A 72,089-nucleotide genomic window follows, 5' to 3' on the forward strand; every position below is an offset into this window, starting at 1 on the left:
TTTTAGCTTTCCACTAACTACATACAAGCTAGGACCAAAGCATCTCTAGCTTGGTTCTTCTCAATTATCATGATGCAGGTTAAGCTCTCTAATTTTTTCTTCAAGGCTATGTATGAATGAAATATAGCTATTTTCTATTATTTTTTCTCCCCCACTTAAGTTATGACCACATTGATTCTCCTATAGTTTCCTTTTGAATGTCTATGTAATATGAGACTTTAACCTCTCTCAAACCCCCTTATTTTTCTTGCCTACAAGCTCTACTTCCTATAAAGCAATTAAGTTTTCCATGTGATTCCCAACGAGTCTGAGAATTTGAAAGAAAATCCCCTATCACTAGCATCCATCCCGCATCTCCCCATTGCAAGTCCCTACTCCTATCACTAGCATTCTCCATGTGTCTCTTGATTGTTGTGTTTGGGTCCTCCCTCACCCTCTCCCTCACCATCCATATCCTTCCCTTTTCTTGCTACACATACCTTCACTCCTATTTGCAGCTCTCATAAACCAGGGTACCATGCAACACTAGTGGACAAGGCACCATCATCATTACCAAATCTTGAGCTACCATTCTATCCTCACAAACATGGAGGCTATGTCCATCCTTTTGAGATTTGTTATCTGGTTTGTACATTGATAAGGTCCACTCATACATGTGAACACATTCGACAAATCACATCTCCAACCATGCTTCAACGATTTGGTAAAACTTCACATAGTATGCTCTAGTATTGAGATGAACACAATAAAATTTTTCCCTTATTTGTGTATTCCTAAATTTGTGCTCCAGTATTCCAAACACTGTTTTTGACAATATCTAATAAGCAAACCTTTAAAAGAATTAACATGTACTAAAGGATGTTCCACAACCATCTTATGTGCAACAACATAGCACATGTAGTCTCCCCTCATGAACTTGTGATACAAAGAATTGTCCCAAATTTGTGCATTTTTCCCAAAATTCCTAAATATGTGCTGTAATCAGATTGTAGCATCTTCAGGTGTTCATTTAATCCTAAAAACCATTGGTTCTTCCACTTCGTAAGCTTCTCTGCAATGTTTCCCCTCCTGCTTAACAAAGAGCAGTAAAAAGATGCAGAGCTCTTAGATTTCTTTAATTTCAATTTTAAATCTTCAATAGTATCATCTTGATCCTTAATCAATTTGGCATCTTCATCACTCCTTTTACTCATTTTTTGCATTTCAGAATTGTGTGCCTGCAATTGAAACTTTTCTCTATGTAGCACTGAACAATTGAGTTGACTTTGACATGTACAATTCTTTAGTAAATCAAGTGCCTTGTAGGCATCAACAATGGCAATTTGGTTATCATATTATTGAACATCTGCTCTCCCTTTGCAGGTCTTGAACCATATCTTTCTTTTCTTCAAATTCCAGAATATTCAACTTCTTTCTCTTTAACTTCAAGGATGATTTTTGTGAAAAAACACTGACAGATACCGGCTTTGGGGTCATTTTGAGGGTTTGCAGTAAGGTGTCCATATCTAAGTCAAATTCCATTCCCAAAGACTTCCAAATATCATCATGTTCCTGCCAGATTGTTGGGGAAGGTTGTTGTTGATGTGTCTTTTCCTGCCATCCTTTCTTCTTGATTTCATCATGCACCTTTTCTACACTTGCATCTTTACTACCACCACACTGACTCTCTAACATTGAAGAACCCCTACTAGTCAAAACCTGCAGTTCCACGTTACTTTGACTGCTTTCCATCAAGGTTGTCATATTAATTGTAGTTTTGTCCCTCCTTTTCTTCTTTTGGTAAATTTAATTACTAAGCCTTTGAAAAAGAAGGTTAGCGCACCCAATATTTCTTCCACATTCATGAGCATGTAAAATGGAAAATTTCTCTTTGGAGATATACTTTAGTTTTAACAACACACAAACCATTTCTAGGTACCATTTTATTTGCTAGAACTTGAATGGATTTTGCATCTTGCTACTAAGGTAGTAGGCTCTATTTCCCTGAGGTTGCCCAAACTCCTGCTGCGTCAACTCATTTGAAGCTTTTTCTACCTGGTTTTCCTCCTCTACATGCAAGCTAAACATTGTACCAAGAATCTCATGACTAATCCAAAAGCTACCAAATATGTTACCTTTGGTGTCTTGCAGGTAAGTGAGGATGTTCTCTACTGAAGCATTGTTCCTTCAATGCTTCCAAGGAAGCATAGCATACTAGAGTAGTCAAATCTTCTCCAACCATTTTCTGTGCAGTGGTAGGTTAAAGTCAATTTCTTGTCTCATGTCCACAAAAGTTTAGTCTACTTTCCCCATCTCCATAGCCAATGGGGACTCCTCTATTGATGTTGATATCTCCTCCTCAATGACCACCTCATGCTATGCAAAGACGGATTGAGCAGTCACTTTAGCACTGCAGGCTGATCTTTTCGTCACCATAGACTCTAGTTCTTCAGTCTTACAAGAGGGTGATGTTGTGTCCTCTAGTGAGAAGATTCTTAGCCATGGCACACGAGTAAGAGAAAACACAGGAGGTAGAATAGTTCACACACGCACGCGAAATGAGTGAAAAGATTAGTGCAAAAAGGATGTTAAATCAATTTTGAACTTCAAATTTTGAAAGAGAGATCAGATGTGACCCATCCGCACTTATCATGAAAATCGCCCCAAGATATTTTTTGTGATTTAGGGGACTTCTCCCAGTCTCCTCAAAATGAGTTCCCCCACTAACAAAAGGTTTTAATCTAAAATAGTTTAATGCCTTTGGAAAAATTCATCCATGAGTGTCTTCCAATAGATAGGTTGATGGTCCAACTTCTTTTGCAACCTAAAATGGTCCCAAATATCTTAACTTTAATTTCCCAAGTCTCTTACCCAACGTGTTGTTGTACAATAACACCCATACACCCTCAGAAAATATTTTGTGCTTCAAGTTCCTATCAAGTAAGGTAAGCTACCTGAATCCTGATTTCCTCCAGTTTCAAAAGTTGCTCCTACCCAAGAACCAAAGCATCGTCTCTTGAAAATCTGTGAATTACTGCAATTCTCAAACTTGGCACCACAAATTCCATTGGCACAATAGCTTCTAGTCCATACACCATCTTAAATGGTGTCATCCATGTACTGACTTTGAAAGATTCCTTGAAAGCCCACAATGATGAATCTAACTTAGTATCCCAATCTTTTCCGTTTTCTGAGACCATTCTCCTCAATATTCTTATCAAGGTCTTGTTGGTGGACTTTGCTTGACCATTTGCCTGAGGATAATAAACTGTAGATTTCTTGTGCACAATGAGGTGGTATTCAATAAACTTCCTAATTACTTTATTAATAAAATGCACTCCTTGATCAGATACCAACTCCATTAGGCATCCAAACCATGTCAGTATGTTCTTATACAAGAACTTTGTCACAATCTCTGCTTTGTTATCCTTCATGGCATGTGCTTCCACCCACTTAGTGCAGTAATCTGATGCAACCAAAATTACTTGTTCCCTTGTTGAAGCAAAGGACCAACTCATGCCAAATTAGATTGGTCAACAAAAATCGTTGACTTATTTATTCATTTTTTGTCGGAAATGTAATTCATACACCTGGATAAAATATGATCTTATCGAAACAACTTTGTCCTTAATGAGAGGATAGATATCCTAGTCCACCACATTTTTGTAATAATTCTCTCTTTCAAGTCTATACCCAATTTTAACCTTGGGCATATAAGCCAAAAGTTTGTAATTATTAAGGATCTAATAACTATTAAGCGTACGTGGTGAAGATCTCACCTACACTAGCGCATTCACTACTCTTTGTATAGGTGAGCATTGCTAATGAGACTTTTTGTGTTCCTTCCTCTCACTCTTATTATCTTGTACATGTCTTGTGTGTTGTGTTGTATGTGTGTGCAACACAATGAGCGGTTTTAGCTCTAGGTTGCCTTGTGTGTTTATTTGCTCTATATGAGTTGTTAATGGTGTTTTAAGTGAAACTAAGCATTGTCAAATGTAAGTAGGCCCTAGGAGAATCAAAACGACCTCTCATTTGTCATTTTCTATGAAGGTAAGAGGTGGAAATGGTCATGGTTTCTCACCTACCCGATGATGACTTTTGTAGGTTTGCATGTTAGGAATCTCTCCATAGCCTAGAGATCCCCAATATCAAGTTTCATGTCATATGGAGGTCATTTTACACCATAACGACCGTTAGAGTGAGAGATAGACCACACAAGAGACTTAGGCATTTTTCCTTTAGTTGCTTCTTGGTTTGAGGGTGACACATTTCTTCTCAGTGCGTTGTCACTAGGGCATTGCCTTTGACATTTTGATGTGCTAGAGTCACGTCAGCTACTTCCTCCGATTAGAATATTTTATGTTGGTTTGAGTTCTCGCTAGGCTACTCCATCCAATTGCAGTGGTCAGCCAACATTGGCACCGTTGTTGAGGATGTAGGAGTTACACAAGCGGAGGAGATAACGGTGAGGTTCTTCTTTACCCAATGCCCAAGTGTTACAATTCATTACATTTATCTTTAGGTAGGAGAGTTAGTGAGGCATGCTAATTTCTCAGGTAGATCGAGGAGCCATGTGTTCTCTTTTGGTTCCCTTATAGGTTAGGATGATGCTAGTTGTTGGTATTAGTGCATTGTGCATTGAGTCCACACTTTGAGTCTTGTTGTAGTTTGTATTTAGTAGGTGGTTGCAATGAGTTATGATTAGAGTCAAAAATTATGATATCTTTTACCTCACCATCACTTCATTTTATTTTGTTTTGTGTTGTGTTTTTGTTGCTTTATTGTTTTAGGTTAGAGCTAGGAGTAGTATATAGGTTAAGACTTAGTTTTGGTGTTGCATAAATCAGTCAAAGTTGCTTGGAATACCATATTGCATCTTTTGATAGTTAAAGTGACTTTGGAATGCCATATTGCAACTTTTGACAGTTAAGGTGACTGAACAAGCAGGAAATGTGCATAACTTGAGAATTGGAAGTGCAAATTGAGAAATTATTGTTTGTGCACTTGCATATACCTAAAAAGTACATATCTGGAAATTTTGGTTATTGTTTGAGTCATTAGTTGTGAGTTGGAGCAGATTTTTCATTCTTTGGCTAAGATTGGACTTAAAAATTAGATCAAAGGTCAACAAGTGGTCATTCTAAGTGATATAGGGTGTCAGCGGGAAGCCCTAGAGGTAAGCTCAAGGAGGTAAGTAAACTATAGGAATTGACTGGACAAAAAATAGGTATCAGTTGGCAGCTATTGCAATGCTTCCACTTGACACCCACCTGACACATTTTCATATCTAGAGCATATCGTCAAGATCCTCAAGCCCTCTACTTGCCAAATCCACTTTTCACATGCCAAATTTTTTCAGAAATTGGGTAAATCTAGCCAGAACTACCTAAGTGACTAGACTTGGAGAGAAAAAGTATCTTTTGATAGGTGAAACCTTGGAATTCTAGGTCATCCATAGGGACTACACACTATACACCAAATAGGGAATCTGGATGAACCGTAAAAACTCAAAAAAACACATCAGTGGCACCAATCACAATTTCTACCACCCATCTCAGTTGGAGCCCAGATTGGTCTCAGTTAATTCCTAGCAGTCCACGGATCCCATATATATCCTCCTTGGTTCATTTCGACAAGTAAAAGACCCCAAGATCAACCAAAAGCTGAATTCTAAAGCCAGATTACGATAATTGAACCAAATAGACACCAACAGGCATCAAAATACTTCATACAAGGTGTCTATAGACTCAATAGATAGTAGCCAATTAACAGGAAGTGACTAGGTTGAAAAGCTTGCTAGTGGCAGTTATCGCGATCACTGTGACCAGGCTCAAAATTAAGTTTTGGCCATATTAGCCCATAGGCTATCTTGCAAGGGTTCTAGAAGTACCTTGGGTAAGTTCAATAGACTCCAAAATCACACTCAGAAACCTTGTGAAAGTTAGAGCTTGACTTTTCAATTCTTTTCACCTGAATTTCAAAATTTTCTACAAGTTTTGTAGTTTCAGTGAAGGTTTTGAAAGGAAATTTGGACCTTGAGATTCCCTTTCAGAACCTTCACTAAAATATACCTTGACCAAGAGACAAAGTGTTTGATTTTGTGTAAACAGGCATCCAGGTTATCCAAAAAGCAAGCCAACAACCAAGGAAGACTACAAATGAACTTGTAAGGTACTAGGTTTGGATTGATTGTTGAAGTTGTGATAACTATTGGGTTTGTGGCCTTTGGCCTAATGCCAACAGCTGGTGTGAGAATCGTCTCTTGTACAATAAGTAGTCCAGTAAGCAAGTAAGCATGTGAGGGCACATGGCTTAGCACATATGGCAAATGAGTTGCACAAGAGTTGAAATTTCCATCCTAGTCAGCATGGATTTTCCACACTTTATAAAGCCACTCTTGAATTTTGGAGAGTTGCCCTTGACCCTTGGGAAGAGGCACTTGTGACCCTTGAGAGGTGCATCTAGCCACTAGCAACTACTATATAAGTAGCTAGTTTCTTATACACGTTTCAACCCCAATTACCATTGTATGCATCTTGTCAATTTATCATAATCAAGTTATGTTTTGAGTCTACTCTCTCTCTCTCTCTCTCTCTCTCTCTCTCTCTCTCTCTCTCTCTCTCTCTCTCTAATTACTAGTGTAATTAAGAAATGCTATCACCACCATGAATGCTAGTCTTGCCAGTCCACCCTAATCTAACAAGTGGTATCAGAGCTTTGGGTGAGATTAAAATTCTCTAATTGATATCTCTTAATTTCATATCTCACTAATTGAGTCCAACCTATCTGTGTGAGGGCACGTCCTTGGTCGACCAAGAGGCCACCACCTTCCATGGATTAGGCAAGCTTGATAAGGAAGCATTAGTTTTTCCATTAGATTGCATTTAGTATTGATTTTGCATGTTTTGCTGCTCTAATTTCTCTCTACGTTAAGCGTCAAATCATTATCTTGATTGCCGTTAGTTGTACTCGATATTGAGTCAATCCGATTGGAGTTCAAGCTCAAGAAACCCCTTTCTCATGCTTGACAAATTTGGTTTGTGCTCAAACAATCAACTCAATTCAATTGCATGTGTGCATAGCTCTCTTGGACGAGCCCCTAAGCCTCTTAATTTGACACCAACAACCCATCTAATTTGTTTTGCTATTTTTAGGGTATGTGTGTGTGAATGTGTGTATCCCTGTCAAGCCAAAAATAGATATCTTAATTTTGGATTTCTATTCAGTAAAACCAAGTTGCATTGGTGGCTAGATGTTTGACCCTCACTTTGGGATATGCCACGAGTCTTGAGCTCAATTTGGATTGCCCAAATTGGGGAACTTGGCCGGACTTGATGTTAGTGTTCAAATTCAAGTTTTGGAGGCTGGTGGGTTTGCAAGGCTAGATTCCCACATTCAAAACTGGTACACTCGGGCGGACTTGAATTGCTCTCCATTTCCTTGATGTACACAGGTGGGTCCACAGGGCTAGGTTCCCACATGCAAACGAGCCACTTTGCTTGATCGGGTCCACCTCGCCCCCCTTCCCGTCCATGCTTCTAGAGTTCATAGCCCACTACCCCTTTTAAGGGGTGCATCCCACTGGCAGAGGAGCCGCATCTCCCAACATAGAGCTTATTCCCACTGTGCTCTCCATTTCCTTGATGTACACAGGTGGGTCCACAGGGCTAGGTTCCCACACGCAAACGAGCCACTTTGCTTGATCGGGTCTACCTCGCCCCCCTTCCCGTCCATGCTTCTGGAGTTCATAGCCCACTACCCCTTTTAAGGGGTGCATCCCACTGGCAGAGGAGCCGCATCTCCCAACATAGAGCCTATTCCCACTGTGCTAAAATTTGTTGCTTCCCAAGATCCTTTTGAAAATTCAATCAATCCAAGGCAACCATTAAAGCTTCAAGAAATTCTTCAAAGAGGAACTTCAAGCACATCAAGATGACCTAGAGCTTCAAAAAGGGTGTTGAAAGTTTTCCCAAGCTTCAAAAATGAGTTTGCAAAGCTTCCCAAAGGCAACCATCGTGCTTCAAAACTTCATCAAGGGCAAAGTGAGCTTCAAAGAAATTTTTCTCTCAGTAAAATATTTGTAACCTAAAAGCTAAATTTTGCACCCATGGCACATTACAAAAAAATGTATGTCTACACATCCATCATAAATGATAGTAGCATGTGCATTTGTATGAAGTTTAGACACTAGTTACTAAGATCGCTCCAAGGCACATTGGGAGAGAAAAATGGAAAAGAGAACTGTAAGGGGAGGAACACTACAAATCTGGATTGCATCTAGTTTTTCATTTTTTGATTTTGCCTTTAGATTTTTGCTCAATAAAAGTGACAAGAATTGCTACAAGCCCGAACAATTCAAGGATTGCTAGAGTTTTAAAGCATGTAGCAGCAATAGCAGCATCCGGATTGCAGCAATGTAGAAGAGATGGAAATAAAGCTAGTGGCCCATGACTTGGCAGTGACAGTGGCAACCTACTTCTAGTCTACTTGACTACCCCAATCTGTGTGACTATCCTGGTCTATGTGCTACCTAGTCTGTGTGACTACTAGCATGTGTGTAATTGATTTGTTCACTTGTCTAGTGCAAAGTCCAAGGGGAGTATTTTTGGGTTTGTGGCCTTTGGCCTAACACTGACAGCTGGTGTGAGAATCATCTCTTGTACATTGAGCAATACAATAAGCAAGTAAGCATGTGAGGGCACATGGCTTAGCACATTTGACTGATGAGTTGTACAAGAGTCCAAATTGCCATCCTAGCTTAGGAACATACAAACCCCTAGCAAGTCCACAAACCTCTTTGCTGATAATTATGACACCGCATTGCAAACAATGACAGAATGCACGCAAAGGTGGTTATCACGCCATTTCAAGGCTAGGTGCACCACCAATACCACCACTCCATCAGCTCTACCAAGATGAGAGTAGGATGATAACACAAAATCCTTGAGGGTTGCACTATGTAATCATGTTAATGTATAACGTGAGTTCGAAAGGAGGGGTTTTGAAATGCAAAAACTTTAGGCAATTTAGCAAAGATAAATTAAAATAAGGGGTTTTTATATTAAATTTTGGAAAAAAATCCTAAAATAAGGGGTCATTTTATTCATTTAGACATGTTAAAAGAGGGGTTTTTTTTAATACCACGCAACGCACGTTATATAGGGGGGTACTATATGGTGAACCCCTCGAGACAAAATCCGGCTAGGACTAGAGGCCTACACTAAGAATGAGAGCAAAGAGAAAGGGGTCAAAGAGAGGAACAACCACACGTGAGACCAGCCAGGAAATACGGACTAGGATCATCTCTAGGGGAGGAACCCTTACATTACCTTATACCAGAAAGCTCATAGAGGAGGTCCGGGAGACCCTATGCTTAGATTTGTAGATCATCGTAGGATTCAACCATCCAAGGTCCAAAAATGGGTAAACAAGAAGTATTATAGAAGCAAAGATCCCAAAGATCACGAGGTAGCCTTTATGCGTGTAACCAAAGCTGAGGAATTCCTAGATTTTCCAGCACAATTTGTAGGATTTGGATTGACTCTCGAAGAGGACGTTGCCACCTAGGTCGATTATGTGGAATGTAGGGATTTTGAATCGATCAAGGAGGTGTTTGACGAGTTTATCGGAGAATTTTCTCAAAGAGGGATAGCTCATAACACCGTCTCACAAATCCATAGTTCACTGAGTTTTGGAGTGGTAGGGAACAGGTAGAATTCTCAAAACCCATCATATGCCTAACACTATACATGACATGGTACTTTGTGTAAGTATCATGTGAACTTTTTGGGTGGTTCATAGAGTTTTGGGATAGTAGCTAGCAGATACACCTCTCAATATCCACCACTTGACTCTGATTATGTTTAACATGGTACTTTTCGCAAGTGCCAATGGACTATTTTTGGTACTTAACAAGGCACAAATAGATAGAACTACTCAAAGTCTTCCATTTAACAAGTACTAAATATGTCATGGTACTTTATATAAGTACCAATGGAGCCTTAAAACAGTGCTTCACAAAGCCTAGGGATGGTAGAAACGAGGTAGTACTATCAAATTTCAACATGTAATTGTGATAATATACACCATGGTACTTTGTGTAGCTACCAATGAGACATTGTTGGTGCTTCACAAAGGTTATAAATGGTAGCAAATAGGTAGAACTCTCAAAATCTACCAATTGACTGTGATTGAGTATATCATGGTACTTTTTGTAAGTACCAATGGAAGTTTATTGATGAGTGGTTCACAAATCTTAGTGATCGTGGTGGAAATCACAAAGTCCACCATCCAACAAGGATTAAAGGTACTTTGTGAAGCTAATTAATATGGTAGCTTTTTATATGGTAGTTCAAATTCAACCAAGAGTATCCACATAGCAACTTTGTACATATTTTTGTATCGCTTGGTAGATTTTATAGTACGTATCATAGGAACATTGACAAAAGATATGCCTTTATCTTTCAAAGTACCTTTCATAGGTTGATACTTTGAAAGTACATATGCCTGTTTCCAAATTACCATGCATGTGTTTCTACATTGTGAATATTCTTTTTTTCTTTTGCAAAGTACCATGCATGTGTTTGTACATTGAAAAAGTACATATGCCTTTTTTTGCAAAGTACCTTTCATATGTGCTTGGTAAGTTCTTGTGATTGGTACTCTAAGCTTGTCTTTGGTACTGTCATAGGTACCTAGAGTGTATCCTTGGTACTTTTTTTACATGGACTAATATTTACTTCCCTTTTGTGGTGCAGAAAGAACTTATTGACTTGGCAGCATCAAAAGCTACATTTGCTACTCAAGTCACATTTTGTGAGAGCTTGCTGGAGCAAGTGAAGAGAGGTAAGCCAATATTGATACGTCCCACAGCTGGCAAGCATGGGAGTAACTTGCAGGCCAAAGTGATTGTTCCATGAGCATGTGCTACATGTGGTTAAGGTTTTGTGGCTTTTGAAGTAGTGTGTGTGTACACACTAGCATGTGGCAATGCATACCATGCTTTGTGTTTTACTATATGGGCTGCGTCAGAGAAAGAATGTGCCAACCCTCTTGTAAGCATAGTATTTTGGAATTGACAAAGTTGATGCTTCTGCACGACGGTTGGTTTTCTATTCTCTACCTTTGTTGGGATTAATAGATTTTGTTAAGAATGCCAAAAAAAAATTATGATTGCATAAGATAAAACTTTTGTGGTGTAGTTATAGGTTCCAGTCATATGCCATATGTGGCAATATTACCAGCTGAGGTGTCAAAGGTGAATGTTGATGCAACTCTAGATGCCCCACCATGGACACATACATGGAATTTGATGTCAACTCCAATTTGCAAGGAAAGCTCATCCTTGGCAAGTGAAAAAACTTTGGCTGGCAAGGAAGGCTCACATGTGACAAGTGATAAAACCCCATCTATTGAGGTGGAGCCCTCTAAACAGACAAAAGGTGAACCAAAACCAAAAGGAAATCAAACCAATGGAAGATGTTGATGTTAAGATGATGGATTTTGTAGCGCAAGAGGGGGTGGGAAGTGGTGGGATGCATGGTTCATTATGATGCAAATCTAGATTCCTCAGTCTTCCTTAGTAATATGGCGAAGAACTTAAAGAAGTGAAAGAAGCACGATGATAGTAAGTTATTTCTGGTACAGGACTTGGCTCCCTATAGGCATTGAATGATTTTTATTGATGTGCCTCTTTATGGTGTAGCTGGACAGTCCAAAATGATGTGAGCATCAGAATCACCCGCTCAATACATTAATTAACAAGGCTAAGGATGAAAATGATGTTGAGACCTCCTTTACTCATGGATTGTTAAGGAAAAGCATCTTAGCATGTAGAGGAAGTTTGTAGGGTCAACCTCATTGATAGTATCATTTCTATAGCTCATGTTCATGCTCATCAGTGTGTACGTTGATTGGGTTTTGGTTTTAGGCGGAGATGGAAAGGCGACGAGCAAGGAATTTCCAAAGTCATCACTTCCTATGAAGAAGTCCCCCCAAAAAAGAACTCCACTTTGACATCCAACATTATTTCCCAACCCCCCAAAGCCTTGTGTTTGCAAGAAACTGTGACATTGAAGACACGTAGTGTCTTCACTCTCTTGTAGTGACAATAATATTTTATTCTTGTTTTTTTAATAAAACTGAAAATTTTATGATGGCCTCCATTTCTCTCTCTCAGTTTATTGCAATGGTCACTCTTGTTTTGGTCAAAAAATTCTTAGTCTATTCTTTTTCAATGTAAAACCATGTCTTTTACAAAGATACCAAAAGAAAAGGGGACTCTCAAATTTCATGTTGAGGAAATAATAATCAATAGAGATCCGCCACTCTATATTCCAAAAACCTTCACATCACTTACTAGCTAATGAGAGAAGTGAGGAAACGGATACTTGTTAGCCACAATGAATGATTTTAAGAGTCTTATCGTTGGTTTAGTCTAGTCTTTTTGAGATATTAAGACCTAACCATAATAATGGCTTCACACCACAGGCTCCTACTATGAATACAAAGCTTGAAGATTTAGCTTTTTATGCCTCTACAATACTAGCTTGGAGGAGGTTTGGGGAATGAATTGATGAGTCACATTAGTTTGATGGATGCTTTAATAACCAAAGCTACACGAGAAGTTTCAAGCCATGAATATCAAATCCCAAGATGAGGAGTTACTTTGCCTATACCATTTGTAAGGATAGATGACGCCAACTACAAGCATCAAGAATGCTTTCTTATGGAGTAGACCCTCTAGTAACTAGGGCTAGAGGAGGGAGAGTAGAGTATAAATCTATAAGACCTTCACTCATCCAAAAGTGGTACAAGGGATCTCCACAACCATATTGTGGGGTATTACCTATTTGTATGTGTTGAAGGAGTGATAGATGTTCACATGATGATATAGGGTTTTGGGTTAACCTTAATGAAAGCAAGGTTGCAGTCAAAGAGCAGAAGGGAAATGGGCCGCATGTGGTTGCCATAGATGAAAGAGTAAATTATAGATCTTGTGCCCTAGAAGCCCTTTCAATATGAGCTCACAGGCATGTTTATAGGCACCCAATTCAAATAAGTTTGGAAGTCAACAACTGAACTACAAAGTAGGAAAAGTTGGTAGGAGCTAGTTGTGGAGGAGAGAGCTTCAAACATAGGCAATATCTATGGAGAGAGTATGGTGTAGTCACAAAGCATATTTGATGAGGGTGCATAGCAAGAGAGACTTGGAAAATGGTTTGTTATTTATTAGAAGAATGCGGGATTGATAGTAGGGGACATTATGTGAACAGCCAGCTTGCAAACCCTACAACATGGTTTGCACCGACTCTCAATCTACCCAAAGCTACTGCTACACTATGCATTTACCTGTAAATCCACACAAAAAATCCTTGAATCTAGTCTTTTAATTTGTGATCCATAGAAATATCATGCCTCCTAAAGGTGTGCATTTGCAGGTTTCCATATCCACTTTGCAACAAGCTTATCTACTAATGGAAGAAGAAAGATTTCTTCTTCTTTTGGAAAGTAACCCCCATTGATTTCAAAAAGACCATTTATTTATTATTCCCTTATCATAGATACCTCTCTCTCCATCTCATCAAAATGCAAACTTTGTTGATATGAAACTTATGTTCCTCAAACACAACCCTCTCTCTATTTGTATTAAACTTCCTTATTAGGCGGACATGATTCTTCACTCCTTTTTTTTGGGAGCATGGAGCTACTACTCAGATTTGAACCTCGATTTACTTGCACCCACACGATGACTTAATTCAAATGGGACATACTGGGTCAACTGCGATTCATTAATTAATTTAACAACAAGATCTTGTTCGCCCCGCTGTTGCAAAAGGAAAAGTTGACCACTCTATTGTTCCCACGCGAGCCCTCCTGCTTGCCTCGCGACGCCTTGGCCTGCTATTGCTCTGTGACCCCAAGCCGGCATCGTGATTCCCCACCATCCCCCGCCTTGCGATGCAGAGGGGCTTGTCCAGAGGTGCACAGCAGCGGATTGCAGATCGATCAGGGAGTTGAGGCCTTCTTCTTCATTCCCATCTCGGCCTCCTTGACAATCTGGCTCGCCATCGGGCAGAGGTTTATCGAGCAAGTGAGTCCCATCCTCAACAAAGCGTTGTCTCCTCCTTCCCTGTTTGCAGTCCTACCCACCTCGTCGCTGCTCGCATGGGCTCCACAATCTCCGTGCGAGAGAGAATACCCTGCCAGCATCGACTCCCTCCGTGATGTTCCCTGCTACGCCAGAGAGAGAGAGAGAGAGAGAGAGGTATATTAAAAAAATATGTGTACTCTTAGACATGTGCATAGAGACATAAGCACAGAGAAAAATATCCTAAGATTGAATGGTTTTACATTTCTCCTTTACCCTCTATCTCTCTATCTCTATCTCTCTCTCCACGTGCGCACCTGCCTTTTGCCTCAAACCTCCAACAGCATCTTTCTAGATTCCCATTAACTTGACCTGCTTACAAAATCGTGACCACATGCTTCACTAGGTTATGACCCAATGTCCTTGCAAATACTTTTATAGTGTAACCCCAATCTTTTTGGCTTTCTGAAAACAAGCCCCAGTGGAGAAGGGAGTTATGCATACATTTGATTTGAAGTATTAATTGATTGAAATTTTCTTTGATATTTTCATATGTAAACGAGTTCTTTCGTTTAAGAGCCTCTTATGGATCCATTTTATCAACACTATTCTAACACTATTCTTGTACCAAAAAAAGGTTGTTCTTTTCTTGAGGATTTCAATAAATTTCCAGACGAATCTATAGAAGGAAGTTTCCAAACAATCTTTTGAGGGTCTTTTATTATTTTATAAACTACTTGTAATGTTTATAAAAATTGTCTCCTCATACTCATATTGTTGAGCTTATCATGATAAGGAAATGGACCATTCAAATGTGCCTCAAAAAATTACATCTGATGTTTTGAAAAATAGGTATCCTATGCTTGGAAAAGGAAGTCGAGACCTTAACAAAAAATAGAAATCATTATTTATAGAATTTTTATATATTTTAACAAATCCCACCTAACAGAAAATGACTTTGAGATTGTATTAAATTGTGTGAAGTTGCATGTGTCCAATACATAACTTCATGCATTTGAGCATGCTTACAATAAAAAAAATTATTCATATAATTCTGAGTTGCATAGACTTGTATGAGTTGTATGTTATATGCTATTTAAACAATGTGTAGGATGATAGTTATTGATGTTTGTGTAAAGTACAAAGAGAGATTCTTCCACATTGAAAATTTCTCTTTTTTCACATAAGAGACGTTAGCTATAAAGTAAGCATAACTTTATTTTTTCTATCAACATCAATCTATCATAGAAAATCCCTCAAGGAAAAACCCAATTGGAGTTTCTATAATCATATTTACATGCTTTTCTAGTAACAAGTTAATGTTTTGACATATTTTGTTTGACAAAATTTCAAAATGTGGCTCAGTTTATACAATTTATGCACAGTGGAGTCCTAAAAATATATATGCATCCGATTGATTTTAATCGATAGAATCACTTTCAATCATATCTTTGTATTAAAACCACATTAAATCTTTTATATAAGCTTTAAAAGACCATAAAATATCTCTTAGTCAACATTTTAAAAATTATTTTTTTTAAAAAAAATATTAGGCATGAAAACTACGCTTTGAGTTTGAGAATTTTGAGAAAAAAAATTAAAATTTTGATGAAATTCTAAGTTTAAGATTTTTTATCGCTCTACTAGTAAGCCTCCCTCAACCACAGAAAAATGAAAACATCTCAAATGTATAAGTGAAGGGTGAGTTTAAGAAATAAAAAGATCAATGGAAATGGAAAATAAAAAGATTTTTCGTATCTATATAAAGAGAGGGCCATTGTGCATTGGGACATTTGTATTCATTACCTTGTTTCTAGCTTTCTTTTATCGATTTCTTATCTTTAGAGTTTCTTTGCCACTATGTAGGGAGTGAATTGGTTTTTTTTTTAAGCCATTAAGTTCCAAAACATATTAAGTACATAAGTGAAGGGTGAGTTTAGAAAATGGAATAAATGATGAAGATGGAAAGTCAAAACACATATGAAGGTGAAAATTCAAAATACCCTTTTATGTTAGTATAAAGAGATGTTTCTCTTCTTCTTTATTTTTTCTTTAGCATTTTTTTCTCTTTAAAGTTTTCTTGTTTTAGTGTGTGTGTTTTGTATCCGACATTCGCAGCTAATACTGTTGTAAATCTACGTGCTTCGTCATTGTCCGTAGATATGTGCTATAGAATAGCTCATCGTTTTTGTTGTTGTTGAAAGTCTTTAAATTAAAAATACATTTTGGTTTTTATGGAGCCATTTAGAAATGCATATTTTTTTTTTTACATTAAAAAAATTCCTTAATTTTTTTATTGTCAGTACCTAACTATATAATGAGCACTACAAGAGGTTGTGTGCTCTTGTGACGCTGTTAGCGACGGAAATACATTGGGTTTTTATAACCCCTGGCGTCACTAAAATCGTCGCCTACGAGCGTCGTTACGAGAGCGTCGCTATATGCGTCGATATAAGCGTCGCTATATAGAGATGCTCATAGCGACGCTTACACTGCAGACTATAGCGACGCTATTGAGTCATAAATAGCGATGGTTATAGCGACGCCCGAGAGAATTTTTTTTTGGTGGCAGGGCATTGAATGCCCTGCCACCCATCAACCATATTGTACTTGATTCACTTTTTAAAAAAAGTGCAAGGGTAGATAATAGACCCAAAATAGTCACCCACAAGACGCATTGTTTGCAAAATTGACAATTGTACACATCATAGGCAAAATGAATTGATTGGCAAATGTAATAATGACAATTGTACAACATCATAGGCATAAAGAATTGATTGGCAAAAGGAACTGCGGTGACAAATGTAATAATATACATGGTTCAAAAAGACGTATAAAATCCGTCTCATGATACATAAGCTATGAGAAACCCTAAACTAATGCTATTTAGCTACGGCTAAATTGACGTCGTCTAGTCAGACGTCTCATCGCGTCCAAGCGGCATATCTGTCGGATTCTGCAAAAAAAGACAATAAGACAGCTTTCAGTAAGTATAAACATATAACGACATTTACAAAACAATACAAAAAATAAAAAAGAGTAAACCCTAATACTAACCATGCCGCCGCGAGAACTGAGAATGTCCATCAGGGCGTTTAAGCCCTTCCTGCCTGCGTACTCGCGCTCGTACGGTGTGGGATCACGTCCTGTCATCGACCACTGTCAAAACATACAAAGATTTCATTATGTTAGTATTAAAAAACTCATAAACCCTAAACTATCGAACATAAAGAGCAATGTGAAAACACTTATAAAATCGGCCTCAAATGATGCCCATCCACCGCTCCCCAAGTGGTGCGAACTCCCTGCCTCTACTCGCGCTCTGGCTGCATCCTTTTGTTGCTTCCACTTGTCGGGATTCTCGCGCGCTGCTTTCTTCGCATTCTTCCAATCTTCTTTGGCCAGCCAATCTGGCCTGTTCGCCGGTGTCTAGACGAGTGTGAAGCTCGTCTCGTCGACGCCGAAGCTTCGGAGCGCGCCGAATGATCCGAAAGAGAGGGAGATGCGGATGGAGTAGGAACGCGCGATGATGCGCCAGAGCGATGACGCTCCACGTACCACTGTCTCTGCTGCGGTGACAAAGAAGAAAGAAACTCCTCATCATCCATACCTGCATTAAACACACGAATATTTAAACTTAATATTGAATGAATAGAGTAGACAATGACGTAAAGACCATTAAATACAATGACGTAATGACGCATATAAATACAATGACGCAATGAATTGAGTGATAGAAGAGGCAAGTCGAAAACTCAGAATTTTCAATCAAAAGATGTGAGCGCGAGTAGAAAAGAGCGTTATACACCATGGAAGGTACTTAGAGAGCCAGAGCTTTTACAACACGGAGCAAAATTGTTCAAATACAATATTTGTGGCTTTAAGAGATCTCTCTCTCATCCTCGCATAACTCAGCATAACTTCCTATATCTATATAGAGCTCTCCGTTTAAACACATATCCTCTGTTTCATTTTGTAGCTCCTCTGCATGCACCCCATATAGAGTAGTAGCATCTTGATGCTCGTCTAGCACCACCGCAGCGGCTTCTGATTGAGCATCTTCTCTGATCTCCTCCATTGATGCCGTTGTGATTGGCACATGGTAGCCTTCATACGTCCTTGCACTACGAGGGGCTACCTCTATGACGTACCACCAGTTTGATGTAGACTTTGTAGGATGAAATATTACCTGCCAGAGCCACATAACTTACATGAGAGCTTTCAAGCACATAACTTGTAAAAGGGGGATGTTAACTATTTACATACTTACTTGTTCACAATGCTCAGGTAGTACGAAAGTATCTCTTAGGTCACTCCATTTCTTAGTAGAATCCACCTCAAGAAAACCAGACTCTCCTCTACGCACAGTAGCGTTGCGACCCTCCATGATTATCTTGAACCATTGCACGTCGAACAAGTCGACAAAAAATCCTCTGTAATCGAACCTCAAAATCTCTTGCAGCGTGCCGAAGTAAGTGAGTTCCGCCACCACAGGATCTGCATCAAAGGAACGTCGTCGACTAGACTGTTCAAATTTTGCCATGATTCCACAATCTTGAGTAAAACGCTTTTTGTCGATTCGTTCCACCCTAAAATGGCGACCTTTACACCATGCTGCTGTGTATGACTTATACTACAACGAACAAAGATTATGAGTGGCCGTTCAAACGTTTAGAAATAAAGTCACTAGCTAGTCGTACATTGCAAACTTACCTTGGTCGCGCAACCCCGAGAGTACTCCCACTCTTCCTCAGTCACTTCGTCACCGCATTGTTGTGCGCTTTTCAATTGGTTGTGCAACCATCTTAAGCTCATGAAGGTTGGTAGGCTCTCCATAACCGCTGGATAGTGTATCGGTGGTCGTCTTCCCCGTCTCCACTCGATTCGTACCCTTTGTCGCTCTTGCTTTGCATCCTCATATTGTGAAATCCACTTTTGCATCACTGGATTGTGAAGCATGCAAAATCGGTTGATTTTAGCCTCTAGATCTTCCATCATCTTCTTCTCAACACCGAGATTGCACATGACAATCCCAGATATGCGCTCATCATCTATGGTTCGCCATAGCGTGTCTCGGGATTTATCAAATCCGTCTAGCCACTCTCCAATGTACACTAGGGACTCTGATACCAACCAACCTTCTGCCATGCTACCCTCCGGACGTGCCTTTTGACGCACATATCCCTTAAGCGTTTTCATGAAACGTTCTAAGAAGAACATCCATCTGGAATGAACTGTGCCAGCTATTTCCACCTCATCAACTATGTGAACAAGAAGATGCACCTGAATGGTTAGCATTGTAGTAGGAAAATGTTTCTCAAACATGCACACAAGCTCCGCAGCATTTAGTTTGGCGAATGGTATGGAGTCTACGTTGATCTCCTTTTGTGAGATCCATTGCACCAACTTTGCAAGTTTGTAGATTGTGTTACGCACTTCACAGCATCTTAACATCTTTTCACAGTAGATCTTTTCACTGTTCGTCTAACTCTAAACCCTAAACCGTAAGTAATTCTTGCGTGGACTCGATCTAACGTAAATAAGCGTAAATCTAAATAAACGTAAATCTAACTAAAAATAAACCTAAATCTAATTTAACGTAAGTCTACATCTAACCTAATCTTTAACGTCTTTTGGGATAGTTTCCTACGACGTTAAAACTCTCTTCTTCTTGTGTGTGTGTGTGTGTGTGTGTGTGTGTGTGTGTGTGTGTGTGTGTGTGGGTAAACCTAAATAAACCTAAGTCTAATCTAATATAACATAAATCTAAATCTAACGTAAATTATGTTATATTAAAAACAAAGAACTAAACTAACAGGGATTATAAGAACCTTAAAACTGATTTAACACATAATTTTTCACATAACTCGGCAAGAGTTGGCATTCTCATCACTAAAGATGTGAGAGTAACTTCCGGCGGTGACGCTGCCTCATCTCCATCCACATCTGACGACAGCAATTGGCCCTTTAGACCGTTCTTGCTCTTGTTACTAACTTTGAAGTTGTTGTTGAATGACTAGAGGTTATCTAGATGGTCATTGTGTCGGGGATGTAGTGACTCTTGCCGCCCTGAAGATCCACCTTCTTTCCTATCTTCTGAAGACATTTCACCAGTACTTTTGGATCGACGGAGCCCACCGTGAGTGAAGGCAGCAATACCCTATATTCCATTGAGGGCTTTCTTCACCCGCTTCATGCAGGCATCGCAGTCTATGGAGACCTAAATCTAATCTAATATAACGTAAATCTAAATCTAGCGTAAATAAACGTAAATCTAGTTAAAAATAAACCTAAATCTAATTTAATGTAAGTCTACATATAACCTAATCTTTAACGTCTTTTAAGATAGTTTCCTACGACGTTATAACTCTCTTCTTCTTGTGTGTGTACGCGTGTGTGGATGTGTGTGCCAATAAAAAGAGATAAATGGTATAACCTTTCTATCACCCATGCCAAGTATGATAGATTGATTATGCCATTTCCCTCTTAAATAATAGGTCTTGAGTTCAACTCCTCGTCGGCTAGATCTTTAGGTCTTTTAATTTTAATTAGTTTCCTACGACGTTAAATTAGTTTCTCTCTCTTTCTCTCTCAATGTGTGTGCGTTTTTTTGGATCGTATGCATGTTTTCTCTCTCTTTTCCTCTCTCAATGTGTGCGTTTTTTGTTTATGCATGTTCTCTCTCTCTTTTCCTCTCTCAATGCGTGCGTTTTTTGTTTATGCATGCTCTCTCTCTCTTTTCCTCTCTCAAGGTGTGTGTGCATTCTTTGTTTATGTATGTGTGTGTGCGTTTTTGTTTATGTTTGTACTCTCTCTCTCTCTCTCTCTCTCTCTCTCTCTCTCTCTCTCTCTCAAAAACACTATGTGTGTGTGTGTATGTGTGTGTGTGTGTGTGAGAGAGAGAGAGAGAGAGAGAAAGAGGGGAAGGGAACATGAGAATGACGAGAGGGAAGGAGCATACCTGGCTCTCCTTCCTCTCCTCGTGTGTGTGTGTGTGTGTGTGTGGAGAAGAAAAAGAGAGAGAGAGAGAGAGAGAGAGAGAGAGAGAGGGAGAGCGTTACCTGCTCCTTGCTTGAGGGCGCCGAAAAACTCAGATCTGAGATCTGAGTTTTTGAGCGTGCTCGGTTATTTTTTTAGCCCAGCCGACGTCGCTATGAGCGTCGCAAATTCACAAAAAAATTTGCAACGCTCATAGCGACGCCGGGAATTTTTTTTTTGAGCGTCGCTGTGTGAGCATCGCTAATATGAATAGCCTCTTGTAGTGGAGCAAAACCTCACGATTGTATTCCTATCTTTGTGAAATAAATTGAAAGATATGTTTAAAAAATAGAACACTTGATTTTTCAATTGCACAACTAGTATTAAATTGTTTTAGAATGCTAACGTGATCCTTCACCTTATTGCAACCACCAATACATTTTCTTGGTGTCTGTTATTTAAAGAATAGAGAGTTCTGAAATAATCCTTTATTGTGGATGCACATTTACAGCTCAGTCACACCTTAGTGAGTGGGAGTAGTGCATGTTGGGTTCAAGCCATTACCCGTGCGGGAACACTCTCTTAAAAGCATCCAGATACACCCACTGAGAGCCACTCTTTTACTGGATTGTGCATGGAAAACTTTTACCTTATATATATGTAAAGGCTTTGAATTTAAAACAATACACAAGCATTGCTTTTAATCTTTGTGTCGACCTCTTCTCTCTCTCTCTCTCTCTCTCTCTCTCTCTCTCTCTCTCTCTCTCTCTATGTTGCACGCCATCTTTTGCCATGGCTCGTCCACGGTGGCATCCACCATAGCCGAAGCCCATCAAGTGGTATCAGAGCCCAGGTTGGTGGGTGTTGGCATCCATTGTTGGCGTAGTGTCCAGAGCTCACAGGCAGCATTTCTACAAGGGAGCGAGTCTAGGCACAAACAACGTCCTAACACGCTACCCAATGCAGTTTCCAAGGGCTTGAAGGTGTCAACGATATTGGGAATCTTCTGCGCGTTTGAAAATGCTGCGTAGAGTAATTTGATCAACTCCAAGTGGTGCAGACATGGCATTTCGAAACACCATCTGTTAGTCAATATTGATAGAGATTGTGCAATTGATGGCGCTTGTGAACAGTTTCTGCGCAGCCTTTCAAAACGTTGTATAGGCAGTTGTATTCGACAAGCCTATCAAAACGTTGCCTCAATAGTTGTGAGCAACGGTGGTGCTTGCTTAGCTTCTGAAAGCACAAAGCCTCTTGATTTGGCAACGACCTGCATAAACTCAAGTTTGTTGACATTTTTTGCAAGCTTCTCAAAAAGCTAGTAGAACCATTGAAATTTGAATATGGTCCAAGACCAAAGAGCTCGTGAGATACATGTAGAAAGCGCAAGAATAGAAGATATAGGTATGGATGCAGATTACTCAGAAGTTTTGATTGTAGTTGAGAAGAAATATTGCCAAGATTATGATGATGCCTCTACGAGTAAACTCATGGAAATGACAAGCGTAGCAAATCACAATGGAGATAGTAAGCCTCAATTGTTAATTTTTGTAGATAGTATTCTGAAGAACTCGATTCCTCATCACAATTTTTTTCAAAAACTATTTTTCCCTGTTCAAATTTAGAGTCCTAGATTTGTTCAATTGTTTGTCTCTTTGTCAAGACAATCATATATTTTCTGCCAAAAGCCTTGTTTTAGATTGTAAGTTGTCAGCTATAGCCATGTCAAAAATTTTATACGGGTTATAGACACTGCCAAATATAAGTGGTAAGACCTCCCAAAATTTGTTCAGTTCTCAGCCCATCTGTAAATCACTTCTCATGAGGTTATTGGGTAAACCTAAAACCAAAGGTTCAAAAATAAACCAAAAATTCCATTTGATGGTAGCTCTTTTTGACCTACACCCTATCTGTGTTTGAGGGGGGGTTCATTATCATAGCACCAGGTTATGGTATATCAAAATCCTTGGTTGAATTGGTCGTGAGAGCCCCTAAAACTTACGGTTGAAGAGTAAACCTAAAACTCTTATGTCATGCGAGTGGTCACCCGTATACTTTTGGGCTTAAGGGGAGGGATTGTTGGGTTCAAGCCCATTACCCGTTTGGGATCACTCTCTTATAAGCATGCATTTACACCCAGTGAGAGCCACTCTTTTAGTGGAGTGTGCATGGCAAACTTTTACCTTATATATATGTAAAGGCTTTGAATTTTAAAAAAATACACAAGCGTTGCTTTATCTCTCTCTCTCTCTCTCTCTCTTTCTCTCTCTCTCTCTCTCTCTCTCTCTCTCTCTCATTCTCATTTCCGTTGTGTGTTGCACACCATCTCTTGCCATGGCTCCTCGGACCTCGATGATGACATCCGTCTTAGCCGAAGCCTATCAGTGTAAAGAAGGAAGCATAAATGTCACATTGAAGGCTAGTGGGAGTAAGAGAAGACTTTCAAGCAGGGAATGCGTTCACTCTACAGACTTGTTATTGGAGGAGATAGTGCTAGGAATGTTCTCCAAAAGTATAGCTTAATACTGCAAAAAATAGAGGTACTAACAGAAGTGTAGGAGGGCTTCTATTCTCATGCACTAGATCTCGCATTTTTCTTGCTAGCGCATAGTGCGACTTGGCTCTTAGAAACAAGGTGAAGACTGGAGTTAGCATTCTCAAAAAATTAGGTGTCTAAAGACAGGTGTTGGCTTTGGCTTTCACTCTGATTGAGAGAGAGAGAGAGAGAGAGAGAGAGAGAGAGAGAGAGAGAGAGAGAGGAGGAGGAGGAGGAGGAGGAGGAGAAGAAGAAGAGAGACTATAGATAAAAGAGAGAGAAAAAATATACCTCTGAAAATTTGAACGATGCTGTGTTATACATGGGCTGAAACTGGCTTCGCATACACCCTCCCTTTCTGCCGAAAGACAATGCCAACAAAGTTGAAAAGAAAGTATTGGACAAATGAAACGTCCATTTACAAACCAAAACTAAGTCTTATTAAAAGAAAAAGTTGGGAAGGAAGACGTGAGGTTGTGAGGTCCCATTTTTGTATTCACTCCTTGTTCTGGGCGGCATGTTTTAACATGCCAAAAATAATGTCCCCATGACGACGTTCTTCTTTTGTGGGGTTGAAACTTGGGACCGAGTGTTGGACTTTGATAATGAGACCGTCACAACGAGACGCTCGAACAGCCCATCGGCATGTCAACGCTCAGATCGTTGAAGCGTCCATATTTTAAAAATGGTTGTATGCGGAAGGAATCGGTCGGTGGGGGGCGACAGTGTGCGCACAATGTTTCTGTGTGTGTGTGAGTGAGAGAGAGAGAGAGAGAGGGGTGGTGTGTGTTTGTGTGTGTGTGTGTGTGTGTGTGAGAGAGAGAGAGAGAGAGAGAGAGAATAAGGTGTGTTTGTGTGTGTGTGTATGGGAGAGAGAGAGAGAGAGAGAGAGATACCTTCCAATCCATGGTGCAGTGCTGCACCTATAATTGAGTAGTATCCTCTCTCAATGATCCGAACCTCCCCTTTGTACTATAGCTAAACCTACAACATCCATGCTTCCTTCACAAGGAGCTCACTGCTGATCAATCAATATGGCCGTGCATGAGTCCAATGTAGCATAGGCTTCCTTAATGCATTTCTGCGCATCAATTTCAGCCTTGCATTCAACTAAGCTTTGCTCTACTTGATGCAAGGCTGAATTGGTTTCTCTGCGCACACCGGACACTCGATCCGGTGTATTCGTTTCCACCTTATCTGCCACAATGTCGCATACCTTGCCCGCATTTATGTGTAATGTACCTGTATAGCCATCTACTTGACCCAGAAGTGACGCCGGCTTGCCATTAGATTCTTGCCATAATGGTGAAGGGTGAGCAGGAGCTAATAGACCTGCAATATGTCGATGATTCAAAGCCTTTCCTGACACACCATGACCTCACAGGGAAGCCATCCAATGGACATGGCAATCGGCGTCGTCATGAGTACCGTCGCACACGTTTGCTCCCCAAGTTCTTCATTATCATCTTCGACCTTTTCGCCAACCATAGACTCATCCTGCACATCTTCTCATCTCTGCTTCTCCTTGGATTCCTTGCCACCAACATAAACTACCTCCTGTTCAAAATCAAGCTCTACCACAAAGAGCTACCTTCGGCTCTAAACGCACCATGGACTCTCATTGTATTGGCATGTGAGATTGTTTACTTCATTAGCAGTTTCATCGCAGCAGTTGATTACTTTGTCCCACCACCAATTATCACAAAATCCTCCTCAGATACCAAAATCAGGCTTTACAATGTGAGTAACTTTGATGGTGATGATGCAAAGTCAGACCTTGGAATGTCGAGGATATATCCCACAGTGGATATTATGATCCCTTGTTGCAAGGAGCCCACTGATGTGCCCCAAGAGACTATCTTGGCAGCGCTTGCTGTCGATTACCCCAAGGACCGCTTCAGGGTCCTTGTTCTCGATGATGGGGGCGACGACGAGCTCAAGGCTTTCTGCAACACCATACGAGTTGAGAGTGGGAGTGACCAACTCGTCTACCTCAGAAGATTAAAGGTACCATATGCATCATGATTTAGTCTGTACCTCACATTAAAAGTGTATGCACATCATGAAGCAAGCATGTCAATATGGATGAGAATGGGCCAGGATCATGCATTTGCGCATTGTGCTCACCAAAACGCATGCACAGTGTGTATGCATGTATTAAGAAGTATTAAAAGGGTCTCGTCGGATATTGGACTTCATGGGGAGAATGTGATGATTGAGACGAATGAGAATGTTGTAAATACTATTGTGCATGGTGTTCAAATGCCTCAAGATCTGTAGTACCATTCTTTTTGTTCTGCATCAAGCATGCACGTATTAAAGTATTGAAAGGGTCTTGTCAGAGATTGGACTTCATGGGGAGAATGTGGTAATTGAGACAAATGTGAATGTTGTTATAAATGCATTTGCACATGGTGCTCAAATGCCTGCAAGATCTGTACCATTCTTTTTGTTCTGCATAATAGACTTTGAACACGTCGCGTCTCGCCCCTCTTGGCACAATACACCATTTCAAGAACCTCATATAAGCTAATATGTAGTATGAAACGTTGAAAGATAAACTATATATGCGCAATATTGTGCATATCTAGTATGTTGAGACATTCGATTTGTACCTGTAAGTATGCCCATTACACGTCTCAGCTTCATTGGCATTTGTCATCTTCTTTGTCGACATGAGCCTGAAATTTTGCAGGTACCAGGGGTGCCCCACAATTTCAAGTGTGGCAACATGAACTATGGTCTTCAACATTCAGATGCCAAGTTTGTAGTCATGATGGATGCAGATATGATCCTCCACCCTTCTTTCCTAACCCGTCTTCTCCCGCACATCGTCGACTCGCCCAATGTTTCTTTTGTGCAAATCCCCCAAACCTTCTACAATCTTCCGGTAGGGGACCCTCTGAATGATGCATGGGGGTTTGGGTATGACAGGACACTGGTACATCGGAATACGTTCGGATATGCAACATGTGTAGGCACAGGGGTGGTCTTCAGACGGAAGCACTTGGATGAGATTGGAGGGTTTCAACCTCAATCCATAACCGAAGACACCATGACGGCCTACATGCTCTTCAACAGAGGCTACAAGTCTGTGTATGTAAATGAGAAGCTTCAAATAGGGATCACGCCATGGACATTCGAGGGATTTGTGAAGCAACGACAACGGTGGGGGCAAGGCGCGTTACAACAGTTTACAGCAACATGGAAATTGATGCTGGGCAGAAACAGCAAGCTCAACCTAGTGCAGAAGTTTTGTTATTTTTGGCACTCTGGCTTCTACTACATGTCCATCTTCAACATCATACTGGTGATCACGCTGTGGAGCGCGCTTGCGTTTCGGCTGGACCTCTCCATAGGGAGCAACGCAGAGAATGAAACCTTGCTGTCATACTTGGCGGTTTTCCTAGTATCGTGGAGGGTGTTTTGGTATGTGATATGGATGGAGGTGGCCCAACCCATTCAGAGCAGGAACAGAGACGAGTCGCAGTTCTGGTGGATGACTCCTTTCTTTTTCCACATGATTCTCGGCGCTGCATTCGACTTCAAGAGCACCTTCAGTTTCGTGCCTACCAGCAACATTGACCGTCGTGCAGCTGCGGGCAAGGCCAAGCGCAGCCGCTGGATGAAAAAGCTCCATGAATTGAGGCTTCTCCGGGTGCACATTGCCTTCATTATCATTTCATTCACGACGGTGCTCGTCAGAACATACACAACAATCACAGTGTAAGTGACGATGGGGTGTGTGTGTTGTTTTTTTTTTTTTTGGGGGGGTGGGGGGGGGGGGGGGGGGGGGGGGGTTGTGCGTCACTTTATGGCACGGCTCTGGCTCAGAGGGGATCCAGGGCCCAAATTTGGGGGTGTGAGGCGGCTTTAATTTTAGTCGTCGGCAATGAACTAGGGGTGAACTGGGGGTGAACTAAGAGTGAACTAGGGGCGGGTAAACTAGGGGTGGGTGAATTGGGGATGAACTAAGGGTGGGGGGCGGGGGGGGGGGGGGGGTGTGTGTGTTAGTCCTTGCAATATAAGATTTTTGGTTTTCCAGTCTCGACAAAGCTACTTTCGACTTGGAAAAATGTGTCAAAAAGGCTAGCAAGATTGTCGGTTTTTCACTTGTTGAAAATCAATCTCTACAAAGCTAAATTTGTCTTGGATATGATACATTCTATGGGCTTTCCCTATTTTGAGGTTTCCCACTGACAATTTAAAGGTGATAAAAAAAAATGTGTGTGTGTGTGTGTGTGTGTGTGTGTGTGTGAGAGAGAGAGAGAGAGAGAGAGAGAGAGAGAGAGAGAGGGAGGAAAGAGAGTGAGCATAGATGAGGAAATTCACTAGAACTTTTTCTTGGCATGTCTTTTGTGTGTAAAAATCAGGTATGGGATTCACGACTGCAGAGAAGGGTTGATGGTGCTAGGTTTGTCGCTATTCCTATTGAGTGTGTGTGCACACATGAGTGTGCCAGTGGTTCACATACTTTGGTCCACCGGTTTCACACCTAAGCAACGCAAGTCCCTCCTCAAATACAACAAGGATGGTGTGCCCATCTTCGACCCAGCCAAATGTGGACGCAAATGGCACCCCTCTATCATCCTTTTTGAGTTCCTCACCTACCTCAATGTGGGCTTTTGGGTCCTTGTGTACTGGTCTGTCCACACACACACTTATGCCAACTTTTGTTATACCCGACCTATCTAACAGTAGACCCCATAAAGTGGATGTATGGGTGGGTAAAGACAGAAGTTCATTTCCCACTAGTGGCATCTTCCAGATCGCAGTTATTCCTATCCCAAAACAAAAAACTCATTGCCAAGCCATCATACATACAAAGAATTCCACTCTCCCTACCCAAGGCCCTCTCCTTTTCTTGCTTTGGGCCCCATGTACATTTTCTATCTTCTGTTGCTTGTCATGCTCCGGCTAAACCATTTCATATCCTCGACACTTCTCTTGCCAGCCTTGGAGCTAGACCAACCTCAAGCCCTTTAGCATGGACATTGAGCCCGTTCAAAGCTCTTTAGCTTGTATACACTTATTCTTTAATAAATGATCAGGAGGCTATACATCAGGGGAAGTTTAGGTCATTTTTCTACCCTGTAAAAAATGGTAGAGAGAGAAAATGTTTTTTATTTAAATAATGTAGGCAACAAACTTCAAATCTCAAAATTAGGGGAAAATCTCCTTTTTTTTTCATTTTCATGGGATGTCACTTTTTGGGGCCCCACGTGAAGTGTCGCTTTCAAATCTCGTGGGAATGGGTGCCTTTTCCAAAATTCTTCCCCCCAAAGCATTAGTTTTCTCTTTTGGCCGAAATTTTAAGTTTTTCCTTGCTCAATTCTATAAGGCACCTTCCATTTCACCATATCCAATCCCATTTTCTTTGTTTCCATATCCAATCTCTGACCCTGATATTGTAGTCATGAACCTCACTAAGAAAGGTATCTGTCAGCTCCATGTTGAGTTGGAAGATGAATATTCCCCCCTTCAAAAGAGAAATAGGGTTTTTGAAAATCCTCCTTCTTCCATTGAAGCAAAAGCTTCTCACAAGAAAATATGAGAGGTGTATCACAACGATTTGGTGAAGTAATTCCACTTGTTCTTGTTGGGGACCTATTGGACGAGAGAAGGTTCAAGAATGCTTTGTAGAAATGCATTGAAGGATTCGTGCATAGCTATACCTTGAACAAGGATTATGCTCAAAGGACTATGGATAAAATTGGAATCAACAAATTAACAACTATTCAAGATCATGATTAAAAACTTGAAGCACTCAAAAATTGAAGGGCTCCTTTCTACCAAAGCCAATGAGCAAGGATTAAAACTAGTTCCAGGGTCATGGAAATGATTGGGGAGCCTTTTTGCATCGATAAAATATATCCTAGTAAGAAGAAATACCTAAGATTCTGTTGTTGCATCAATTTTTCTTTGACTTTAGGATTTTGCAGAGAGCAATAATAAAATTCTATTATCTTCAACATACTAAGGTGAATGGGGATTCTATTTTTGTGATTAAAGTAGATGAAAGTGAAATTGTGAAGAAAAGAAACTTGAGAGAGTGTCGATAGCTCTCATGAATAGAACTCTTGGTACACATGAATAGAACTCTTGGTACACATACTGGGTCGAACTCCAAAACTCAATTAATTTCCCATCAAGATTCCCCCTGAATCTTGTAAATTCAATAGGAAAAGGCTTGGAGCCCGAGTTCCTGCGCATGAATGCCTCGTGCACATCCTACCCGTTTAAGCATGCCCTCGTGAGTGAGATGCTCCTCATCAGGTTATCACCATCGCCTGCATGGCTGATCTCTACTCTCGCACAACAGCTTGCCATCATCATTTGACAATTGGTGCATCTCAGGTTAGAGAGAGAGAGAGACTCTGCTCTGCTTCTACAAGCACTTCAATCACTTGGTCTGCTGCCCTGCTCTGCGTCCTGCTCCCACAAGTGCACCCCCACCAATCATGGCAATGACCGCTCCCTGCTGATCCCTCACCAACGCTCTAGCATTCCCATCAGGAGGCCCCTGTCACCATCAGCTGTCGTTCGCACCCCCCTGGCTCATACTCTACAGTGCGGCCTCATCTTCATGATAACACATTAGCTTCACCATCGCCTTGCAGCTCTCACATGGCATAGGAGCACGCAGTTGCAGTGAAGGGTTCCAATATGACGCAAGGCTGCCATGTAAGGTCCACGTCAAAGAGAGTCGACGCAGGCCATTCCCTCCCAGAAGAGAAAAAAAGAATCCAACCTCGTCTATGTTGCCTTCTTGCTCAAGTAGCCATGGCTCTTTTTGACGAGCCTCTCTCTCTCTCTCTCTCTCTCTCTCTCTCTCTCTCTCTCTCTCTCTCTCTCTCTCTCTCTCTCTGTGCACCTTCACTCTATCACACTCTCTGTCTCTTCAACGTTAACGAGACTCTCTCTCTCTCTCTCTCTCTCTCTCTCTCTCTCTCTCTCTCTCTCTCTCTCTAGCTTCGTGCGTGCATGGCATCTCTCTTGTCGCCTTCGTGCGTGCATGACATCTCTCTCCAGGATAGGTGCGCTGCAAGTCGGCAGAGAGCAACGGCCTCTCTCGTCCGCGCCTGTCAGCCTTCTGCCCAAAATCGACAAAAAAAAATCACCTTCGTACCTACAAAAAAAAAAAGCTCCTCTCACTCACCTCCTGACACGCGGCCCTGTCCCCACCATTTTCTCACGGGCACTTTCCTTTCGCTTTAGCTTTTGCGCGGTATCTGAGAAGATACCCTCTAAATTGACCTGCTCGGAAAATTGAGGCAACATACTAGAGAGGGGCAAACAAAACGAATCATTGAGAAGATTGTTCACTTTTACATAGGGTTTGCATGGAAACTGAAACTTTTATCAACCAAAGAAATTTTCATAAATGGTATTGTCTAATATTAAACTTCATGGGGTGAATGTTGTGATTGAGACACACCCCAAGCAATCATATGGTCGAAAGAATGTTCCCAAAAAATCTTCTATTGGTGGAAGGAAGGCCAAGATCTTTGTCAAATCTGGTGGAGAATTGAGTAGGGATGCATCCAAAGTCCAAAGTTGTGGTGGGGCCCAACAACCTTGTCTATTGTCCTAAAATGAACAAACAGTGCAATTTCATACACAAATGAGTGCTTATCTATCAAGGCGCCGACATGCAACATGAAGAGTATCCACACTAATAATTGATGAGGCAAATATGCTCCTACAATGGGTTTCCGTCGACGAGAATAGAAAAGACTCTCGCCAATTTCCTTAAGTATATTGTCAATATAACTAAGTAAGAGAGTGTGGAAAATGTAATTATTGTAACTTGTGAGTATTTTGTAAAGTTCTAGCTTGAAGAGCGGCTTGGTGGCAACAAAAACTACATTAATATTTTCCAATAGATTGTCTGGCTTAGTTATCTTGACAAAACAGTTAAGGAAGTTGGCCAAATCCTTTTGATTGCTCTCTGTAGAAACCCACTGAAGGAGCACATTTGCCTCATCAATTATAAGTGTGGGTATTCTCCCTATCACATATTGGTGCCTCACTAGATAAGCAGGCATTTGTCTTTGAAACTAAATAGTCTATTTTGAGGCAATAGACCCCACTAGACATGCGCATTGACATTGTCCTCAAAAGCCCTTCCCAACTTCCTCGTTCAACCCTATTTATGCATTTTTATATATGTATATATGTATATATGTATATTTATATATGTATGCTTACAAATTTATATTTATAAATGTGTATACAAAAAAATTTGAAGATATCCTCATGTCATTAAGTAGACTCTTTCTAAATCTTTATGAACAAATTCTATGCATTGGATTAAGTGATAGATTTCACACAAGGGGCCTACACAAATAGCACATGTGGGGTGAAGATGATACACAAAATTCCTAAATAAAGTGTGTCCTCTACAAAGGACAACCACTATAAAAAAGAACATGCATGTAGCCTACACAATGTGCCAATAGATTTCTTTGACAAGCATTTCTTCATGATCTCAACAGTGTCACAATGCAGTTCTAATGGGGCCCAAGTACAGCCTTGTCTATTGTCCCAAAATGAATAGGCAGTATCAATATGAGTTGGTTTTCCACTCTCTAAAAAGGTTTTGTCAAAAAGGCTAACCAGACCCACTCTCTACAAAGCTAATTTTGGCTTAGAAAAGGCTTACATAGTTTCCTCACTAATGTCGTGCTTCCATAATGATTCAAATTTTCTTAGTTTGGAAAGTATTTATTGGAACAAAGCTTCTCGCAAACCATAATCTATCTAGGAGCCTAGGAAGGCTTATTTTCTTGCAAAAAAGGTTTCTACTTCAACAAAGTTGTGACCGATGGTATATGTACATGTTTGTGTCAATTTGGATTGGCCTATCATTATCATACTTTATGGAGAAAGATGTTGAGCCTCTTTTTCCTCTAGATGGGTCGGAAAGACTAGGGACATTGGAGCCTATATCAGGCCACCCCTACTTATGGTCCTGCCTCAACTCTTTGTGCATTCACTTTACAATTTCCTCCTTGGAATATGGACTCATGATTATACAAACAACACTTGGAGAGTGCATAAACTTTGTCTAATTGGTGGAGAGAATGACTCAGGGTGATATGGACCAATACGATGCCACTAAAATGTCATGTTTTTTTAACGGTGCTGCTTGCTTGCAGTTCTTCTAGTTGTGTCTTTTGTGGCAAGGAATCATGTGACATCCTCTCTTTGTTATGTTTGTGGTGCATCTGTTGAGACGGTTCTTCAACTATTATGGAATTGTACTACCTCTTGTAAATTGTTGGATCATGTAGCATGGCTTCTTTGAGCTCGTTTCCATTATGCATCTTTTGGGAGACATATGTGGCTATTTGGCATTCAGCTTGCTCAACTCTCAAAAAGTATAGAACTTTGTTTTATTGGCTTCAGTATTGGGCCACATGGACGTATTGATAGTATTGTCACCGCCAAATGCATTTCAATAGGCCTAAAGTGTGAAACGGGCAAACGGCCACAATGTTTCACCCTATTCCTAAAGTTTCTCTTGAGTGAAACTTGGCTGTCATATTTTAACTATTTTTTAACTACATGTTATTTCAAAGTTGACATAGGATGTGTTTTTTCTTTACAAAAAAAATGGGAAAAAAGAATGTGTTTTTTTCTTTGTCGCAAGGTGGCCCCCCTATTAACGGATGCACTAATGCTTGCTAGAAGAGGTCATGGCTCGACACGAGCATGACTAGTAACTGTAATTCTTTTGGGTTGCTAGTATAATCCACTCACGATTGTGAGTTTCGCGCACAAAAAAAGGATGTGGTTTTCATTGGCTATATGCAACACAATTTTCTATTTTTATATCACTCGACGAAAACTTCTTGGTACTTTCCCTTTCTTTATCACCCTCTCTCATGCACATGTCATGCACAATCACTATATACACAATTCATATAGAGAGTGAAAAAAAATGGTTTCTTCTCCTCCTCCTCTTCTTTCTCTCTCTCTCTCTCTCTCCCCCTCTCCCCCCACACACACACACACATGTTAGAGTAGAGTTTCTCTTTTGTTGTAACATTAAGCTCTAACTCCCTAATGGAATCCAAAATACACATGTAATGTTCAACATATTACCGGAGAAACACCCTATTTCAGCTATGAAACATTTTGGGGCTGAAACGTTTTGTGGTTATGCTATTTGGAAGGTGAGAAATCATTCACTTTTTTACAAGTTGTTGATTCAGACCTTTTCCTTTTTCAAATAATTTTTGCATTAGTCTCTTTGTGACTATCTATCTCCGGATAGTAGGGTGGCACGATTTTGGTTTTCCAATTTGCTAGGGGGAATCACAACTTTGCTAGGGGGAATCACAACTGATATCCCTCACTTTGAAGGGGAAAAGGAAGGGAGATGACACGTGCAGGAGAGAGAGAGAGAGAGAGAGAGAGAGAGAGAGAGAGAGCAGGTGCAGGGAGAGACTCACGTTCTGACTCATACATGACAAGCTTCTTGGGGGCACAGTGGGCGAGCTAGTTTGAAAATGCAACAGAGCAACAAAGGGCTTGGAATGGGGAGAGATAACCAGGTATGTTCACAACTTTGTAACTCACTAGTTCCCTTGGCTTTTAAGGCGCGAAGCATCCTTTTCAACCCATAGTAGCAGAAGCTAGAAAGGAGTAGACCAATTGGCCTCCCAGTTCTACCTCAATGGGACTGAAAGACTGCTGGCCAATAGAGCTTTAGAACGGCTAGACAGATGGTGGTTGTCTAGGTTTGAGTCGAAATCATGGCGGTGGCCCACAAACAGACATTTCCTTAAACCACAAACCAGGAATGTATGCAACACCCTTAGGGTCTCAACTGATTGGTTTTCCCTCATGAACAAGTAGTGGGGCAAGCATTGGCCAAAATCAAGATGGCTGACAATCATGAAGGACATATAGTGCCTTTAATGGTTGCTTGGGATGGATTTTTTTCTATGAAGGTTCTATAGGGATCCTTACCTTCTAGTGTGAAGGTTCTAGCAAGAGGTGTCGGTCCATATAGATGCTCCAAATGCATAACGGCTAGTGAGGAACTCCCTCACTTATTCAAGGCATGCCTGCCAATCTATGGCCTAGCAGGGAAGATTTGAAAATGGGTTGAAAAGACTAGAAGATAGGGTTCTTCAAGAACGATCTATTTCTGGGTGGGAAGGTGTTCAAGAGCCAAGTGCTACTTATTGATACACAAATTGTTAGATTTTTCTACTTCAAACACGTGTGGAAGGCCAAGAACTATCGAGTCTTTGAGAACCCCCTGAAAACAACTAGGTTCACATAGATTTACAAGAATGCAGGGAAGCGATTATTTCCAATGGGAAACAGATGAACTTTGATGAGTGGAACAGGGCAATTGACGCTGCAATGACTGTTAGTATATCGGTCCTTGCTCAGTCAAGGTTTGCTCCATATTCAGCTAAGTTTCTCTCTAGTGTCCTTCTCATTATTGTGGGGTGGCTCATCAGTCAGCCAACGTATCTATGGTTGCTGGGAGACATCATGGCTCGGCACGAGCATGATTAGCATTTGTATTTCTTTAGTTATGCTAATATAATTCACTAACCAATGTGAGTTCTGCAAAATAAAACGTAAAAAATATGTGGGCTTTCCCCATTTTTTGAGGTTTCCCACTAGTAATTTAAAAATGATAAAAAAATTAGTGTGTTTGTATTTGTGTGTGTGTGTGTGTGTGTGTGAGAGAGAGAGAGAGAGAGAGAGACACACACACACACACACACACACAGGAAAGAGAGCAAGCATGGATGGAGAAACTCACTATAACTTTTGCATGCCATGGTTTTTGTGTGTAAGAACTAGGTAGGGGATTTACGACTATAGAAAAGAGTTGATGATGCTAGGTTTTTTGCTATTCTTGCTGAGTGTGTGTGTGTCTGTGTGTGTGTGAGCGCGCGCGCGCACATATGAGTGTGCCAGTGGCTCACATACTTTGGCCTACCGGTTTTATACCTAAGAAGCACAAATCCCTCTTCAAATACAACAAGGATGGTGTGCCCATCTTTGACCCCAACCAAAGATGGATGCAAATGGCACCCCTCTCTCATCCTATTTGAGTTCATTAGCTACCTCAATGTGGCCTTGTGGGTCCTTGTCTACTCCACACATACACTTATGAGAAAACTTTTGTTACACCCACTCTATCTCATAAGTAGAGTATGGTTGCGTAAAGACCGAGGTTCATTGCCCACCAATGGCATCTTTCAGATCTCAGTTGTTCCTATTACAAAACTAAATCCCCACTATCAAGCCATTATACATACAAAGATTCCACTCTCCCTATCCAAGCCCCTCTTCTTCTCTTGCTTTGGGCCCCATGTACATTTTCTCTCTTTTGTCATTTACCATGCTCTAGCTCAACCTTGTCATATCCCAGTCTCTTGTTTCATTTGCATGCCTTAGAGCCAGACCAACCTCAAGCCCTTTAGCGTGGACATTGACACTTTTTAAATCTCTTCAATTTGTACACACTTATTCTTTAATGAATGATGATGAATCTATACATTAAGGGAAGTTTGAGGTCATTTTTATACCCTAAAAAAAATTTTGAGAAAAAAAATGTTTTTCAACAAATTTCAAAACTTAAATTTTGGAGGAAAATCCATCTTTTTATCATTTTCATAAGATTTCACTTTTTGGGGCCCCACATGAAGTGTCGCCTTTAAATCCTTGGGAATGGATTCCTCTTCCAAAAAAGCATTCTTCCTCCCAAAGCACTAGCTAGTTTTATCTTCTAGCCCAAATTTCAAATTTCCCCTTGCTCAATTATATTAGGCACTTTTCCTTTCACCATATCCAATCCCATCATCTTCTTCCCCACCTTGGTATTTCATCCATAAACCTTTCTAAGAGAGGTATCTACCATCTCCGTGTTCATGTTGAGTTGTAAGATGAATATTCCCCTTGCAAAAAGAAATAGGTTTTGGAAGCAATGAAATCATAGGGAAAGAAGCACATTAGCTTATGGACATATGCTAGACTATATCCCTTAGAACCCATCACCAAAAACACCCCACCATTCTTCAATTGCTCTTCATTGAGGAAGTTAGTATGAGATGGCATAAAAGGGCTTTTTGGCTATACACATAACCTTGTAGTAGAGAGAAGTATTTCTAGGTTGGAAAACCATTTGTTGTAATAGTTCAAGGTTCTTTGGACCATCAACTTTAAAAAAGCAAGGAGAAGATAAAGAACCTGTAATCATTATTAAATACAATCAAAAGAAAAAAGATAAGGCTTGGTTTTAGACAAAGACAAAGGTATTTAAAGAATATTGAAAGTCTCGAGTGAGGAGGTGGAGGCAAGAGAAGAATCAAATCAGTGAGGTAAGGCTTGCTTTTTTTCAAGTTGGTATCTTTAAATTTCTTAGGTTCTATAGTCTTTGTTTTTTTTCACCTCACGTCATTTATTCAACGACACTGCTCACAAGGAAACATGAGAGGTGTATCACAATCATTTGGTGAAGTAATTCCACTTTCTCTTGTTAGAAACTTTTTGGATGAGATAAGGTTCAAGAAGGCTTTGTAGAAATGCATGGAAGGACTCTTGCAATGGTCTACTCCGGACAAGTATTATGTTCAAAGGACTATGGGCAAAGCATGTTACCGACAACTATTCAAGATCATGAGTAAAAACTTGAAGCACTCAATAGTGAAGGGCTCCTTGCTACCAAACCCATCAATTGTTTATCAAGCAAGGCTTAGAAGTGATTTGAGGTCCATATAGATGATTGGAGATCCTTTTCACATCAATGACATATACCTTGGTAAGAAATATACCTTGGTAAGAAGAAAGACCTCAAGTTAAACTATTTTAACAATGCTTTCTTTTTTTTAAAGCACTTTGTAGAGAGCATTGATAAAATTTATGATCTTTAGCATACTCATGTGAATGGGCATGCCATTTTTGTGATTATATTAGATAAATGTGAAATTGTGAAGTAAAGAAAACTTGAGAGAATGTTACTAACTCTCGAGAATAGAGCTCTTAATACTAGAGAGGGGCATAAAAACCCCAAAAAGAATTAGTGTCAACGGCAAAAGAATCATTACAAGATTGTGCACCTTTGCATAGGGTTTTCATGGAATTTGAAAGCTTTATCAACAAAGGGAAGTGCCATCAATGGTATTGAAAGGGTAATATCTAATGTTGGACTACATGGCATGCAATTTTGTGATTGAGATAGACACCAAGAGATCTTCTAGTCGAAACAATGTTCCCATAAAGGCTTTTATTGGTGGGGTGAAGGCCAAGGCCTTTCTGGGATTCCATGGAAAATTGAGTTGGGGTGCATCCAAAGTTCAATACAACCAATGGAAGGCCTTACATAAGGATGTGAAGGATATTACCGTGGAATTCACTACGTATTTTTTTACAGTACCACATGATTGTACAAAGAGGGGGATTTTTGGGGATTGCACATAAAAATATAAAATAGGGGGTGGTCCCCTATTATCTCATGCTCGTATCGTATGCATAAAAGGGGGGACGGGACGGAGCAGGGCGGGCTATAAGGGGAGGGGTGAGTATTAAAGAATTAGAGATTCTTATTCCTAAGGGTGTTCTAACTATACCAATGGGAACTTTAGATACAAGATCACATATTTCCATGTTTTTCACTTTATCTTCTAGACATACATAAAATTGTGGAAACTCAAGGTCTATAGAACATTTATCTATAACATGAAACTGCCTTGAAGAGATACATAAAAACCTCTCTCTCTCTCTCTCTCTCTTTGCTTTATTAAATTTTGCTTTTTATGTATTGGGTAGCAACATCCACTTGCTCACCTTGCTATTTGGTATTAGTGGCACATGGAAAAACGTTTACGCATGTATTCCCCAAGTATACATGATCATGCCTCATGCTTTCTTGGCTAAACCCTTCTCCAAATGCTTGATGTTTTGTGTAGCTTGATATCATCAAGCATGGTGGGGGGCCTTTCTTTTCAAAGGAGAGAACCATATATGTATCTGTATGTTTAGATATTAATAACAATGGGATCCCCAATTGCTCAAATAAAGAAACCTTGGGATTTTTAAGTTCTTGCAATTTGAGAGTTAAGTTAAAATGAAACATTTATTGAAATTGAAGATTGATGTAGACAAATGGAGAGCAAAACTTGTTGGGCAATTCAAGTGCTCCATGTGAAAAGTAGGAATGCTCCCAACTTGAGGCCAAGTGTTCAGCTTGTATTCAGCCAATATCAAATCTTCATCAAGTACAAAGTGAGCGCATGTCACTCAAACCATGTTGTCAACAAGTTCCTATCCATAGTAGGCATGGTGGAAAACATATCACAATATTCTATATTTTAAGGTAACCCTAGTGGCAATGAGGTACAATCACCCAAGTGGAATCACAATGGTACAAAGAATGAAAAGTTAGTTGCAATGAATGGGTTATGTCTACAATGCTCTTAGCCGCGAACACACATATCCAAACTAAGAGTAAAGCCCCGTGATTGTACAATTTTGTGACACATTTTTCGCCATGTATTGTACCTGGCAAAGTTGATATGGATTGGGTAAGAATTGGACCTTTGGCAAATACATTTTAGATTATCTTGGTTTATAAATCCTTTTGTCTCTCTTTTTGTTAGCATTAATCTTGTTGTAAATTGATTTAGGTGTATATTTCTCCTTGTGTGTGGCATAGAGAGAGAGAGAGAGAGAGAGAGAAAGATATATATTTATATATATATTTATTTATTTATATTTATATATTTATATATATATATAGAGAGAGAGAGAGAGAGAGAGAGAGAGAGAGAAATAGGGTATGAGGCTGTTGAGGTGTCACATCAGCAAGAAAGTAATGATTATTAAATCTACTCTGCTTGGAAAAAATCAGAGAGAGAGAGAGAGAGAGTGGGCAGGGTAGGGGGAAGAAAGAGAGAGGGAGAGATAGAGAGAGCGGGCAGGGTAGGGGGAAGAAAGAGAGAGGGAGGGCGAGGTAGCGGAGAGAGAGAGAGAGAGAGAGAGAGAGATATCAATGCTGACAAAGGATCGAGAGAGAGAGAGAGAGAGAGACCAAGGCGGACAGAGGATCAAAAGAGAGAAACAAGGAGAAAAATCGACGGTGACGACGATGTGGAATCGTTGTGTATTTTCCAAGGAAAATAATCAGAGAGAGAGAGAGAGAGAGAGAGAGAGAGAGAGAGAGAGAGAGGGGGGGGGGGGGGGGGGAAGAGGCCGATGGAGGATGAAGAGAGAGAATAAAGTTGAGAAGAGAGGAAAATAATTTTTTGGAATCTACTCATAGGATTCCAAAAAAGCACTCGCCAAAAAATGCTCACCAAAAAATATGCCCCCAACTGTACACTTTCCAAGTCGTATATTCCTTACTATACAAAATGGCATGCAAATCTTTATTGAGTAAACCTTCCAGGAACAATGAGGCAAGTCTCTCCTTGCTTGGAATTTTCATCCCCAGACATCTATCGATGTATTTCCTCATCTGACCACACAATCTCTTACTCTTTCCCCCTGTTTTTGTTTAAAGCTATATATTTGTGCTGCAGTCCTCTGTTCAATTCCCATTTTCACACAAGCATCAACAAATCTCATAGACAATGTCAATAAATCAGTAATAGATCCAGAAGGTATGTTCTGGAACCATGTTAAATATTTTCCCTCTAAGGTCATCCCAAACTCCTCAAACTGAGTATGGAAGTCTGTTATGTGGTCAACTCTCAAAACTTGCTTGAAGCTTGCTAAATGGTCTTATAGATCCCTCGATTCGATGTATGTTTTGACCCATTTATAAAAATCAATTGGTATGAATCTATGATGATGTTTCACACCCGCTATCTTGGCCGATGTTTCTCCCAATAAGCCTTCAAACCAATTGCTTGGTAGTTGTGACTCATGTGGACCTCTTTTTTGTTGTGATGTCACCCATTCTTCTTCAATTGATGATGGTTTCCGCATCTTTACCCCAATTTCCATCATTGAGGTGGCTACCTTGGGCTGTGCTTCCCCATTGATTGGTCATGATACCAAATTCTCTTTCATTTGGTCCCATATTCTATTCTATTTCAAGTATTGTACCCATGATGATTTCTCAGATTGAGTATCCCTGGTACCTTGTTTGTTTGATCCCCTTCGGAGTCATCGTAACAAAGTTATTGTTGAAACAATCCCTAAAGAGATGGATGGTAAGGTCCGATAGGCCCTTCTCCCTTATCTTGAAAATATACATAACTTTCAAGGGTGTCAGTTACCCTAGTTTGGCATGGGAAATTCAAATCAAATCCATAACATTGTTGTCCTCCCAATAGTAAATTCCAAGCCGTGCGTTGTTGGTAGGTATGCACTTCAGAGGTTTGGTATCTATCAAGTCGTATCCTTCTAACTCTAACACTAGCGGTCCTCTTTTACAACCATGTTTAGAATTAGAGTATAAACCTCTAATCCACATCGGTCTATAGTGTCAGGATTTTTTATTTTGAGTTATTCCACTCCATTTTGATCCATATAGAAGGCATCTTTCTTATCAGCCCTAACCTCCTCTTCAAACTCAATTGTATGTTTATCTACCTTTACTACATACTCCTCGTTAGGATCCAGGTAAATATGAGCCCCACTCTTATTAGTCTCTAGAAGATCAAAATGTGCTTGAACCTGAGAGAATTTCCAGTCCTTGATTGAGTTGAGAAGGAAGACATCTTGGAAATTGAGTCGGAGTAAGTGCCGGGAACTTCTTTCCCTATAGTCTCTAAAGGCTTCCCTTGGTTTACGCTTTATTTTGTAGATACTCTACTATTAGTTTCTTGATTATAGCCTTGATTCGTGAAAAAATGTCGTAACCTTAGGTACATAAAGACTTGAACTACTCACTGGAAATGTATACTCTGCCCTCAATACGAATACCCACCCATGTCAAGTGTTGTAACTCCAATCTGGCAATTTTCCAGCCTATTTTTAATCTCCCTGTGAAATGAAGAGTATATAGGTTTGTCTATTGATTGGTAATAATATACAAGAACTCTTGATGAAAATTTTTCTTTACTCCTATCAAAATAGCCACAGTGTCAATTTGCAACCTTCAATTTTGAAATACTCAACTTCAAGTAGCAAACAATGTCCAAATGACTTCAAACTTTGTAGGCTAGTTACTTAAGGTGTCTACCAGCTATCTCGACCAAAAAAATGTCAAAATGGACCTCTCTAGCTAGTAGGAGATAATAAGTGTGCATATTATCTACTAGGAAAATAATGATAATTTTGCACTTTTTCTTGTCCACATTGGTCAATTATGTCCCTAAGCACTGAATGAGGTTATTTCATTTTTTTGTCAATTTGGTCTCAATCCCCAATACTTTTTGTATATGGTAATTTCAAATGCAATTTTAGTGTTCATGTAGGTCAAATGATGTTCAAATTGGTTGAAACTCTTCCAAAAACTCTATTGCTTGCCTAGACCCAATCCCCTTTGAAAAAGTTGCAATTTTTAGGTCAGGAGATATCAAGTGTGCTTATTGTCGCCAGGGTCAAAATGAGGTGATTTTTTAACTTTTTTGCCTTGCATTAGTTGTATGCTCTCTCATGAAGCCACAAATCAATTTCATGTAGTTTGGTTTAGTTTTAAGGTTTCTAAGCCAAGTTTTGTTTGTGCAGTTTGGTTTCAAATATTTTTAAGCCTATTACATAGCTTATAAGTCCAGATTCTATTAAACTTGAATCAAAGCCTCCTTACTCTATGCTGATACCAGTGGAGATGAAAAAAGATCAAAATCTTGTTTTCTTAGTCTCCTAGATATTAAGCATGCTTATTATCTAAGTGATGAGTTTTTACACTTTTTTTAAGCTTTTATCTTCTATAATTGCAATAAGGTGTTTAATTAAGACCCGTCAAGAGATTTTTCAGTTTAAAGTGTTTTCACCTTTAGTTGTCTATCTATTTAGAGAAAGGACTGTTTTGGCCCAATCTGGTCCCCAAGTGGAGTTATAATCACTTGTTTGTTCACAAAAGTGTTAATTTATCACCCAAACAAGATGCTTAAGTAAAAAAAAGTTCAGTTTCAATCTTGTTAAAAAAAAGCACTTATTATGTACATGAAAGATTCTGCATTTTTTTGGGAATTTGATAGCATTTAGGTCTTATACAAGCTAATACAAACACTTTTAGCCAATTAAACTCAATTTTGCATGCATCTATCATTCGGGAGACAATAAGTTGAATTTTGTCCGAACTTTGAAAGTTTTCTTGAAAGTTGATTTTTGACTTAGCTGTAAGTTGCTATAGCTTTTCCAAGATCATTGATGCCCAAAAATGCTATTTTGAAGCTTTGAACTTGACCTTATGAGTCCCACATCTAAAAACTTTGAAATTTTTTGCAAGCAACCTCAGTGATGTCAATTTAGAGAGTGAGATAATAGGAAACCTTCCTCGATTCCTACTTACCCTACTCCTAATCACATCAACCAAAAGATAGTGGAAAATGTCTACTAACACTAATTTTTTTTGTGTTTTTTTAAACTTGAAAAGTGCATCAATCCTTAGACTTTGACATAGTCCAAGCCATCAACCACTGAAAAATAACCAAAATTAAGCCTGAAGGTCCTCGGCAAGTACATCTATTCCCAAGACACCTATACACAGTTGAAGTAGACACACCTCAATCGTGCGGTTTCTAAAAATTTGTTTTGGTATTCTAGGCGAACCTAGAAGAATTTTTTTGACAATCCTAGTGAGCATTGAGGTTTTTCCCTAGTTTAGGTCACCTTGTCCTCGGCAACAACGCCAAAATGTGCAGCTCTATAAATGCCCCAAGACTCACTATCTTATTGTAGTGACAGTGAGAACCACATACATATATGCCACACCATGGGATGGACTCGACTTGACTAGTGCATAGAGGCTACGAGAGGTTGTCAATCTCTTGGAAAACACACTCAATCCTTGTCTTACCCAAAAGTACACTCTACTACATATCAATGAGAACCACGTATATATCTTATTGTAGTGACAGTGAGAACCACGTACATATATGTCACATCATGGGACGGACTCGACTCGACTAGCGCATGGAGGCTACAAGAGGTTTTCAATCTCTCAAAAAACACATTCAATCCTTTTCTTACCCAAAAGTCATTGTACTACATATCAGGTAGCAGAAGCTATCTACGACACGCATACAAATCTCATTAGTTCACCAAGCAAATGGAATCTAAACAAGAGGAAACTTAAAGGACGGTCTGAAAACATCTAAAGACGCATGCTTGAACCCTTAAATCCCCCTTTTGACCACTTTCCAAGATTGCATTTATTATCTACAAAGCAGATTTGACCTATTTATTTTCAACCCCACATACACCCTAGAGCTTAGCAATGATGCCACTACACCCCTCCAATGCATAAATTGCAATTTTGTTATGTAAACCTAGAGTTATGAGCAGATTAAGGAGTAGGTGAACAACAAAAAAAAACACAATTTTATCACGAGAAAAGCACAATGTCATGAAGAGATTCTACCTGTGAATGCATTGAAGTAAATGACACGTCCAATGGACAGTTCATGAGTGACCTTGAGAAGAAAGCAGGAGAATGCATAGTGCTCTGTAAGCTAGTCGTATCAGTTATTATCCAAAAAGTCTCCTTTAGGTTTTACAAAAAATGGCTTATATACCTTAGCCAAAGGTTCGGGGTTCAGAATTGAGAAGAACTTCCAACTCACAACAGCATATGATTTCCTTGATACAATCTAGAAGCGTATAGCCCCACTCTGTCTGGATCATAATCACATAATAGTTACAAAAGAATTTTGAAAATAAAGAATTACAATGGCTTAGGATGATGGATGTCCAAAATGAACCAAAAAGTGAAAAACTACATCATAGACTGAGTGTATAGGCTCCCGTTGTTAGGTATGTGCTAACAATTGGTATATTGACTTGATATCATAGCTTAGGTCATGACTCTTCTGCATCATTGCTTATGTAATATACTTCTCTCCACTTGTATAAATACCTATTTCATAATCAAAACTATCCATTTGTGGCCAATGTGCGTAATCTCTTGTGTTCATTTGTCTCTACTCTTTAATCAATCCCAATTCTCAACATGGTATTACAATCCCTAATTAGTTCCTTGATTAAGTACACAATTTGCAACCTCTTATAGTACACCTGCATAGTAACCCTAATTGAGAACTAAGTAGTCACTCCTTACATTACCTCTCTCTAACATCACTTGTGTGTGATTAAAGTCTTATTTATGAGCTTTCAATGAAGTCCACCCATGCTAATTTTGAAATTTTTTAATGCTTCCTACACATAGATTGATCTCTATGTGTGACACTTGTCATGGGTTTCTCAATGAGTCCAAGAATGCCTCATTTGAGTTCTTGTAGCTTTGAGTTTTTATCAGCTACTTTTGTCGCATGTGCAAGGTCACCATCCACAAAGGCCAAGAAGAGAAAGCACATCAAGATCAGTTTCAACACTCTAGTGGCAAAAAAGTTTGAATGGGATTTACAAAAATATAATTACTTGATCAGAGGGAGGGAGAAAGCCAAAGAAGCCAATCAAAAAGCAACTAAGTACGATTGCAGATGCAAGAGGTTATGACCGTGAGTCAATTACGGTGTAGGGTGGGAGCCTTCAATGAGAGAAGGAGAAATAGATAGTAGGAGGAGAAAACCACACGTTAGACTCCATAATTCAGTTATGTACCGATTGTGAGATACATAGTAGGGGGAAGGTCCCTCTTCATATAGGAAGTTGATGTTGTCATACATGGTTTAGTTATGTATTGATTGTGAGATACATAGTAGGGGGAAGATCCCTCTTCATATAGGAAGTTAATGTCCCTTCATTCCCATTTTGCAATGCCTCTTGGCATCCACTAGCTAGAGTGTATCCTCATCATGTGCCCCTTCCTAAGGTGTACCATTAGCACTTAGCACACCCAGGGAATTGAATGCACATTCAAAGAACCCACATGTTAACAATGTAATCTCGGGTGCATTCCAATATAAAAGTGAATACAAACCACTTTGGGCCTAGGAACCCTTTACATCGGCAAAAATGTGTGATAAATTATCAGGAAGAGGATGGGGTTTAGGGGGGCCTCTTTATTTGCCTTGAGATCATGGAGGTGATTAATATTTCGATTAATAGGTGCATGCATGTGTTCAAGAATGGTGGGTGTGTGAGAGTGGTCTTTTTCCCCAAAAAGCACCCCACAAATTTCAAAATTTCCCAAAATACCCCTTGTGAGTCTCACAAACGTTCTAAAAATAATTTTCTTTGCAAACCTTCATAGGAAGATTGGTTCTCTCTCAATCAATGTTGGTAGAACAAGGGTTCTGTATGATATTGTGGATTCTCAAGATGAAATGGTTCATATTTACAGACAGGGATGCCTCTATTTGTGAGGTTGGAGGCAAACTGTCTTATCTAAGACAATTAAAGATAGATATCTATTGTCAAAAATAGTAAACTACAAAATAATGGAGCAAATCTAGCAAGCATTAGTATAAGAGGCCATTGGAAACCTTTGAAATTTGTAGGGTATTTTGGGTCTTTCCACAAACTTCATGGGTGTACACAAAAATTTTCCCTAAGTGTTTTGTTTTCTGTGGAGTCTTCAATTGAATGCCAACACCCAAAATAAAATCCCATTTTTATCTCTATATGTGCAACCAATCACTAAAAAGAAGATGATATTGCAAGCTTGATGACCAACCTTGAGTCATCACAAGTTGGGATAGAAATACCTCAATACATGAAGGCATTGGAAGTCCCTAATACATGGATTCCTCCCTATGTATACCTCAATACATGAAGGCAATTGAAAGTCTCCAATACATGGAGTTATCCCTATGTATACCTCTAATTTTGAATCCCATTGAAGTTTAATAAAAATGTGGACATGTGCATGGAGTTATCCCTATGTATACCTCTAATTTTGAATCCCATTGAAGTTTAATAAAAATGTGGACATGTGCATGCATTTTAGGGTAAAGACAGCCATATAGCCCCACATCCACCACATACATACCCAAAACCATGAGGAAATTTGTAACTAAAAATTTCCCAGCAAATCTAATTGGTTTACACCATGTTAATGTAGCAAGAGCCTTCAACAAGATGGTTGAAGGCGACTATCTAAAGGGCTTGAGGAGTTTTTGATTGAGACGTTTAAGACTCATCTTTTAGACCAATTGGCAAGCAATTTCAAATTTCTCTCAAGCTAATAAACAATGATGATTAGGAGTTGGGGGTATCAAGCGAGCTTTTGGAGCAAGCTTTTGAGGGATCTTTTTTTTAAAATTGACAGTGATGGTAAATTTTCAAAAAATCTTGCTCCAACAAGCTTGTCCTATAGTCTTGAATCATCTAAAAAAAGCTTGCTCCGTACAATCAGTAGTTGCCACGCATCACTCTCTATCTCACTCCTCTCTCCGAGCTCTCTCTCTCTTTGTGTGTGTGTGTGTGTGTGTGTGTTTTATACCTCCCTCCCCAATCCTTGTAGCTATTGTGGAGAGTTCTAGAGCTTAGATTATTCCTTTTGAGCTCTCTCTCTCTCTCTCTCTCTCTCTCTCTCTATATATATATATATTTTTATTTTATTTTATTTTTTTATTTTTATTTTTTGTGTGCACTTGTGTGAGTTAGCATGGACACTTGAGGAGAAGATACATGTTGTATAAAGACGTGACATTTTGAACCACTATGCCCATTGGGAGAATCAACTTGAATCACATGCCTTGTGAAAGATCACGAATCAAATTTTGGAGAATTCATCAATGCTTGTACTACTTGATTATAGAACCTTGAGGGAGGAGTAGGAAGTGCAAGAAACTCTACTAGACAATGTCCACAACATATTGGCAATTTAAGCAACCCTCAAACAAAGATGAGCTATATCTTAAGGGAATTACTTTGGCAATGCTCATGAACTCATCTGAAGACTTTCACGTGGCTAAGGTGACAAGGGTTATCCAAGTCTCAAAGACATTCTTGTACGAGAAGTCAAGGTCTTACATCCAAGCTACCTCTCAGATAATGGTTCTAGCTTATTCTCAATGGCCACATGTTGCAAGCAGCAACATGGAAGTTCCATATCTGGGGAACTGAAGGAACTAGTTTACTCACTTTGGAAATCTAAGTCATGTGTTTCTTTCAATAAGAAGGATGTTTGAAGAAAAATATTGGGGAGGAACGGCTACAGCAAACACCCTATTCATCTACTCATCGAGCCACATGTGTTTCATATGTAATATGTTGAGGACCACATAGGATATGTTATTTAGAACATTTGTTGCTATTGATCATGTACAATATACTCTAACCACCTCAAGCTCATTACTACTACCATATTCCCCTAGTAAATATTAGCATATACTAGATGCTCATTAGCATACAAACCATGCCTAGTACCATACACACCATCCTAAGTAGCATATGGGCATGCTTCTTGCATACAGAAGATCTTGACTTCTTTACATCACATGCGTAGTAGCACCCACACCATGCTTACTTGCATACAGACCATGATTAGTAGCATACAAGCCATGGTAACTAGCATATATACTATGCTTGGTACCTTACATTCCATACTAGATAGCATATGGGCCATGCTAAGTGGAGTACATTCCATGCTTACTAGCATACACACCATTATTAGTGGCATAAAATCCATGGTCAGCAACATATGGGCTATGCTAGCTAGCATGCATGCCTTGCTAAGTAGCATATACACTATGCTTAGTAGCTTACATACCATGCTAACTAGCACATGGGCCATTCTTAGTAGCCTACACACCATGCTTATTGGCATACACTCCATGATCGATAGAATATGAGCTATGCTAGCTGGTATAGACTCCATGTTAGCTAGTGATTGTTCATTCTAGATAGCCTACATGCCATGCTAAGTAGTATATGGGCCACAATTTGTAGCATACATGCCATGCTTGGTAGCATACACTCCATGCTTGATAGCCTATAGTCCATGTTAACTAGCATATGAGATATGCTTCCTTACATCTGCATGTATGATTAGTAGCATACACTCCATGCTCACTAGCATATTTACTATGGTAACTAGCATACATGCCATGCTAACTAGCATATAGCACTTCTTAGTAGATAGTATACATGAAGGGCTAAGTTCCATGTTTATATAGCTGGTGGCATATCTTAAGGCATGTGTGATTCTTGATTATTTACATGTTGAGTTTTTTTGTAGATTCAATTCCCTTCATCCAGAGTGCAAATTTGAGTTGTTTGCTTTTGAGTATCTATAGCCTTTCTTTGTTTGTCGATGAGTGAAGGATAGATATGCATGTTGCTGTGAATATCATGTACAGATGTGTTTCTTGAAAGATGCACTCAATCACATGCATTCCCAAAAGTTTGGCCTCTATGTTGGTGAATGAAGATGTATTTGCTAAGGGGATGGTTCTAGGATTGTCTGCTCCTCTGCAGTACATACTTTCATTGGCATCACACAATTGTGGGAGTCTGTGATCTGTCTAAATCAAGAGGAGGAGCCCTACCGTAACAAAAATTTATTGATGGGGCAATGCAAAAATTGTGGAGTGAAAAAATTGGTTTTTTGCTCTCTAGAGCCAAGAAAGGAAGGGTTTTCCATTACAATAATTGTGTTTGCATTTATGGAGAGTAAAGACAAGGAAGGTAACACAAGGAAGAGGAATGATCTTTTAACCAAGGAAATGTAGACATGCGAGTTTCTTGCACTTTTTAAAATCCAGATGAGCATATTCATTACTCACAACTATGTCTCACATTAGCAATCACAATAGTTTAAAGAATGTGTTTGTAGCTCCCTTAATGATGTGGTTGTATTGTGATAACTCTTTAGAGAACTACTTCTTTAAAGAGCAGAATGAAATCTAGTCTATAGAATTCAACACAAGGTACAATACTTGTTTACATAATTTATTTTAGGAAGGGTTGTGACATCATCAAAACTATCCACTTTTTCATTTCAAATGATAGAGTTCATGATACCTTGTTTTTTATGTCATTGATTTATATTGCACTTTGAATGATTGAAGGAGCAAGGCGTATCAATAAAATCACACTAGGTGTGGTCAGATGGTGCTCCTTCATAGTTCAAGGCACATAGGCCTTTTTACTTTGTACCAAGGTATACAGATTTGACAAGGATACAAACAAGCCATTTCTTCTCAATATTGGCACATGCAAAGGAGATCATGATGGACTAGAATGTAGACACCATATCTGTACATACATATAGATTTTGGTTAGTTTGCAAATATCATAAGGACAGTGCCATTGTGGATGAAGTTTCATTAAGAGTTTTTGGTTCCGGACGAGATTTTTTTGGTTGCAACCTCCTTGTTTGGTAGCTCTTGCTCTTTTACTCTTTTACTCTTTTTCTTTTTCTTTTTTTCTGGTTTTAGTATAGGGCAATATATATACATTCCCAAAGATTAGGACGTTAACAGTTCAGGGTAGAAGATTAAGGGAGAAGTAAGTGAATGATGTCACTAACAAACCTTACCCCCCCCCCCCCCCTTCCTTGGGTATATCATAAGGACAGTGCCATTGTGCATGAAGTTTCATTAAGAGTTTTTGGTTCTAGACGAGAATTTTTTGGTTGCAACCTCCTTGTTTGGTAGCTCTTGCTCTTTTACTCTTTTACTCTTTTTCTTTTTCTTTTTTTCTGGTTTTAGTATAGGGCAATATATATACATTCCCAAAGATTAGGACGTTAACAGTTCAGGGTGGAAGGTTAAGGGAGAAGCAAGTGAATGATGTCACTAACAAACCTTACCCCCCCCCCCCCCCCCTCCCTCCTTGGGTAGATCATACTTTTTGGAAGTTTGTCATCAGCTTTTGAAACCAATCATTCCAAGTTGTAACGGGTGAAGTCTTTGACCAATAGTTTTCCACCACCCTAGGCGCTTCATCAAGCTATAAGGGTGGTAAGGCACTCTCCCATGATCTTACTTGCAACATTGTTGTAGGTGGTGAACTTACAAGGAGAGGTGAAAATTATTTCTTGTTTATATGGATATTTACAATGGTAGGTGGAGGTTGTGTCAAAGTTTGTATGTGAACTACATGAAGAGGTGGAAGCTTCATTTGACTTCCTTGTTTGTGAGCTAGGTGGAACAAATGGTTCTTTCTTCGGTACCCAAACTAGCTATGGAACGGGTGTGTAGCATTTTGTGATTTTTTTCTATCTGTGGTCTTGAAATCGTTTTAAAGTCACAGGATTTGGCCTACATGGATCTTTTGTAGGTGAAAGGAAAGAACACAAGGTACGTTGAAGGACCCAAATTTGATCATTCTCGTCATAGTAGCCTTCGGCTTCTAATAGTCGATTAGGAATCCATCGTAACATTTCTTTACATTTCTTGGGGCAAGTGGGGCATCTCTTACAAGGTTTCTATTTTGAACCAGATTAAGCATCAAAAGTGGTTGTTAAAGAAGCTTTGCGGACCCATTTGTATGTTGCCCTTGAAAATCATGTTGAGTCTTGGGTGCCTCGTTCTTTGTTTCAGCCACCACGGAAGTTGAAGCTCTAGAGGGTGGTGCTATAGGGACAGATGTTCAACCTCTTGGATATGCAATGCTCTATTCTGTGTTTCCTCATGCGGCGATAACTTAGGGATTGTCGCTTCACTAGTAGAATTAAGATTTTGTTTTTGTGTTGTGATACTCCCAGTTCCCCAATTGATAGTACACTTGGTTACAGACATCCACTTACGTTCTAGGTTTATGTTGCCCTCCATAGCACCCGCAGGCATGACCAGAAAGCCTTGAGCCACGGCCCCGTTGTCATAATTGGCAGGAGTGTGCAAGATTCCAAGGACAGTAGTTTTCTTCTTGTTAATACCCTTGACTTGGATGGTACACTTGGATAAAGACGGCTTTCCTAACCGACACCACGCTCCATAGGATAACAAATTATGTTTAGCTCATGTGTCCAATAAAGCGTTGACCGAGAAAGCACCGGGCCTCTCGCTGTAGACAGGAGCTTAGCAGGCACTCAAACTAGGATAAGAGAGTGCAGATAGACTTAATTAATAGTTTAATACACGTAATACCGGTGATTCAAGAGAGTTTGCGAGAGAAGACTGTAAATTAGAACAATATTAATTGACACGACAATAAGAAACATAGATTTGAGACTCAAGATATCTATTCAACTAGCAGAAGATACAACTTCAATTTTTTTGATTGCTCTTTTACAATTCTGTAGCATACGCCCACTTCCAATTGCAACCCTCAGCTCAGAAAAACTCCCCCAAATTGCACCGCCATCTAGTTGCTCTCGATGCTTTTCCCGCCCTTTCCTTGCCTTCTCCAACTGCTCTCAAGCAGAAGAACTGCCCACCACTGCAGTCGGTTCCCCAAAAAGCCCTCCAAATAATCCTCAAAAATTCACCTCCAAAGAAGAGAAAAAAAAGAACCGTTTTCAAGTGGAAAATACCCTCTTATAGGAGGTGCCAATCCAAAAAAAAGAAAAATTGGACTCCTCTTGACCATGCAACTTCCCCATGAGCTTATTTGTTTAGAATTTTCTTTGCATTTCATCCACTTGGTACATCCCATTTGGTATTCCTCTACATGGTGGACACTTGGGTCATTTCCCTCTCTCTCTCTCTCTCTCTCTCTCTCTCTCTCACACACACACACACACACACACACACACACACACTCACTCACTCTCTTTGAATACTTATGACGCACCCCTTAGTCTTTTCCAATTTTGATTATCCGACTACCCTTCTCTCTCTCATGTGATCTCTCCCTCCGTTTGATTTGATCTATTGACTGCCCACTTTATCCTTAATCTATCTCTCTCTCTCTCTCTCTCTCTCTCTCTCTCTCTCTCTCTCTCTCTCTCTCTCTCTCTCTCTCTCTCTCTCTCTCTCTCTCGTTCGATCACCCTCACTGCCCCACTGCGTGTGACTCACCCCCTACCCTTAGCACTAGCGATATCGGTAGTTGGGGGGGGGGGGATTTCAATTCAATTTCACTCCAAAAGGGGCCATTTGATGCAGGAACAGAGCCTATCATCCTACCACATCATCACACAGTGCCGCCATCGACCGCCAACTATGGCCACCAAAGTCAAGCACCACCCAAAACTAGTCGCCGCCCCTGTGCCATCGACCGCCAGCTATGGCCACCAACGTCAAGCACCACCCAAAACTAGCCGCCGCCCATGTGCCATCGACCTCAATCCACGCAACCCCTGAATAGGCCAACCATCACCACGAGCTCTTAGGGAGCATCTTCCCCATGCGACATCTACAAACGGGCCACGCACCTGGTCTTATGCACCTCCCTTCCTGCTTCCGAACTCGTTTACGGACTAATCTCCGCCACGTGGCACCTTCTGATAGATTGGCCCTTGAGCTCTTTTGAAATCACCCCAAAACCTTCTTTGATTGCCCATGGGAAGCCCTTTTGCCTACCAACTTCACAAACCTGCTATTTGGGACTCCAAGATCCAACTTCTGACCCGTAAATCTCGACAAAAAGAGACATCATTGATCGCAAAATCCCTCAACCTTGCCACATTCCAAGACCTTCAAACTGTAAGGTCCCCGTCCTAAAAGATCGGGGCGACTTGGAAGATAGCCTTCTTTATCCTCTAAATCCGTTGACGACACCCTACTCCGATAATGCGAAGCAAGGATACGAGCAACGAAAGAGAAGAAGACTTCCACCTATTGTGTTCGTAGTTGCAAGACCCTATGCCACAAGCCAGGTCGATGAGGTTAAAGGTTCTATGGACTCTAGATCTTACATTATAAGAGAAGAAATCCCTTTCACATATTAAGGATCCAAAAACAACGCCTTTTTCCCCGCGTTTAAGAGGCACGGCCGCCATCGTTAAATCCAAAATATGACATGGGATAAATATCTTAACTAACTGAGACAAAGTGAAAAGTACTCGACTAATCGAGTCCACCCATCCTTGACCGGCAACCTGAGCCGGTCCCCACTTTCCACACCGCACTCACCCTTTTTGCCACACTATTTAACATATACAAACAGTGTTCCTTAATAAGTTCCAAACACAGGTTCTTTCATACAGCCCTTCAAACAATACCAAAACAATTCAAATAAGGTCTAATGTAACATCCCTATTATTCAACAAAAATAACTTTTCCAATTTCTCATGAGTTTGTCGCTACCCGCGGACTTTCTTTGTCTAACCAACAGAGCCTTTGCATAGGATTTATTCGCTAACCGCGAATTGCGCAACCTTCCCATCTCGCTAACCGCGAGGCATCCCTAACCGCCAGGCATCTCGCTAACTACAAGGAACAAAAGAGAGCCGATAACCTGAGCTTAATCTCCGCTATCCGCGGAATCATCTCGCTATCCGCGAGAACAAAATATATTCTTTCAACAATTCATCTCATTAATGATTCGTCAAACATGATCAACCAATTCTCCATATCAATCAAAAACCGCTTATCAAACAATAACAATTGATTAAACAATAACAATCCAACAAACAGTAACAATTTATCAAACAGTCCTTTCACTAGTCTATGAAAACATATGCTTGTTTCATGTGATAGAATCACGTTTCTCGGACGGTTTAAGGGGTTCCCTATGCTTAGCTTCCCAAGTCAACATGAATAGCAATGCATAATTATAAATTTGTCTTACCAGATTTGGAGCGCGTGCAGCTAACTCTTGTGCTAGAGGTTGGAGGGCTTCGACTTTTTCTTCGATTGATGCTTCCGCATGAGCTACGTTTGGAGTTGACGCCTTTCTTCCTACCTTCCTTGGTGGTGCAACGGCATGGGCATCCTTAGAACTTCGTGTTACACGCTTCGGAGCCATAGCTTCGGAATGGAGAAAAGAAAAGCGCGTTGTTGGAAAGAGAGAGAGAGAGAGAGAGAGAGTGTGTCCACAAATCGGGTGGAGGCACGTCGAAGATTGGAGATGGAGATGGTTTGAAGATGGGAGGTTTAGGGAGAGAGGCTTCCTCCAGCGCGTCGTTGCGAGAGAGCTTCCGCTTTCGTAGATATGTCTTCAAAGTGAGAGGAGAAGGGTCCTTTACATAGGCCCTAGGGAGGTGCTAAGAATACTGAGAGATTTCAAGAATAAGAGAGGAAAAAAGCTCGCGCGTCGTCGCGGCTCTTAAAATTTTATTTTATTTTATTTTTAACGTACGCGAATTATATACGCGATTCTAAAAAGCTCTATACTTACAAGTTCACATTCTATTTTGAAAGAGAGAAAGAAAGAAGTGTCCTAATTTTGACTCACCTCTCTTTCTTTCCTAAAAATAGTATCTCTACGCTTTTTCTTCACACATAGATTAGGTTCCCACATAAACCTATTGTTCCACATAAAGAAAGATCATAAATAAATGGATTCTAAACCCGATTTTCAATCCGGTTGCTCTGATAAACTCATGATGACTCACAAAATTGAGAATCTCAATTACTTTGCAAAATATCTGAAATGATTTATAAGGGTAAATGTTGGGTACATTACAATCTCCCCAACTTAGGGATTCGAGATGTCCTCATCTCGAGAAAAAGTGAGGATACTTCTACTTTAATTACTAGCGACCATCCTTATCTCTAAAAGGGTAATATTCTTAGCCTGCTTCACTTACTACGGCTGCTCCGTTATTCAGTCATGGGCAAGAGTTTCGATAATGTCCCAACTCTCCACATTCAAAACATCGAACATTTAAGCGTCGAGAATCTGACGCATTAGTAGCATAAACCCTTTGTGGTTGTCTATCGTTGATTCTTTGATTCTATTCAATTCTTCTTGTAATATCTTGTTCCTTCATTAAAGTTTTAGCTCGTAGTAAAGCATCTTGTACAGTGGTAGGTTTCAAGGCATCCAATCGCGAGCAAATGGGTTCTCTTAATCCTTGACAAAAGCGAGCTACCTGCTGCTCTATGGTCATTGACGGTGCGTAACGTCTAAGCCTTACAAACTTTGAGTAGTACTCTTCTAAAGATAAACCGTATTGTTTCAAGCTAAAGAACTCATTCATTTTTATCGTTTCATGGGCAAGAGGTAAGTATCTTTCCTTCACCGCTTGTTTGATCTCCCACCAACTGTGAGAGTTCTCCAACACTCCCATGTCACGACAATGTTGTTTCCACCATAATTTCGCTTCCCCTGAGAGGCGAAACATCCCTAACATCGCTTGATTTGCAGGTGTGGTTCTCGCAGCAGAGAAGTAATCATCCATAGCTTCAATCCATACTTCTGCTTCTTTCTCAATATCATCACCCTCTCCTTTAAAAGAAGGTGGTTGCATTTGTTTGAGCAACAACTTCTTCTCCTGAATCTCCATCTAGAGAGCATCGTTCTGAGGGTTTTCCAACATAGAAGTGATTTGAGGATTCCCCTGAGTGTACATCAATGTTTATAATAACTCAAATCAATAGGGTACTTTTGAAACTTAGACTTATCCAGTCCACTAAAAGCTCAATCGTATGACTTAATCAATCCTTACTTATCCAATTTATTAAAACCCAATCACATGACCTAACCAATCTTGACTTAACCAGTCATGATTATCTCAATCACATGACTTAACCAGTCATGGGTCATCCAATCACATGACTTAACCAGTCATGGCTCCTTAAATCTACACAAAAACTCACTTACATGACTTAACCTGTCAAACAATGTCTTTGTAGAAAATAACTCAATCTTTTAATCATAAAATCATCAAAAGGTCATATAGGGGTCTACAAAAGATCTCTCCAAAAGCAACCATAATAGAGGTTTCAACCATAACTATGATACAAATCAATTGGCATATTGTAATATCCTTGCGAGTCTCATAATGGGAATAGAAAACCATACACATGAAGAAGCTTGAAGTAGAAAACTAAATCTTTTTAACCTAAGATCTGATACCAACTGTAAGGTCCCCGTCCTCAAAGATCGGGGTGACTTGGAAGATCGCCTTCTTTATCCTCTAAATCCGTTGACGACACCCTACTCCGATAATGCGAAGCAAGGATACGAGCAATGAAAGAGAAGAAGACTTCCACCTATTGTGTTCGTAGTTTCAAGACCCTATGCCACAAGCCAGGTCGATGAGGTTAAAGGTTCTATAGACTCTAGATCTTACATTATAAGAGAAGAAATCCCTTTCACATATTAAGGATCCAAATACAACGCCTTTTTCCCCGCGTTTAAGAGGCACGGACGCCATTGTTAAATCCAAAATATGACATGGGATAAATCTCTTAACTAACTGATACAAAGTGAAAAGTACTCGACTAATCGATTCCACCCATCCGTGAGCGGCAACCTGAGCCGGTCCCCACTTTCCACACCATACTCACCCTTTTTTCCACACTATTTAACATATACAAACAGTGTTCCTTAATTAGTTCCAAACACAGGTTCTTTCATACATCCCTTCAAACAATACCACAACAATTCAAACAAGGTCTAATGTAACATCCCTATTATTCAACAAAAATAACTTTTCCAATTTCTCATGAGTTTGCCGCTACCCGCGGACTTTCTCTGTCTAACCAACAGAGCCTTTGCAAAGGATTTATTCGCTAACCGCGAATTGCGCAACCTTCCCATCTCGCTAACCGCGAGGCATCTTGCTAACCGCCAGGCATCCCGCTACCCGTGAGGCATCTCGCTAACCGCGAGGCATCCCACTACCCGCGAGGCATCTCGCTAACCGCGAGGAATAAAAGAGAGCCGATAACCTCATCTTAATCTCCGCTATCCGCGGAATCATCTCGCTATCCGCGAGAACAAAATATATTCTTTCAACAATTCATCTCATTAATGATTCATCAAACATGATCAACCAATTATTCTCCATATCAATCAAAAATCGCTTATCAAACAATAACAATTGATTAAACAATAACAATCCAACAAACAGTAAGAATTTATCAAACATTCCTTTCACTAGTCTATGAAAACATATGCTTGTTTCATGTGATAGAATCACGTTTCTCGGACGGTTTAAGGGGTTCCCTATGCTTAGCTTCCCAAGTCAACATGAATAGCAATTCATAATTATAAATTTGTCTTACTGGATTTGGAGCGCGTGCGGCTAACTCTTGTGCTAGAGGTTGGACGGCTTCGACTTCTTCTTCGATTGATGCTTCCGCATGATGAAGGAGTACGAGCGGAAGTGCGATGCGAGAGAGAGTGCGAGAAGAAGAGCACGACAATATGGTGAACTCGCTCTACTGTAATGTGTAGAGCATAGTGAGTTCTTATTAGGTTTTAACAAAAGAATATGTGTATATACCTGGCGGCCCGCCCACTTACCTGGGCGACCACATTGGGCTTTATACCCCAACAACCTCCCACTTAAAGTCCAATGTATATTAGCTACTATACAAGCTAATATACAAGAGATGTAGAGAAGTGATGTACTACCCTACACCTAACTGCTTACGAAAATGCGCAAATCTCTCTGAGGGAAGTGCTTTTGTAAGTAGATCAGCAGGATTTTCTGTGGTGTGAACTTTGACAAGCTGAAGTTGCTTATCCTCGAGCATTTCCCTGATGAAATGATACTTCACATCCACATGCTTTGTCTTTGAGTGATAAACTGGATTGCGAGCCAATTGTATAGCACTTTGACTATCACAATATAACACAGGCATCTCTTCTTTGATTCCCAAATCTGTTACTAGTCGATTAAGCCAAATTGATTCTTTGCATGCCTCTGATGCTGCGACATATTCAGCCTCTGTAGTAGACTGAGTAACACAATCTTGTAATCTAGAACGCCATGATACTGCTCCACCAGCCAATGTAAAGACATACCCTGACGTAGACCTTCGGTTGTCTAAGTCACCTGCATAATCTGAGTCTGTAAAACCCTTTACACTTAGCTCCTCACTCCCATAGCATATATGCATACTCTTTGTAGCTTTCAGGTATCTCAATATTCCTTTCACTGCCTCCCAATGTTTCTTGCCTGGGTTTGACATGTATCGACTTACTACTCCCACTACAAATGCAATATCTTGGCGAGTAGCAATCATTGCATACATCAAACTACCCACTGCGACGCATATGGAATCTTATCCATTTCAACCTGTTCTTCCTCAGACACAGGACAATCTTGTTTGCTAAGTTTCACATATGGTGGCAATGGAACACTCAGTGCCTTTCCCTTCTCCATATTGAAACGTTGCAAAATCTTGTCAATATACTCTGTTTGAGATAACCAAATCAACTTCTTTGATCTGTCTCTCTCAATGCGCATACCAAGTATATGACTTGCCTCACTCATGTCTTTCATGTCAAACAATTTTGCCATCTTTGACTTCAAAGCTGAAATTTCTTCCAAGTGCTTGCCAGCAATCAACATGTCATCCACATACAAAATAAGGATCAACCAACTACCATCCTTAGCCTTCTTTGTATATAGACAGTGACCGAACTCACTACGTTTGTAGCCTTGAGAAAGCATAAACTTGTGGAATTTATGGTACCATGCCCTCGGTGATTGTTTTAAGCCATAAAGACTCTTTAACAACTGGCATACCCAATCTTCCTTGCCTTTCTCAACAAACCCTTCTGGCTGCTGCATGTAAATTTCCACATCTAAATCACCATGCAAGAACGCTGTCTTGACATCCATTTGGTGCAACACCAAATCTAATATGGCAACCAATGCAAGAAAGCATCTCAATGTAGTCATCTTGACCACCGGAGAGAAGACTTCATCAAAGTCAATGCCTTGTTCTTGCTTAAAGCCCTTGGCAACAACCCTTGCTTTGTACTTTGGCTGACTATCATGAGCGGTGATATTATACCTGTAAACCCATTTACAAGGTAGAGCCTTTTTGCCCTGTGGTAATTTAACTAGCTTCCATGTCTTATTTTTATGCAGAGCTGTCATCTCTGACTGCATGGCCAATTGCCAATTCCCGGAGTCCTTCATTTGCACTGCTTCCTTGTAACATGACGGCTCATTGCAATGAGTCAACATGACATAGTTCATAGATGGAACAAACCTATCAGGAGGTCGTGTGACACGTCCAGATCTACGCACAATAGGTGGCTCAGGCTCAGCCACAACCTGTGGTTCCACTCTATCTGTCCTTGCTCCTCTTGAGCCCAGACATTTTGTCTTGCACGTGCAGGTCCATCTTCTTGGAAGACAACTCTTCTAATCTCCTCAACCCTCTCTGGTTTAGAATGATATTTGGATTCATTAAAGTGAACATTATTGCTGCGGACAACCTTTCTGGATTCGGGATCCCAAAGTCTGTACCCCATCTCACCAGAATTACCATAGCCTAGAAAGATGCACTTTCTACTCTTTGGCTCAAGTTTGATCCTAAATTTCTTTGGAACGTGATTATATGCCTCACAGCCAAAGACTCTGAGATGCTTGTATGAGGGCATTTTGCCTGACCATACCATTTCTGGCACTGAATCCTTCTGCAAAACCTTGCTAGGAGATCTATTTACAACACCGGGCCTTTCGGGCCCTCCCACAGGATTTGGGGCCGTGTCTTCGCCTGTCGAATTTCACTCCAATCTGAGCTGGTGACTCTAGCCTCCTGCAGTGTTGCCCCGAGCCTCGATCTGAGCTCTGATACCAGTTGAAGGAGTACGAGCGGAAGTGCGACACGAGAGAGAGTGCGAGAAGAAGAGCACGACGATATGGTGAACTCTCTCTACTGTAATGTGTAGAGCATAGTGAGTTCTTATTAGGTTTTAACAAAAGAATATGTGTACATACCTGGCGGCCCGCCCACTTACCTGGGCGACCACATTGGGCTTTATACCCCAACACATGAGCTACGTTTGGAGTTGACACCTTTCTTCCCACCTTCCTTGGTGGTGCAACGGCATGGGCGTCCTTAGAACTTTGTGTTACACGCTTCGGAGCCATAGCTTCGGAATGGAGAAAAGAAAAGCGTGTTGTTGGAGAGAGAGAGAGAGAGAGAGAGAGAGAGAGAGAGAGAGAGAGAGAGTCCACAAATCGGGTGAAGGCACGTCGAAGATTGGAGATGGAGATGGTTTGAAGATGGGAGGTTTAGGGAGAGAGGCTTCCTCCGGCACGTCGTTGAGAGAGAGCTTCCGCTTTCGTAGATGTGTCTTCAAAGTGAGAGGAGAAGGGTCCTTTATGTAGGCCCTAGGGAGGTGCTAAGAATACTGAGAGGTTTCACGAATAAGAAAGGAAAAAAGCTCGCGCGTCGTCGCGCCTTTTTTAAAAAAAATTATTTTATTTTATTTTTTTTAACGTCCGCGAATTCTATCCACGATTCTATAAAGCTCTATACTTACAAGTTCCCATTCTATTTTGAAAGAGAGAAAGAAAGAAGTGTCATAATTTTGACTCACCTCTCTTTCTTTCCTAAAAATACTATCTCTAAACTTTTTCTTCACACATAGATTAGGTTCCCACATAAACCTATTGTTCCACATAAAGAAAGATCATAAATAAATGGATTTTGAACCCGATTTTCAATCCGGTTGCTCTGATAAACTCATGATGACTCACAAAATTGAGAATCTCAATTACTTTGCAAAATATCTGAAATGATTTATAAGGGTAAATGTTGGGTACATTACACAAACTTGCCATCTGGGGCTGCAAAAACGCTAAACTTCATCTACAACCATCCTCGAGCAATTGCGCCCAATCTTTGACCAGCCATAACTTGCAATCCGAAACTCGGTTTGACGAGCAGTCAATTCTTGTTAGCTCCATACATCGCATAGAATGCATCCTTCCCCTGGCAAAGCTCCAAAATCATTAGAGGAACGTCTATTGATGCCGCCAACCCGGCACAAACCTGGCCCCTGGCAAAACTTCAAATGGTCGTCACCTCCAATCCATAGCTTTGATCTACAATCCAAAAATATGGGCATGCTCCATAATTCAAGCACTACGTGTCTATACACTAACATCCACTTGGGCCACCTACGACCAGCTACCCTGCCTGGCGAGGATATGCAATGCACTGCAACTTCAAACTCCAATATCTTGGGCTTCGTAGCTATGTTTGATGAGTCGACTGGACCAGATTACTCAGCACTTCAAGCTCTACCTTTTTAAGCATAAGACCATCCTTCATTCCTTCTCCACTTGTCAGCCCAATCGGCTCACTTTGGTCTACAAAAAAACCACATAATGCATACATTCTTGTTAATCCGAATCCATAAACACTTCTAACATAGTTCATAGATTTGTCAAAGTTCATAGATACAAACAAAATGATGTTTTTCAGTTTTTGCATGCAAAGCAGCACGACATCCACCCCCTTCTAAACCTGCACAGCCCCCAGTATGTGCCAATCTCTAGAGGTTTTCCATGTCAACATCTTCATCAAAATCCGCATATTCATCATCTATATCCTTATCTTCATCCACATTAAAGTCTTTGTCTACAATTTGAAGCTCTTCATTTCTCCTTTTATATAGCTTGACACGCTTACCTACAACTGGAAGTTTCAACTCTGTACCATCCATCTCACATAATTTGTAGGTAGCATTAGGAAACGTATGTTTAACCACATACGGGCCAAACCACCGCTTAACCATCTTTTGTATAGTTGTGTACTGGTTGTCCAAACTACTATCGTAAACAAGAACCCAATCCCCTTCATGAATAGCACATGGCCTTAGCCTATGACGTTTGTCCAAAGCCTCCTTATTTTTCAAACGAGCACTCCTCAATTTCTCCTTGTTAGCTTCTATATCTTCTCATCTCCACTCTAGGTGTCGAATCCTTGAAGCAAGCAAATATTCTCTACTCATTTCTAAATCCCAAGGCAATATGCCCCATGTAGTCATTGCCTCCTCAAGAGGCATAATAGGCTTTTGTCCATACATAAGCTCTTGTGGCATAAAACTTGTAACTGTATTGTGTGTAGTATGGTCCTCCCATAAAGCATAAGGAAGTAGCCAAAGCCAATCACCAATACGGCATTTACGTGCCTTAGCCAATGCCTTGACAATAGGAGGATGCCCTCTTTCACTTTTACCATTCCCTTCGGATTGTATGCACAGTAGTGAGTGTTAATTTGACACCCATATGAGCAAAAAAGTCTTTGGCTTCGTCAGCATCCAACTCTCCTCTATCTGCAATAATTCTTCCAATACAACCATATCTACATATTACATTTTCTAGCAAAAATTTGCATACCATACTTGTAGCTTTGGTTCGTAAATCCCTACCTTCAACTTGGTTCGTCAAATCTTCCCTAGAAAGAACAATGTATCTCATTTTCCGTAACCCTATGGGCATCGTAATCAAATTGACTACCCATTTGAAATGCATGCACAATGGATACGTTGGATGTAATCCATCTCGATGATTTACATTTGAGTACATTTGAAATACAGAACAAGTTTCAACAAAGTGCTCCACATCTTTATACAAACGCTTCCACCAATAGTGTTCTTTGATTTTAGCAAAAGTGGCCCAAACTCCCATGTGTCCTACCCATAGCGACTCATGAAATTCTTTAAGTACTTGAAGTTGTGTTACCTTATCACTAACGACTCTTTGAGGGGTTCCTCTCCGCTTCTTTGGATGCCGCCATAGATACCCGTCCTATAAGAAATAGCCATAAGCCTTCTTTCAAATACGTTTAAACTCTTGTTTGGTCCAGTCCTCTTGCTTCTTTAGTGTACTCAAATATTTCCCAGTCAGCAACCATTCACCTTCATACTTGTCCTTAACAAAAGACTGTAATGCAAAAACTGTGTTTTTATATTCTACGTGCAGTTTTGAAGAGGTAAAGAACCTCAATCCCACATCTTCAACTTTAGAAATTATAGTCTCTTCATCTTCAAACCTGGCTCTGGATAGCATATCAGCTATTGGCTTATCTTTCCCTGCAATATGATGAAACTCAGGATATAATGACTTAATATATGCTATCCAATGTAGCATGGCTATATCTGGTGTACAACAACTTGTGATCATCCCAAGCAATGGTAAGCAATTTGTCTCTACTATTATAGAAGAACCAATAAAGTACTCTTTGTCACACCTTAGGGCAGTCGCTACACCCCAAAGTTCCCTTTTAACCTGTGGATATGTTCTCTGTCGAGCACTTAACACTTTAGCACCAAATCTGATAGCATACCTTTGTTCTTGCTCGTCATATTGTCGAATAGCCCACCCAATACCTATTGGACTCGTGTCAACCGTCACAATAATTGGCTTACCGCTTTTGTAGTCTGCTTTCCTTAATGTAGGAGCCTCTTGTAACATCTTTTTCAGATTATGCATAGCTTTTGAGTGTTCTTCTTTCCAAACAAATTTATGTCCCTTCCTGAGCAACTAGTATAAAACCTCTGCAACATGTGAAAAATGGGGTAACCATATCAAGTAGAAAATGCATGCACCTAAAAATCTTTGCACTTTTGTAATTGAACTGCATGTCTCCTTCATCCTTTGAATAGCCTCTACTTTGATAGGGCTCAGTCTTCTACCAGATGGTCCACATAAGTGTCCCACAATCAAAACTTCTTTGACCTTGAACATAGACTTTTGGCCCAAGAGTGTAAGGTTGACCTCTTCAAGCGTGGATAATATCCTATCACAATCAATAATATGGTTCGCCACAAATTGTCTACACCCCCTCTGATCTTTGACTTCATCTTTTCCATCCTCTTCACACCCTTTTATCGGCATGTTGTCAATAAATGGCATGGTGATCTGAGAAATGAAATCCTGTAGCACTTTTTTCATCACTCTCATCATGAGAGCAACTAAATTAGTTTCACCCTCTGGCAATGTACACATTCTTACAAATACCAAAGGAGCATGGTTGTCAGATCCCTGTTTTGTCTAGCCAATTAAAATTGATCATAACTCGAATACAAGTCTCCCATAGAATAGATGAATCTCCCAGCAAAACCCTCCGCAAATTCATCAAACACTCGACCTGTACCTACATTTTTTATAGTTACCTTGTTCACTGGATGCATATCCTGTAGAAACCTCAATGTACAATTCTTCTAGGAAATGTAAACCACCTATTAGAGTAAGGAGAACAAGAGGGCTCCAAAATGCCCATCTTAATCTTCTCATTTCATAGATCAACCAACTTAGGAAGGTGAGCTTTTGGAGCAGGTATAGGCCGCAGATTCCAAGGGAGATGTGGCACAGTGAATATCACCATGGGAGCCACAACGTTTAGGATCCACACAACCAATCTCATCTGGTTGGAAAGCAAAAGCCTTCCCATGCTTCTATAACATTCTCAAAAATATGCTATCTCTTCTTGATTTAAAAATTCTGCATCACCGATTTGCAATTCCTGTAAAGTTTCTTCAGTAAATGAGTGCCCAATTTTACTTGGATTTTGGAGAATAGGTTGTCGAGATGCTTTCTCCAAAACGGTGTCACTCTCTTTTGGAAATGGAATAGCCACAGCTCTTACCTTCTTTGCCACTATTTTGTATTTTGTATTCACCTATATCTCCTTTGCATCCAGCTCTGCTTTGAATTGGAAAAGGATGCCATACATACTAAGAGAGTTTACCTTAACAATCTCAATCCCGGCTTGATCATAGGATTGCATGGCTGCATCCAATTCCCCCATTGTGTCCACAAATGCATATTCTTCAAAAATTCCTGAAATTGCTTCATTTGGATCGAATAACTCACATTCTTGAAACATACCTTGGGCATTGCAAACATGTTGCTTCTCCCATTTGCATAAGTCGTTGAATTTATTGTAAGATACTAATCCTTTCTAAGATAAACCCAAAAATATGAAGAAAAAGCCTTTCTTGAAACACTTGCTATCAGTGAGAACTTCAAAGCACCATCATAGTCTCGCTTTACAATGGCACTTGGAAAAAATCTGAGAATCCCCTGTTCTCTTTAAATTCCTTTGTTAACTTTGGCAATGGATGATCCCTTAAGGTGTCCCTGTTCCTGGCATGGTCTACACAAACAGTTAGAAATTGTACCACTTTCTTCCCATTACGACTTCGGATCCTAGTATATGCAGATCCATCATCCAAAACCTTTGTTTCCATTTGCACTGCAGTAATATAAGGTTGTTCCAATATAATTGGATAAGTTGAGTGCTCTTGCACGAAGAAATTATGTTCATCACTTACATCTCCTATAGTTACTTTAACATTAGGATATGCACCATACACATCACCTGATTGTGCATTAGCAGCTTGGATACGCCACCCATGTTTGACATCAACGGGCCACTTCCCTTTTGAATATAAGCTCTTTGACGTAAGGTTTACTTCTAAACCATGGTCCACCAATGCAACAACCGGCTCATCTGAATCGCCTATCTTCAGCAAAGTTTCAGTAGTAGCTCTGGCCCAATGACTCCGTGTAAAATGGCTTTGAGGTACGTCTTCACAATACTCATCCTCATGAAATTTTGTATGCTTTACCCGCCTTGAAAGCTCGTTGTTGTCGACTATGCTTCCCCATTCATCATCCTCGAATTCTTCTTCATTAATACTGCTCAATATGGATTCAATTTGTTCATAAATGCTATGCACTCCCGATGTCCTGGTTGGATCATTCTCAGGTGAAATTTGGACTCACAAAGGGCCCCTTTAAGGAGTTTGACTTTACCTCTCTACCAAAACGGGCGCATGGATAAATTTTTGCAAACAAACTTCAAAGTTGGCGGAGGTTTGACAGTTAGAATGTCCTCTTCAAGCTCTATCTACTGATATATAGCACGTCATGAGATTCTTCATATTTTGGAAGATTCTTTTTTTTATTCACTTAGATTTTGAAAGAGTTGTCACATCATAGGTGAATCAAAAAAGGAATCTTCTAAAATATGAGGAATCTCATGGCGTGCTATATATCAGTAGATAGAGCTTGAAGAGGACATTCTAACTGTCAAACCTCCGTCAACTTTGGAGTCTGTTTGCAAAAATTTATCCATGCATCCATTTTGGTAGAGAGAGGTAAAGTCAAACTCCTCAAAAGGCCCCTTTGTGAGTCCAAATTTCACCTAATTAGTATTTGACGCTTTCTCTTCATAAGATCAATGATGCTATCATGAAATTCCTGCTTTGCAATACGTAGGATTTCTCTTAGGGTAAACTCCACCCGACTGTTTAGAATCTGCTCCTCAAGTACCCTCTTAACATCAGTTGCCTATTCAATATCAGTTTATATGATGGGCCTCGAGATTTCCTTGCTTTCCTCTCCTTCTCGGCCTCATCCATTGGAACATCAGGTGGGGTAGGAGCAACATCTGAGCTAGATTCCTTTTCCTTTTGTATTGCTGACCTAGTTGCCTTCTTCAAAGTTCTTGCCAAATCCTCTTCCCTTTTCCGCTTTTCTTCAACAAAAGCCTCATTATTTGAGACTTTGCAATATATGCGTATACTGAGAGGGAGTTGACAGGATCCTCCCACCCAATAGTCTTCCTAATGCAATTTCCCACTTGACATAGCTCTTGATATCCGACCTTCCCCTTTTTTGCCATTGTCATAGCGTTGTCAGGGGATTTGTATTCAAAAGGTAGGCCGGGAAGGCACGGGACCTCTGGATGTGAGAGGTGCGAGGAAGAGAGTTGCAGCAGACACAATTAATGGAGATAGAGCTTAAAACAGACAGCTTGATCCAGATTTTGAAACTTGATAACTCAAAATAAATAATCAACAGTTTCCCTGTTTAGCCAAATGTTAATGGAGGAGTTTATGCTCCTTACAAGGTTTAAGCTACCTTAATCCAGGTGCTAATTAAGAAAATCAAGCTTCAATGATGATGGTAATGTCTGGTCCGATGATAAGACTACCAAAATAATATCCTTGCCTTAATCTGTCTACCAAATTTGCCTTGATCTTCTTCTCTTTCCTTCTGTTGCTTCAAGGTCGAGAGAAAGTTGACTTTCTCTTCGTCTATGGCTATGGGAGCTTCGGCTTCAAATGGCTTTAGGAGTTTCGATTAGATTAGGCTTAGGATTATAGCTTAAGATTATCGGCTTAGGAGTATGGCTCAGACGAGTGAGAAGAAGAGAGAATTTGAGTGGATCAAGGACTTGGAATAAGCGGATTCTCCAGCTTGGTTAAAGAAAGCTCAGGATTATAATGGTTATTGGACGGCTATATTTCGGATTTGAATGGGCTTAGGCGGCGTAGATTAGGATTAGATAAGATTAGAATGAACTATGGAAGCTTGGGTTTAGAGCTTAAGGCCGCTCTGGTTCTCTTCTTGGGAGAGAAGAGGAAGGAATGAATAATTCAAGGAGGTTTTGAGTAATCCGATTATGAAGCTTTCGCTTTGAGCTTAAGACCTCTGGCTTTTTTTCCCTGGGAGACAAGAAGAAGGGATGAATCAAAAAAATGCCCAAATGAGAGCCACCTTCTCTTTTATCTTAATAGACATCCATGGCTGCATGGGAAAACCTCCTTGTATGGGAAAACCTCCTTGTATTTTGGGTGCAGCATAATATCCACATGAGCATACATATCCTGTATCGATCAAATTCAAGCATTTCTGCTCCAAATATGCTATTGGTGGATCTAGCATAAAGAAACCACAATGTATACCCAAAAATACCCATCCATAATGAACCTGCTTTTGAGGATATTTCGAATCTCCTAGATCAAATACCATTAAGATCACATAGCATTGATGGGCTTCGCAATATACTAGAGCTTCACCTAAAGCATAGTATAGCACCCATATCTCATAAACTTTTGGTAACTTAAGGTCGTTACCGGAAAGAATTAAAGAATTTTGACTCCCTTCTACTGGTAGCCATGACATCACTCACATAAGAATTACTAGGAATAGTATCCAAATCCAGTCACATTTGGCACATTGTCCAAAGATATGAAAAATCATGTGCACTTTATGCAGTATCAAGGATGATTTAGCATCATCACCCCCTCTAGCGTCATAGCCATTACGAAAAAGCTTAGGACTTTTTGGACCTGTATCATCAGAGATATTTTAACCTGGATTTTGAGTTTGATAATGTAAAATAGATTTATCCTGTAGATGTTCATCCATAGCATCCTTGGGAAAATCACCCTTAGAAGTCTCAACATTCATCAAAGCTATAGGAGTTGGCTCCTCTTGCAGCCCGGATATAAGCATAATGGTAAACTTCATGTCAATATCCTATTCACAATCAACATGATCTAGGAAATCTTCAAACTCATCAATAACGTCCTCTGCTTCCTCATTTGCATCCATGTTACTGAGCAAGCCATTGTAACTTTGTAAAGGTTCATCTAGCACCACCTCTGAAGGGGTACATGCAGCACAAAGCTCTCCTATACTATTATAACCTTCTCCTTTAGATCGGGCCAAAAAACCATCAATTATGGAATCTTCTTCTGGGATAATAGAATCGGCAAACATATTGTTAGGAGCAGCCTTGGCATTATCAGGCTCATCCTGTGTTAGGTCCACAATCTCAGCCACTTCATTAGCTATTGTATATATAATATCTTTATGTATGCAATCATCTGTAGTAAACATGCTGCCCTACTCAGCTATGGTGCCGATAGATCCATTACAAACCTGTAGTGGCTCATCTTCTTGATAAACTTTTTGAGAGCATCCCATGCCAAGGTCAGTAGCTTGTAAAATTTTTGTTGTACAGTCTAGCTCTTCACTAGAACCATTATTCGAGGTAGCTTCCATGCGAGAAATCTTTGAAAAAAAAATCATATATTTGTATTTCAGCATTAATTTCATTATGTACCTTTGCTAGGTTGTTCAAAATATGGTCCTTTGAAGTTGAATCTGCTACTTCCGAAGCTGTATTTTCCTTGGCTTTACTTCTTGCAGAAATATGATCCCAAAATTGATCATAATTAAGGAACTCCATATGATCCCCTTCTTCTTTATAGAAAACAATCTAGCTTTGTTCATTAATCTCCTTCATTGCCAACTCAATAATCTTTGATCTTTCATGAACAAACCCATCTACAAAATAGTCCCACTGGGAAGGATATGTTTCTACCAGTTCTCGAACCTTATCTTTAAACTCGGAGGTTACCACTTCTTCAAAGGTCGAAATCATCCGATCTTCTAGAATTCCTCACCTCTTCATCTCCGCTTTATAAAATGCAAGGAGTTCATCTAGATCATGTCCTTGAAAAATTCCATATTGTTCATGTACGGCATCCATTGCCATCTCCACTTCATCATCAATATGCTTTTTTGTCTTCATAGCTTTTACTTCTTGCAAACATCCCTAGACTAAGCCCTGGCATATCTGTAGCTACTAGATTTTTATCAAATCTATTGAAATTGTAATCTTCAATAAACTGCATAAACTCTTCTAGAATCTCCATCTTTACCTCCCACCCCAGCTCGTTTTAGGTCGGGTTCACCAATAATGTCGGGGGATTTGTTTTCAAAAGGTGAGTTGGGAAGGCACGGGGCCTCTGGTTGTGAGAGGTGCAAGGAAGAGAGTTGCAGCAGACACAATTAATGGAGGCAAAGCTTAAAACAGACAACTTGATTCAGATTCTAAAACTTGATAACTCAAAACAGATAATCAACAGTATCCCTGCTTAATCAAATGTTAACGAAGGAGTTTACGCTCCTTACAAGGTTTAACCTACCTTAATCCAGGTGGTAATTAAGAAAATCAAGCTTCTGTAATGATGGTAATGCCTGGTCCAATGATAACAGTACCAAATAATATCCTTGCCTTAATCCGTCTGCCAAATTTGCCTTGATCTTCTTCGCTTTCCTTCTGCTGCTTCAAGGGCAAGAGAGAGTTAATTTTCTCTTTGGCTATAGCTATGGGAGCTTCAGCTTCAAATGGCTTTAGGAGTTAGGATTATGGCTTAAGATTATCGGCTTAGGATTATGACCTAGACGAGTGAGAAGAAGAGAGATTTGAGCGGATCAAGGACTTGGAATAAGCGGATTCTCCATCTTGGTTAAAGAAAGCTCAGGATTATAATGGTTATTGGACGGCTTAATTTCGGATTTGGATGGGCTTAGGCGGCTTAGATTAGGATTAGATAAGATTAGAACGAACTATGGAAGCTTGGGTTGAGAGCTTAAGGCCTCTTGCTCTCTTCCCGGGAGAGAAGAGGAAGGAATGAATAATTCAACGAGGTTTTGAGTAAGCCGATTATGAAGCTTTTTTTTAGAGCTTAAGACCTCTGGCCTTTTTTCCGTGGGAGAGAAGAAGAAGGGATGAATCAAAAAAATGCCCAAATGAGACTTCTCTTTTATCTTAATAGCCATCCATGGATGTATGGGAAAACCTCCTTCTATTTTTGGCCATCCCATTAGCAATATTGCTAATGGGAATGGCTCCCTAATGACGTGGTAGGCGGGATTTTGACCTACGCCAAAACTGTTGCAGCTGGCACCGAATGGGGTCTCCCTGACTCGCCATCATTTCTCTCTTCTTCATCTTGCTCGTTCGAGCCTTCTGTAGCCCGGTGTGAGCCTCCCTTCATTTCCTTGCGCTATTGCTCATCGCCAAGCCATGGTCTCCTTTGGTTTTTTTCTTCCTTTTCACACTCAAGTAACCCCATAAAATTGGTCTTTATTCCAAAGGCACTTGGGCAGCCATTTTATGGCTCATTTGGGCGGGCACTAGTGGGCGGTCTTTTGGCCTTTCAACTCATAAGGGCACCGCATTTGGCATGCAAATCTAGCAAGGCACTGCCAAACACGGCATTCTTCTCTAGCAGTCCTTGACTAAAATTATCATCTTGAACTTCGATGCCCGTATCAACATCTCGTATAATCCTACATGCCTTTAAGATACAGGTATAGGTGATTGCATTTGGAGAGTTTTCCTCTCTTTGCATCTTCTCAAAATAGCCAGCTTCCTCGCCCTACCTTTGTTGGGTGTATCCTACAATCATTATATTCAAGAGACGACATTCCGGATATAAAGCTCTTCATAACCTTATGTGCTTTTGTATGAGCACCACACAGATCCCTCCCGGCTATTAACAGTCGTCGATTTGAAATTGCCTTAACTTGCCCGTCTGGATTCAGTTTGTCGTGTCATCACTTCCTATGACCTTTTATCAGCACAGCTACCCAATCCGGTATAGATCTACTACTGACTCAACTTCAAACTGACATAACTTCCTATCTGTAGCTTCGATTGACGAGCCGTAAAGACAGGCCTGTAGAGAACTTCAAGTACTTCAACTTTGCTTAATAAAATCCTAGCTATGACTACTTCAAGCATACTCACTGTTTAGCATTACCAAGACATCTTTTGGCCCTAAGAGCGGCATCTAGCACACTTTTAACTTAAAATTGGCTTATTAGCAAGCCCTTATTACTTTTGAATAATCATGTAGGATTCAAATAAACCTGATTGGCATCCCTTTGCTCATTTTTTTGTCATGGAAGCGGAGCTGCACGACATCCATCCCCTCTGAACCTGCACAGCCTCCGGTCTGTGCCAACCGGTCTTCAAGCTGCATCTACTATAAATACCTTAAGTTACTTGTCATCAAGCTCACGTAATTGGTAAGGACATGTAAAATGAAATAAGGCTTAAATCATATCATCATAGTTTAGCTCAATTATGTGGTAGC

At 40.1% G+C, this 72,089-nt stretch overlaps 1 protein-coding gene across 1 annotated transcript; it reads left to right on the forward strand.

Annotated features, from left to right (window-relative positions):
* Positions 1-24,403: 24,403 nt before the first annotated feature.
* LOC147462394 (uncharacterized) lies at positions 24,404-28,666 on the forward strand. The gene is made up of 3 exons (XM_086483796.1): positions 24,404-25,592; positions 26,281-27,311; positions 27,959-28,666. Exons 1-3 carry the CDS (start codon positions 24,888-24,890, stop codon positions 28,278-28,280), a joined length of 2,058 nt encoding a protein of 685 aa, XP_086339922.1. The 5' UTR covers positions 24,404-24,887; the 3' UTR covers positions 28,281-28,666.
* Positions 28,667-72,089: the final 43,423 nt, after the last annotated feature.

This window comes from Adiantum capillus-veneris, chromosome 2, assembly GCF_014529385.1.
Source record: "Adiantum capillus-veneris isolate H3 chromosome 2, ASM1452938v2, whole genome shotgun sequence".
Taxonomy (NCBI): Eukaryota; Viridiplantae; Streptophyta; class Polypodiopsida; order Polypodiales; family Pteridaceae; genus Adiantum; species Adiantum capillus-veneris.

Coding starts and splice junctions, on each gene's coding strand:
- LOC147462394 (XM_086483796.1), top strand. CDS start 24,888: ATGGTGAAGGGTGAGCAGGAGCTAATAGACCTGCAATATGTCGATGAT. Junction 25,593..26,280: donor TCTACCTCAGAAGATTAAAG/GTACCATATGCA, acceptor GAAATTTTGCAG/GTACCAGGGGTGCCCCACAA. Junction 27,312..27,958: donor ACATACACAACAATCACAGT/GTAAGTGACGAT, acceptor TGTAAAAATCAG/GTATGGGATTCACGACTGCA.